At 38.7% G+C, this 72,089-nt stretch overlaps 1 protein-coding gene across 1 annotated transcript; it reads left to right on the top strand.

Annotated features, from left to right (window-relative positions):
- The first annotated feature begins 16,749 nt into the window (after nucleotides 1-16,749).
- On the top strand, nucleotides 16,750-29,516 carry LOC148029284 (uncharacterized). Its single transcript, XM_087688544.1, has 3 exons — nucleotides 16,750-16,801; nucleotides 21,502-21,848; nucleotides 28,949-29,516. The coding sequence occupies exons 1-3, from the start codon at nucleotides 16,750-16,752 to the stop codon at nucleotides 29,069-29,071; spliced, it is 522 nt and encodes a 173-aa protein (XP_087544670.1). The 3' UTR covers nucleotides 29,072-29,516.
- Nucleotides 29,517-72,089: the final 42,573 nt, after the last annotated feature.

Here is a 72,089-nt window from a genome sequence, read left to right as displayed (position 1 = left end):
TGGTGACTTTAAAGTATTGAAATAAAGAAACTAAGGTAAGAGTTTTAATTTGAATCTTTAGGGTTAAAATTTAATTTGAAACTTTAGGTAAGAGTTTTAATTTGAAACTTTAGGGTTAAAAATTTTATAAGAACCTTTATTTATAAGAACCTTCAGTCTAGAGAGCTCACTTTTTGCCATAGACCCTAGCTCTAGTATAGTGGCATCATTTTGTGATGCAATGAACCCTCTCATTTGTTCTATTCCAAACTTTGCTCTTAGGTGGATTCCTATAGATTTCTTGTATAGTCTATGTGTCGAGTTGAGCCATGCAAATGTGATAAATTGAGCCTTGGTGCATGTGAGGCAACATATCCATGCTAGACCAATGCCCACCTCATTTGAGGACCATGCCACGATGGATCTCATCAAGTGCGATGCAACCTTTACCATATATGTTTTATGCAACGCCTGAGGAGATCGCTCTCAATCCGAGTGTAGAGGCATCACAGAGCTTAGCCATTGTGCACCCACCTCCCAACCCTGTGATGAAGAGACACTGATGCCACCCCTCGCTTCTCTCCATGCTATCACCATCGAGGGCATGGAATTTCTACTCATGTAGAATGTATTAGGAGTGTATTAGAGATTTTGGAGCTAAGAGAAGAAGAAATATACTGTATCATGGTGCATGATGCACTTGATGATTTCATAGATTTTGATATATAGGATGTCCTCGCACATGTTGATGAGGTGGCTCGATATGATGACATGAGCGTCGATGACATCTCTGCCATTGTGAGCATCCAAGAGTAGATTGAGGATGCGATGCCACAGTATAAGGTCTCCGATGAGGAGTTTGAGCAGTTGCAAGAAAGCCTTTTTGATCCTCAACCCGACTACATAGTATCTTCCTAGGAAGACAAACGAGGGTATCCCATTTGTAGGAGTAGACTTGGATGCTCCATTACAGCAGTAGTAGATAGATAATGCAGAGAAGGTAATGTTCTTAGTTTCACATGTAACTTTACCAGTAGGGTCTTTAGGGCATCATGATCCTCCATATCAAATTTTGTCGGGATCGGGCCCTCGAGCAGACCTAGCAGCCAAAGGCTTACATTTGGGGGCTTGAATTTGCACCGAAGCAGCCCTGGTGTGGTCGGAGGCTCGCGTTTGGGGGCGTAAATCTACAAGATTGCATCTGGAGGACCTGAATGTGCAGATTCAGGCTCTCAGATGCAAGCCTCTGATTAGAGCTACTTTGGGGGACCTAATCCCAAAAAAATAATAATATGGAGGGTTCCAATGCCCTAGAGGCCCTATTGGTAAAGTTGCACATAAATCCGATGTATATATCTTTAGCACACTCCAAGCATAGTGATTCTGATATGAACTTGCATGATACATGACATTATCTATATAGATGAGTTTTCATTTAGGTAAGGTGGCCGATCTAGTAGCCAAGGAAGGGTGTAGGACTCGGCATTGAAGGAGTACATTGGGTAGCTTGTTAGTGACATTATTGTATTTCATAAGACATGCTCTCCTACTTTTGATGCTAAGAACTTCCTGAAGTTGAGGGCACTAACAAAGGCTGGGCCCTTCAAGACATCTCAACCAACTCCAGCTTGGAGAAAGTAGTATTGCTTCAACGTTCGAATCTGCTGTACTTATTTACAAGTACTAGGTCTGGCCCACTTTTCTCCACAGTGGCCCATGGCATGGTTGCCGGTGTTGAAGACCCCACTATCATTAGGCAGTTACTAGTGAGGCAAAATGTATTGTTGCCTATGATCAAGAATAGCTCTAACCATGGGGAGCCTAGCTTGAAGAAGCCTAGGAGAGAGTAGATGTACTTATTGCCTAATGATATCTCATCACCAATGTAATGCACTTTGTAATATTCTCTTCAAGTAATGAAAACCGATGTTTGTTGGATTTATGTGTAATGTGGTTTGTGATACATGTCATTTATTATTACTTTTAACTTGAATGTTACATTTATTTGTTGGATTTATACACAACATGAATCGTACCCTAAATTTAAAAAGCAGTGCTTTATCGAATTTATGCGCAACATGTATTCATTCGAATGCATGTAACGATAAATCAAAGACATAAATAAAAAAAATAACAAGCGACTAAACAAAAATAAGACATGCTAAAATATTTGTATTCATATCCATAACAATCTACATGAGATCCATTACAAGAAGGGTTTAATAAAATCTCTTTAGAAGCTACATTCCATATATGTTTAAGTAGTACACCCCTATCGTTGTTGATCTCCATCTAAGGACTATCCTTCCATCGCCAAAAGAACCTTACTATCCATAGATCCCTGTTAGTGAGTGATGATGACCCTCATGCCAAAATATTTGTATTCATATCCATAACAATTTACATGAGATCCATTACAAGCAGGGTTTAATAAAATCTCTTTAGAAGCTACATTCCATATATGTTTAAGTAGTACACCCCTATCATTGTTGATCTCCATGTGAGGACTATCCTTCCATTGCCAAAATAACCTTACTATCCATAGATCCCTGTTAGTGAGTGATGATGACCCTCTCCTTGCAAGCATCACTGCATAGACCGAGTCTCTGAAAAAGTTGATGAGGTACGCTTTAGCAGCTTCTTGTAGTGCAAGGAGGGCATGGGAAATCCAACGATTGGGTTGTTGCATGCATGATCCATATGGGAAGTGCCTCTTGTTGTTCCTAATCAGTATGCCATCCATAATCTACCGCGCCAGCTTCTGGAATGGAGCCTTTGGTATTAGGAGGTGCGTGGTCTTTTGGTAATGGCTAATCTTGCAAAGAGCCAATGTGCCTGGCCTCCATCGACGCTTGTGATATTGGCATAGTGGTGGTAGTGGTGAATCTGGGGGAGGTGGCCTTTGTATGGGATTTCTAGGGGGTGTCTCTAGGCCACTTACTTGGTATGTGCCATGTCTTCTAGGAGAGAAAACTCAAAACTAAAAAATGAAATGTGTAAAATGAGACAAAACTTTAAACTTATAGCCAAACTTTTTAAAAATCCTTAAACTTGAATTAATGTATCCAGGCTTTGGAAAAATATGACCAGTGATCTGATTAACGTGAAATTTTACATGTGGACTCCTTTAAGACACATCAACCACAAAAAAAAAGGCTCCATCAGAAGCCTTTGGGACACATGTCTCGAGGCTCGCGTTTGGGGCCCTGAATTTGGGGGACCAAAATTTTAATATCCATGAATTTTTATGATGCTCGACATGTGGGTGAAGTTTCACCAGATTTTGATTTATAAAATTGATGATTCAATCTTTTTTTGAAAATGCATTAATTGTATTATACTTCACTGATATAATAGAAAAAATCACCAACGAGTGTATGCAACTACATATTAAATGTATTGTCAATCAAACTATGTGAAACATTGGAAACTTAAAAATTCACAAAAAATAAATCATGGGTAAAATGGAATATCGCATATTGGATATAATGTTGCCAAACCACTAAATATAGTAAATATATAATGCATCAGCCCATGTACAACTGATCATCGACATGTGCATGATTGCACATTGAATTTATCCTAAACAAAACTACTTACAAAATTGGAAACTTGAAAATTAGCACAATGCAAATCATGGCCAAAATAGAATATCATATATCAAATTTAGCATTACAAAACCATGAAATACACGATAGATAGTGCATTGAACCAAGTACAACTAGAGCTAGGAAAAATTTAGCTCCATTTGCAGGCCACTGCTATTAAATACTTGAAGGTCTATTGAAATATAACCCAAAACTAAGCTCCTACAATCTACAACCAAACCTCAGCTAAAAACATAGATCCAATTACAAGGTAGCTTCTCAAATCATACTATTGACGTTAAGATTAAATGCATCCTTATTGTTGCGGATCCTATGAATAAGAACCAGATCTATAGGCTTAATAGTGATACGCCGGGCATGAATGGCTAAAAGTTGACAATAACTCATTAGATCAATCAAGTAGCTTTCAATTGCTTCTTGGAGAGCAAGCAAGGCTTGGCTTGACCATCGCCCCACATTCCTTGCATGGTTTCTCGAAAAGAATTTGTGATGATGCCCTGACTAGGGATCTTGCAGTATTTCTCACACCAACCTAGAGAATGGTGCCTTAGGAATAATCAAGTTGGCACTCTTCTAAAATTTCCTTATCTCACGGAGCATAGTTGTGCCTGGTCTCAATCTTTGCTTCTTATGTGTTGGAGGACTTGCATTACTAGCTCGAGTAGTAGTGGGAGAGGTGGAGCAATTGGAGCATCTGGACCACCATTTCTAGACATTGGCAAACTATCATTATTGACCACACTAGGGCCACCATTGTTGGCCATAGTAGCGCCACCATTATTAGCTACAGTAGGGCCACCATTGTCAACCATCAAGGGACCTTTGTCACTCACAGTACACTCACTAGATTTGAAAGAGTGTTGAACTCTTGCTCTTGTAGGTGCCTTCTTGATAGGAAGCTTGGAATGCACCATGGTTGTGATGATGAAGGATAGAAAGGTGGAGGGTAGAGTGAAGAGTAATGGGAAAAAATGAAAGGAGAGACTTGACTTAAATACAAAACTTTTAAACTTATTGTGGTATAAATGAACTTTAAAATTATCATTTCATTTCATTTCTCCACCCCATCCCTACCTCTCTCTATCTCTTGCCACCCCCTCATGTCCCTCTCTCTCTAGGCCAATGAATATTCCAAGGTTTGGAATTTTTATATCTTTGTCTTAGGATTTTGAAATTGACTTTTCATAATAAAAAAACATAGTTTGAAATCGACTTCGAAAAACATAGTGACAAACCTTCAAAAATTTTAACAAAATTTGTAAGACATCTCATGTTAAAGATAGGAGTATTGATGTGTCATATCCTTAGTACTTGTGCTCTCTCATGGACTCTAAATGCATCAAAATTGTTATCTTTATCTAGGTCTCCATTTCTTGCCATCTCTCTCTTGGGTTGCCAACCATTTTGCATGGCATTGTCTAGCTATGTTGTTTTCATATCTTGCTTTTCTCACTTCATATATTGCCCTACTTATAATTCTTCTAGAGAGGTTTTGGACTTATTTTCTTTTTCCTCATATCGTATCTCTAATCTCCTATACCACCATTGGAATAATTGCCTCATAGATGTTGAGTTAGTTGCAATGGAGCTTATGTGTAGAGATGCAGGTTGAGGGAGAGAAGAGACAAAGACATAAGATTTGTGGTATTGAAGAGAGTATCTTGATAATGTTTTAGATAAGTATATGTACTATGTACAATTTGGCCCTTAGGGGTGGACACGGGCATTCCCATTTATCCCACAACCTCCCCCCTAAAAAGGCAATGTGCCCAAAGGTATAGGAAAATAATCAGCTAAGTCTAAGTATGTACAAAGTTGAAAAGACTATACCTATCCAATACCCATCATTTTTTGGTAATGGAAAAACCTCTCTATTGGAAGACCCTTCGTGAGAAGGTCTACAGGGTTATCATTAGTATGCACCTTGACCAGCTCAATACTCTTGCTGTCAATTACCTCTTTGATGAAATGATACTTCACCTATGATAGGGTTCCGTGCTAACATGATAGCACTCTGACTATCACAGTGGAGGATAGGAACCTCAGTAATCCCAAGCTCAGCAATCAAATGTGACAACTATAAGGCCTCTTTACATGCCTCAGTGGTAGCCATATATTATGCCTCCGTAGTAGATAATGCAACATACTTTTGCAACATGTATATCCAAGAGACATATCCCCCTGTGAAGTTAAACTCATACCTTGTAGTGGACTTTTTGTAGTCCGCATGTCCAACATAGTCTGCATCCGTAAAGCCAATGACAAATGCCTTTTGCTTACCACAAAAAATGCACAAATCCTTTGTGCCCTTGAGGTATCTCATAATACCTTTCAATGCTTCCCAATGCTTCTTGTTAGGGTTTGACATGTATCTACTAACCACTCCCATTGCAAAGGCAATGTTAGGATGTGTAGCAACCGTAGCATATATCAAATTGCCAACTATTGAAGCATACGGAATCTTGGCCATTTCATCCTTCGCGTCATCAGATGTAGGGTTGTCCTCTGCACACTGAGTTTCACATATGGAGGCAATGGAACTCTGATTGCTTTCCCCCCCTCCATATTGAAATGCGACAAAATTTTGGATACATACTCATGTTAAGATATATAGAATAACCCCTTCGATCTATCTCTAAGTATCCACATCCCAAGAATGTGATTGGCATCACCAAGATCCTTCATGTCAAAGCTACCATGAAGACTTTGCTTCATTGAATCCAAGGCATGAGTATCCCTACCAGCAATCATCATGTCATCAACATACAAAACCAAGATAATTAGGCTGCCATCTGCTACCTTCTTAGTGTACAAGTAGTGATCAACTTGACTTCTCTGAAAGCCTTGAGACTTCATGAAAGTATCAAACTTATGATACCATTCCCTCGGTGCCTGTTTCAGCCCATATAGACTTTGCTTGAGCTTACAGACCATCTTCTCTTTGCCCTTAGCCACAAAACCATCAGGTTGTTGCATGTATATGTCTTCATGTAGATCACCATGTAAAAATGTAGTCTTTACATGCATCTGGATGAGCTCCATATCCTTGGTTGCAACCAAGCCAATATGGTTCTTAGAGTAGTCATCTTGACTATAGGAGAGAAGATCTCATCAAAGTCAATTCCATGTTTCTGCTTGTATCCCTTTGCAACCAACCTTGCTTTGTACTTTGGCGAGGAAATTGAAGTGACCTTCATTTTGTAAACCCACTTTCATGGAAGGGTTTTCTACCCTTTAGGAAACTACACCAAGTCCCAAGTAGCATTCTTTTTGAGAGATTCCATCTTTGACAGCATGGCCTTAAACCATCTTCTTGTTGTCTGGTCTAGTCATTGCTTCCTTGAAGCATGACAGTTCACCACAATCTGTCAACATGACATAATTTGTAGCATACTGCGCACCATGAATAAACCTATTTGGTTGCCTTGAAGGTTGGGTTGACCTATGCAATGAAGGTTCTACACTTGCTGGCTACTAGGCCTGCAAATCTGCATTTACAGGTTACTGTCTTGAAATACGAGCCTATAATTCTACATGTACAGGTTGCTAACCTGAAATACCAGCATGATGTCCTGACACTTTCGGCTATCTTAACTGTATCTTTTCAGGCTGAAACTGTGGTGTATCATGGGAAATACCTTGTTGGTCATTTCTAGCACCATTTCCTGCATTTTTAAGATTATTTACAGCATGTATACGTTGTTGCCTACTAGGCATAAACTGCTGTCCAACTGGTATATCCTCCCTGAAAACAACCCTTCTAACCTCCTCAGTCTTTATGGGGGGCTACTTATGCATGCCATCTTCACGGAAGATGATGTCATTGTTGCGTACTATCTTTCTCTTTTCAGGATCCCATAGCTTGTACCCCATCTCACCCTCGTCACTGTATCCTAGGAATATGCATTTACACAGCTTTGGTTCTAGTTTGCTGCACTCTTCTTTCCTTATGTGCACAAAATCCTTGTAGCCAAACATTCGCAAATGAGCATATGAAGGTGGCTTGCCTGACCACTCTTCTTGAGGGACTCTCCCCCACAAAGACCTATTTGGTGACCTATTAATTAGATGAACGACTGTCATAATAGCCTCTGCCCAAAATCCATGGGGTAATGTAGCATGAGACAACATCGTATGGACCTTATCCTATATGGTATGATTCATGCACTTTGCAACTCCATTCTGGGGTGGATTATGAGGGATAGTGAGATCCCTCTTTATCCCCTTATTATCACAAAATGCTTGAAAGGCCTTGGACATGTACTCCCCACCATTGTCAGAGAGTGAAGACACTTAAGTGTCTTATCAGTCTAATTTTTGCCAATGCCAAGGATTTTTGAAACCTATCAAGCACTTTGTCCTTGCTACGAATAGGGTAAACCCATACCTTCAGTGTAGCATCATTGACAAATGTGACAAAGTATTTCTTTCCTCCTAGAGATAACCCTAGCTACATCAAAATATACTAAATCTAGAGGCAAAGATTTCAGTGAAAGAGACTTTTTATGAGATGTTTGCTCATGCTTACCATAAACACCATAAACACAATGATCACAGTGCTCAAAATCAACATAACAAAGACAAGGCAAGTAACCCAAATGAGAAAGTACTTTCATTCATGTTTGACTCGTGTCCCAACCAGCCATGCCACAAGGAAACACTTGACTGCTCGGTCATGGCAACAATATGGTCATGCACACTAAATACATGGAGAGGATACAAAGTATCACTCTTTGAGCCTCTAGCAATAATCCTAGATCCTTTGCAGATCTTTCATTTCCCATTTCCAAAGGTGGTATGAAATCCATCATCACCTAGCTGTCCTGGACTAATCAAGCTCTTCTTGAGCTGTGGTACATGCCTTACATTTTGAAGAGTGAAGACAGGTCCATGGTGAAACTACAGTTGCACATTGCCAATGCTTGCAATGCCACATGCATAATTGTCCCTAAGATGGACAATACCATGTTGACCTCCTGTATAGTCTATAAACCACTCATGGTGAGGGGTGACATGAAAAGAGGAGACAAAATCCAAAATCCAAGTGTGCATGTCATCATCCATATTGGCTATCAAAACATGTGCACTGAAACATGAAGAGACAAAGAGTTCATCATTCACATTTTCACTCTCATGGCTAACTACATTCACCTCTTCAATCTTTACACTACTCTTAGGCTGACTCTCTTTCTTCTCTTCCTTGCTGTCATTCGTTTTCTTGCCCTTCCCTTTCTCTTTCTTCCATTTATAGCAGTCACGTTTGAAGTGACCCTTCTTGCCACAGTGATGGCATTCAACATCCTTATTACAAGATTTACTGCATCCCTTGCTATCAGATTTACCTTTCTAATATGATCTTCCTTTGGTATGCAAAGCAATGGAAGACTTACTGGTTGCGTTGTTCTACCGATTCATTTCTTCCATGAGTAGAGCACTCTCTACATCAACATACAGAATCATAGCATTAGAATTGCTCATAGCTGTCCTAAAGGTATCCCAGCTCTCTGGCAGAGTGCAAAGCAATAGGGTAGCTTTGAACTCATCATCAATATTGAACTTCAAAGTATGGCTAAAAATGGAGTTCAATTCACTAAGCTGAGTAGACATTGCAGTACCCTCTTTCATATGCAAATCCATGAGTTTCTTTAGCCAATAGACTTTGCTTACATCGCTCTTTTGGGCATACAATTCTTCCAATCCCTTCCAAATGTCATAAGAAGAATCCAACCCTTCAATGTTAAATAGCAAGACATTAGAAATCGATAGCTCAATGGTCGAGTATGCAAAATTATTCAGCTCATCCTAGTCATCCTGCTCTATATTAGCTGGTTTTCTTCCCTTTACTTTAATTGTCTTTGCTTGCTTCTTGTGCAACAAGATATTATAGCACTACTTTTGCCAAATGGAAAAGTTGTGTGCTCCTTCATGCTTCTTGATATGCATAAGATGATTTTCACTGCTGCTAGCCATGATTCACAACCAAATATATGTATGACAGTAAATGATAGCTAATGCCAAGCAATGGAAGCTCCAAAATCCTCTCAGTAGTATGTTAGGAATATTCCCATGTATGTAGCAGCAAGAATATACATTACTTCATTACCCAAAATGCCTCAAAAGCACTCAATGATAGTAAACATACCAATTTCTTGACAAAAATAGAGTGTAGTCTTGAAATTCTTGACAATATAGATATTTGTCCTGCAATTCAAGAGTGCAGTCCTGACATTCAAGAAAAATCTATCCTAAAAATCCAGAATTGAAATAACCTCTTAGATTGAGATTGAGCTCCAAAGATCATACAAAGCTGCGCAAAACATCACCATAATGTTCTTGCATAGAAACATATCAAATTTCCTAACAGTGAGGTATACTATCCTGAATATGCAGGAAACTGTCCTGAATGTAAAACACTAGACCTGTAGGTAAAGCTGATCCAAAAATGAGCTTTAATCACCGCTCAAATGCATTTTGAAATCAAATCCAAGCATGTAACATCAACCATAAGCATGAATACATAGTTTAGAATGCCCGAGACCAAGTCTAGAAGCAAGACATAATGCATACATAGTCAAAATGCCATTCAATCCTGTTATTCCAACAACCAAATCAACTAAGCAAAATGATGACTCTAATCACCCCAAAATGATCTCTAATCATGGACATAACATCTCCAAGTCATGTAGCACCAAATTGGCATCAAATAGTCATCACATAAGTGAATCATAAGCATTATTCACTCAAGAAATATTTGCTGCCCTGTTTCCAACCACAAATATGTATGCAAAATGAGCCAAATCCTTGCCAAGATTAGCTCAAAATGGCCTCAAGACAATGCCACATGGTTCCCAAAGCATTCAACATCAAGATACATCCAAATAGCTATCATATGAGAATCAATCTCAAGAGAGTAGGTGCTGCCCTATTTATTACAGATTTGAATACTATGTATTTCAAACCTAAAACTCCATGTATATTAGCCCCAAGTGTAATACTAAAATGCTCAATGCTAAGCATTATATGCAAAGTTTGGAGCACAACCATGATGCCAAATGAAGAGGAGCAGGATGCTGTAGGTGCTAAGCATGATAAAATCCAGATTTGCATACCCACATTGATGGCACCTTTAGCCCTGAAGAGATTGGAATGCTGGTTTAAGTGTTGGAGATGATGGGGAGGGTCCCCAAGTGGCCAATGATGACTGTCAACAAGCTCAAATGAAGACGGAAGCTTCAAACTTCAAGAAGAAGCTTTAAATCTTGTTGCCCTGCCTTAAGACTCTTCACAATGAACTCTCCTTCAACTTCAAGCTCCTGCACTTGAAGAAATGCCAAGCTCCTGATTGCCTGAACTAAGCTCTAATACCACTTTGTTGAGTTAGCTGCAATGGAGCTTCTATGTAGAGATGCGGGTTGAGAAAGAGAAGAGACAGAGACACAAGATTTGTGGTACTCAAGAGAGTACCTCAATAATGTTTTAGATAGGTATATGTACTATGTATAGTCTAGCCCTTACGGGCAAACATGGGCACTACCCTTTATCCCAACAACAAAATTAGAATCATTGATGCCACCTCCATGATCAGTTTCCTTTTGAAAAGCATAGAAAGCTTGCAAATGCGATCATTTCCATGTCTTGAGTTGACCATACTGCCAAACTTCCTTGATCTGCAAAGTATGGACCATGTGTTTCAAGTATATGTTGCACAAGAAGAGAGATTAGAAACAAAAACTAATTTGAAATGATGATATTTTGTAATGGTGACAATATTGACCATGTAGTGTGTTATGTTGTTTGTAGTCTATGCCTCCGCCATGGACTTATGAAATTTAGCAACTGTCTCTTTAAATGTATTGGCATCACCATCCCTAAACCTCAACTTTTGTAAGAGAGCTGCTAATCTATCTAAGTGTATCCACACTTCTGCCTTTGCAATCCTTGTTTGTCCCCCATTGCTCCAATTTGGAATAGCAAGATGCAACTTTTTCCATTCTTCATACTTCTCTGATTGTTTTACAAATATATTTCCTTCCTCATCTCAAGGTGGAGATATAAAATTCCTAGCCTTGGGTCCGTCAAAGCATGGTTTACAAGGGATATTTCCACTCTTGCTCGATTTTTTCTTGTCCTTTTTCATTTCTACTTGGCCCCCCATGGATTCCAACTTCAGAGACGACTTGCTATACCTTCTTGCATATAGCATCAACTTCTGACACGGGCTGCATCTTGTATGCAAAGCATATATATTCATATACTAGCTTCTCAATTATTCTAACCAAACAATGCAATGTGCAAAAGTGAACCTTGTTAGTAGTATTTCCAAAATAGGGTGCTAGTTTGGATCCATTGGAACTAGCATTCTGTTTCTCATGACTTTCTGATCATGTGTTGGAGCACCTTGTTGTCCTGGCTTGGCAAGCCATTCTTTCTTTCCATCTTTCCATTTCTCCCTAGTTTGCATGTAGTATATGCACAAAAATTTTGCATTTGCTGCATTTAATAAACTAAACATACACTTCAACATTTTTAAATCACTTGCAAGATGCCATTCAACTTGATAGTCCCCAAACCCCTTGACGTGTAAAATTGCTCCATTATTTTAATGTTTAATAACATTGGGTATATTAGTGAGGTTAATTTTTTTTAGTACTTCATGGTCCTCCTTTGGTACTTCAAATGCTGCAAGCCACCATATTTCATTCTTTGACTGCACATGAAGTATAAAGGATGGTTTTCATCGATGTTGGGATCCAATGCTTGATTCATAAGTGTTATACTCACACGTTCAAGTTTTTGCCCCTTGATAATATCACTCTCATCAAGTTTGAGGGCAAACTTAAGCTTGCATCTACATTCTTCCATAGACATATTGTAGAACTTGACCATAGCAATTTGAACCCTACATATATCCAATACAAAGTTGTTGGATGCATTCAATACAAAGGAAACTTCTTTGAAACCATACTTCAATATGTGTGTGTGTTCCAGACACTCATGCTCACCAATTAGTTCTAAAACTTTATCATTTAGTTGTTTTCGAGCCTTCTTCACGTGAAATGGTTTTGGCAGAGACATTACTAAGTTTTGAAGACTTGCTTAAAACTTGTATCCAATTGTTGATAGAGCATACTGTATGACTCAGAACTCATTCCCACCTTGTCACATAATCCCTAAGCATTTGCAGCAATAAACATGCTGCTCACATCCCTAAGATGTTCACTTGCGATACCATATACAATTTCCTTGAATTTATGATTTTCCAATGCATTTTTGACCATATCCTTACTTAGGACTTTGGCAATAGTATCATTGTCTGCATGAGGGAGCATATTTCTCATTGTAGCAGACTGAGCATATATCCGTCTATGATATTGTCTAATTTCTTTGGTTAATTGGTGAATTGGTTTAACTAATTGGATGCACCGACATACTTCTTTGGTTTTTAAAGTGGGCCCAATCTTCAAAGTTTTTATAAGCTTCCTCTTTATGTTTCGATTCTCCTTCTCCAAGTCCATAACTTTAAACTATAACTCCATATTCTGCACGTGTGTAGCATGCATAGCATCTTCAATGATAGACATTGCTTGTTGTAGGCTCTGGTTCTCCCTATCCTTCTCAACCAATAATCTATCCTTTTCCATCACTCTTCCATCAAAGACTGCATATTCCCTTGTAATCTTGTCTACATATTTATCAAGTCTTGATGAACCCCTGCTAATCCTTGTGTGTGACAAGTTTGCATATGTATCCATATAATCCTTCATTGCCTTCACAAAAAAACTTTATAAATGATGTAAGCCCTTCAAATTGTGGTGGCCTTTGAGTGAGTGGATCGGGTGGATAAATGTGCTCATCAACCCAAAGGCTCATTTTTTTCCCTTGCATTTCTTTCTTGTTGCATCCTGTATCTTATTGCGTCATCCCTTTCCACAATTCTTTTGAACATTGGTGCATATTCATCCTCCAATTGAAAACAAATATCTCTCTTTCTCTTGGTATGTCGTCCTGCACCTGCATTCTGCAAAGAAAAATGTGTGCAAATTTTAACTTGGATTAACATTCAAATGACACAATTACACCCCTTTGATTCACTATATCGGTGTTCTTTTTTACCCAGTTGGATCTTGTCTCTTTCTCTTGATTTCAGTCATAATAAACCCTCATCAATCCCTAATCAGCTTGTAATCTTAGGTTTTAATCTACCTATAATTAGCATAAAATCTTATCTTTTTGTTCGACCCAAAATACACACACACACACACACACTCTCTCTCTCTCTTTGTCTGTCTGTCTCTCAACAAGAATTGATTAAAGATATTTAAACACATTTATACAGAAGCTTGGCTTAGTGGAGAACAATAACATCATCTTATCTTCGACCCTAATTTACTCTCTGTCACTCTATCACTTATTTTCTTAGTTTATCTCACATAGTCCTCTCTCTCCCCCCCTTCTCCCTCCCTCTCTCCCTCCCTCTCTCTCTCTCTCTCTATGAATTGATGCTTAAGGATTAAACAATAACTGTGAAGAATAATAATATCACAAAGATTTAAAAAATAAAGATACCTCCATTATCACTTGATTGCTTGTAGTATAGACTGTTGAAGAGGAAGATATCCTATAGCATAGTATTGAAGAGGGAGATTGGTTATAGTAGGGTAGAGAGTGTTGTAGATAGAGATTATTTGATTTTAGCAAATGGTGTCAAAACCACTCCTCAATGTTGCTTCAGAAGAATTCGTATGCAAGAAGTCATATTATGGAGGGAAGGAGAAGAGTACACAAAATTTGGGACAAAACTAGAGCTTTTAGAGGGAATGAAAAAATGCCTAGAAATAGGTATATACTTGTTCCAAAAATATTAAAATTTATAAGAAAACTCTCGACTCAAAAAGATCATTGGGTAAAAAATAATCTTAAAATATGATGTGTATATCATTTTACATCCTTTTTAAACTTCCACCCTTTTAAGAAGTGAGAATGAGAATGATTCTAATATATTTTAATATTGAAAAGTCATGAGGGCATTTAAGAGTCGTATATCAATGATTGACTCCATTATTGGAGAAAATAGAATTGTATTTTTTTAGTTATGAGGATTTTGATAAAAAGTGACCTTATCCTATAGTTTGTGAATAAAATAATAGGTAAAATCTATTGAAAATACAAATACGAGATTTTCTTGATTGTAGAAGATCTCTTATTATAATATTATTTTGGAATCTCTTTTTAGAGAGAGAGAGGTGAGAGAAACCCCTTAAGGGGAAAAAATGAGAGTCCATATTTCTCCTAATGTGAGTCTCAACTTCAATAGAAAACATTTTAGACTAGTCCTTATTGCCTATTTGAATGTGTGCATATAACAATATTAAGTTGGATAAATACAAAGGTAAAGTATGCTTCTCATATTGTTTATATAATTGTGACTCGAAAGGTAGTCATGAGCAAACTCTTCAAACACTGAACACCAACGTTCATGTTATATTTGGTACCATGAATGTACTTTTCCTATCATATTACAAGTCACCCTATCAATGTTTACTATTGAACAACATGTGAGGATGGTGGTGCCAGCAACCAAATGCATTGGTGGGAGTGAAAGCCCATCCATAAGGCAATTATGGAGTGATTGAAGGCGACCATGTACATGAACATGACATCATTAGCAATCTTCATGGTGCCACAAGCATGATCAAAGGGATGCCTATGGTAGAAGTGGCGAGCTTGTGTGTATGGGAAAGGTGTTGCAAAGTCAAGGTTGCTAACCTTCTCTCATTTAAAAAATCCTTCAAAGGAGACTTTTGACATACCTACCAAATATTAGCCTAGTATTTGATGTGATATTTGAATTAAAAATATTTATTCTTTAACCTTGAGATTTAACCTCACTTTCTTCTCTTACTTATATTGTCAATAAGCACCCCCACATTTGTGGAAAATATTTAGGGTTTGGATTTCCAACCTAGCAAATAAAGATGCAAATATTACTCATGCCAAAAGAACTATGGGCTTGTCTCTTATGATGAGAAATATCCTACAAAAGGCCTTAAGCTCAAAGCTTGGAGAAAAAGCAATAAGCAGTCAATAGGTATCATTACACTAGGACTTTTTAATTGACTCATCCTTGGCTACACGACAAAATTGGAGCAATCTAGAATTCTGTAGTCCATCAACTCATTAACCTTAAAAGACAAGTGTAGTTACTGTTAAAGACAAGATGGCAGTGTCAACAAAGAGTATGCAAAATGTTGATTAGTTTGCATTAATCAATTTTCATTAATCATGAATATGCATCAAATAGCCTCTAATTAACCTCTATATTATAAGGTTAATGGATTTAAAAATCTAACCTAGAGACACTAGAGTAGTGGATACTTGAGAGGCTGGATACTTTTGTATGTGTTGATGGCAGTTTGGAGTAGTGGATGGTATCATGTATTAGTAGCTTGTAGGTTCCTCCAGGCTCCAAGCAAGCTCCAAGCTCAGATCTCGAGTCCCTCAACAAATGGCAATGTGAGCAATGTCTCAAAAAACTAATTTTTGTTGGTGCATTTTCAATGGCACCGAAGTTCAAGTAGGCCATCTTGAACTTTTTCAATAGTGAAGAGTAAACTTGATGAGTGCTCAAGAGTCATTGATGTCTAGCAGCCTTTGCAACTTTGGACTAGCAGTCAGAAACTAGTACTTGGGACTCTAGGATTGATCGAGACTGCAAGCAATGCAATATGTTCAAGAGATGTAGGGACTACGGGGAATGTCACAAGGAGGCATCCTACTCAGGATGGTAGCATACTCAAGATTGAATGGCTCAAGTTACCCTAACACAGGCACTATAAGTCAATGAAACTAGTACTTGGGACTCTAGGATTGATCGAGACCATAAGTAGTGCAAGATGTTCAAGAGATGTAAGGACTATGGGGAATGTCACAAGGAGGCATCCTACTCAGAATAGTAGCATGCTGAAGTTTGAATGGCTCAGGTTGCCCCAACACAGGCACTATAGGTCAATGGTTAGTTGCAACCATTGAGAGAGAGAGAGAGAGAGAGAGAGAGAGAGAGAGAGAGAGAGAGAGAGAGAGAGAGAGAGAGAGAGAGAGAGAGAGAGAGAGAGAGAGAGAGAGAGAGAGAGAGAGAGAGAGAGAGAGAGAGAGCATTCAGAATATGGTGCGAGTAGATCCAACTAATGGCAAAGGGAGCGCAAAACATCACAGAGGTAATGGCTACCTGTGTAGTTAATTATGCTCACAATAGGTAATGGTGCTAGGAAGGATAGAGAGAGAGGATTCATAATGATATCTCTATCACAAAAGTCACAAAACACTTTGGTCATTTGCACCATAGAAGAATACTTTAGGAACATTATTGTCACAAGGAGTGGACTAGAGAGGAAGAAAGAGAAGAGAGAGACTATAGAAGGGAGAGAAGATGAGGTGGAAAAGAGAGAGAAAGAGAGTGATGAGGAGAGAGAAATACTGGAAAAGGAGAGAGAAAGATAGAAAGAGAGAGAAGGCAGCCATGAAAGCTCGGGGGGGGGGGGGGGGGGGGTCACTCATGAATATATGTATATATAACGTGAGCCCAAAATAAGGGGTTTTTAAAACAACATTTTTATACATTTTTTACATACAGAAGAGTGTCATATAAAGGGGTTACTTACAGATTGAATAGAAAAGGGTTGTCTTTTATTCAAGAAAAATTCACAGGTTAGGATATTTATAAATAGGCCATGAACACACGTTATATAGGTAGTATATATATAGTGAACCCCCCGAGCATGAAAGCTGAGAATCAAGTCCCTTACACCTTTTATACTGGCCAGTGTAGCTGGTATCTTATACCCATTATTTTATTTCCCCCTTTCTTACATTTATTTTCACAAACCAACACTTCCTAGGTGCACTAAGTCCTTCTTTGGTCACATCCCAATTCCCTTGCTTCTTGAGGTGCTTCTACCTTTCATTAGGGACACAAGACTTTTGCCTTCAAGGCATAACCCTTCTTGCATATAGGAATACACAACAAGGATTAAACACTTGCCATTTTTTGCACTAGATTCAGATACACACCCATGCACCATTGCACTGTGTACACTACACAACTTGCACTTGGAACTTAGGTTCTGAATAAGAGTGTTTAATACTCCTTTCTAGGCAGAAACTTAGGTTCCAACTAAGATATCTAATACTCTTTTCTAAGGAGAGATAGTAAGAGAGAGATATAAAGAGAGGTGTGATTTTATTTAAAGAGAGGAAATTAAGAAAGAAAAGATAGATTCTATGAGAGAGAGAGAGAGAGAGAGAGAGAGAGAGAGAGAGAGAGAGAGAGAGAGAGAGAGAGAGAGAGAGAGAGAGAGAGAGAGAGAGAGAGAGAGAGAGAGAGAGCAATCATAAGAATAGTTAGCAAGCCAAGAGAAGAGGGCTGCCAAAGGGCTTTAACTAAGGTATAATGAAATGGGGTACTAAACATCACATCTCATGCAAGTGTAATGGACTTCCATGAGACCTCCATATGTTAACTGAGTAAGGTTAAACCGTGCATAAATGGATATAATTTACCTCACAATTCAGAGGAGGTTCATGATATCCCACCTTCTTTAAGGTTCATCATATCCTTCTCTTGTTAAAATCTAACCCCATTCTATGGCTTAATTCTACCCTTTGATTAAAAAAATTATATGAAATATAAAAAAACCCTTTTGTGAATAAATGTGCACCTTTCAAAATATTTTCTTTCATGAATGTATATATGTGAGATTATCTTTTTAAATGTTCCCTTTTTTTGAACTCTTGTAATACACATTTTTATACATAGTGATCTCCTTGGGATGTTAATGTAAAGTGCCTTGAGATACTCAACATACATCTAGCTAGATTTTGTTATTAATTTACTTCCTTCATGACAATGAAGCTCACTGATAATTGGGCACTCATGATTTTGATCGATCAATCCTTAGAGACTTCAAATAGTCTCACTTTAGTGTCATTGGCCAATCTCACATTAAAATGAATAGTCTCTACCAAGAGACTACCCCAAGCGAGTTGCGTATTGAGATAGAGCTTGAATGTTCCATTGTTCAAAAGAACAAAGTACCAATGTTAACCCTCAAGTTCTACAAAGTTATAGGCAGATGAGGTTAAAGCATGTGAACTTGTGGGTTAATGGGGGAATCTACCCAATTGATCCTCTAATCAATAAACCTTCATTTTTCTCAAGAATGAGAAACTTGGTAAAATATGTGTGTGAGGGTGAAATTGATTTCTTGGTTACATTGGTTTGTGTAAATATCAAGTGAAAGCAATGTTCACAACATGCCAAGCAACTACAAACAATTATCATATATCACTCTGCACATCAACTTAAAATACAATGGCTGACATGACTTGATTCAATCATACTTGCAACCAATTCATTAGTATTTTCATTTACTTTTTTTTTGAGAGTCTAGCATCATCTACTACTATGATCTAAGCTCACAATTAACTCATTAATGGGCCTTTTCTTTTGTTTATACTCTTGTATGAACTAATGCCCAAAGAAAAATATGCAAAGTGGCTAGAAACAAGGCTTTGGGAAAGTAGCAAAGGATTCAAAAAGACTAAAGATAACAAGATGAAGAATGCCTTTAGTGTGAATGCATTCTTTTGTTTAACAGAGAAAGAGTGAGAGAGCATATCTATGTGAATGAGCCTTAAAGTCTAAGCACTATATAATATTAGGGTTTCACTCTCTATCTTATTCATTGAGTTTTCAATCTCTTACTATATAGGAAAGATGGCTAGGTAAAAGATAGTGGCAAAGAAGATTCCTCTCAAAGGCATGTATTGTGTTCAACTTAATGAGAAATCTAGTGGCATGGATATTGTCTTTGACAATGGAACTTCATAGCCTACCAATAGACTACCCCCTTCCCAACGTAACATAGCTTCCTCAAGCAACCCTAAGAGAGGTTTTCCTTAACATCCCCACAAGAAACACAAGTGGAGGCTAGATACAGTGGCCCTAAGAGAAATGGAGAAGTACCAATGCTCATTTAATCTCATAATTTCAAAGACTAGTTTCACAATATTTGTTTGTGAGAATGTGTAAGACCTATTATACCAAATAGAAAGCAAGAGATGGTATCTATCATAGGGTCAAGGTAGACCAGACCGCTTCACAAAATAATGCCTTCAAGATTTACATGGGGTTGAAGAGGCTTTTTTGGTAGATTTGATGAGTGATGCTTAGTGTTATGCAATATATGCTCAACACATTATTGTAACAACCAAGGACTTTCAACTTGTAAAGAATCTCCAAGTAGTGAAAGATACAGTCTTTCAAATGGAATTAATATTATTTGTAACATTATCTTGTTGGACAAGTGTCCTCCATGTGCATAGGACACGTTGTCAAGCGTTTTTGTGAAAACTGAAAACCCCTAGTCAAATTGTAGTTAGGTTTGATTTTTGCTAACTTAGTTGTTTGCGTGACAGTTTGTTTTGTTGTTTTGTAATTGGATTTCTTGTGTTTGTCTAGCTTAGCATTGCTTCTGTCATATTTTTTTGATTTGTTGAGTGTGAAACTTGATAGCCTTGGTCGAGCTTGGTATTTTTTTTGGACAGGTTGATGCTGAGTTTGCTATTAGATACCGAACATTGAGGAGCTAGGTATGTTTTCTTATCGAGACTCTTGCACATCATAGGGACTATGGGTTCACAAGCACTTCAGGTTGCACTTGTTGATACATTGCACTTGGGGGTCATCTCCTGTTCTTATCAAATACTTCCATGCCATGGGTTGGGATTATGCATGCTTTGCACCATCATTGAGCACTGGCACGTCATGAGGTCCGCTGCAACTATATGCACTAAATTTTAGATGCAGGTGCACATGAGAGAGCACTTCTTATTGAGCACGCATATTTCTTGCACGCACGATATTTGGGATGCTCATCACAAAAGTAGGAACCTCTGGTTGAGTGTGTAATGAGGTTGGGTGAGTTTAGAGGGTCGTGAAGGACACCGTCAATTGTGAGATGGGTTGTTCTTATCTGGTCAACATCTTGATGACCATCATTTTCTTGAGAGATTGTGAGAATTGAATGGGAGGAGCAAAGTATATCATATTTTATTGATGAGAGTTGAGAGGAGAGAATAAGGATTTAAAATAATCAAGGAACTATGTTTGCATTTTGCATGACTCACAAGCATAAGTAGATAGGCTAGGCACAACTTCTTTAGTGCATCCATATTTTTGTGTGTAGCATCGGTTGAATGGTTGCATAACATCGATTTTATATTGCACATTTTCTCAAATCAAGAGTGGATGGGCATGAAGTTCATTTTAAAGCATATTCATGTTAAGATACGTTGCATGGAATCAAGCAGGTATATCTAAAGAAAACAACATCTCTTGAAGACATGAAGAATATTGAAAGTTATATGTTCAGTCATTATGGCAAAAAGCATCAATAACTAGTGGAGGTGAAATTGGCAGTTTAAGCTTGATTGGAGAAGTTGAGATTGGCTTTTGAGATGCTGATCTAGGACCTTAGCGTCATATGCCCTATAGTGATTCTTGCTTTCTATGGGCACATAGCTCACAAATTTGGAATTTCTATGTTGAAGAAAAATTTCTTTGAAAGCAATGATTGCATGAAGGGTTTCAGGGCGTCAATAAGGAAGACAAGATTACATATGGAAAAGAAGGCTATTATGGGAACACAAGAGAAAGCTTTAAGGGGACCGATCCAAGTTTTGAATGAGTAGCAGAAAGCATGGGAATTCGTCCCATCAGAAAGATGCTTGCTGGATGAAATCGGAAGCTAAACTAAAAAAGTCAGCATGAAGGAATTAGAGGATCAACACTAAATACATTAATTGCAGTAGCACGACATCGTTCATAGTCATAATCATTACTCAATTCAATACCAAGATGATGGGGAGAATGATGATGATGATGATCGTCAGAGGCCACTCATTCGTGCAAGTGATGATGATACATCCTTTGGGGAGCCTGTAGATGAACAGCCTCGGAAGAAAGTCACGAAGGATAAAGGCAGCAGAGAAGGGAAAGAGGCAGAGGAAGAGGAGGACAAGGAGATGACTCTTGATGAGTATGAGAAAGTTATGTCTGAAAAGAGAAAGGCACTTGAAGCCATGAAGTCTGCGGAGAGGAAAGTCACTCTCGACAAATATTTTGAGTCCATGCAATTAGTAGATAAAAAGACTGACGAGGAGGTTTTCTTGAAACTGGGTACTGACAAAGGCAAGCGGAAAGAGGTTTTGGACAAAGAGGGAATATTGAGGATGAGAAGCCTGCTATCGTGGAGGATTTTGAAAAAAACCTGTTGATGAAACTCAGCCAGAGTCAGAGGATGCTAGCAAAAAGAGAGAGGCAGAGGGAGGTGAAGACAAAGCTGATGGGGAAGGTCGAGAGGAAAATTGACAATGCTAGTAAAAAGAAAGAGGCAGAGGGAAGTGAGACCGAGAGAAGTGAGAATACGACGGACGGAGGGATGGCGATGAAGGGCGTTAAAGCTGCTACAAAAGGCGGAGAAGAAGACCTACAGTGTCAGTGGAAGGCCGAGGAAGAAGATTGAACAGAGAAAGAGGAGCTGAATGTAAAGAAGCGAGAGAAGATGATGCAACACAAAATGAGGATGAGGCCGCAATGAAGTTCAAGATGGCAAGAAGAGAGGCAGAAAGAAGAAGAACGTGCTGAAGACGAAGTGATGACGAAAAAGAAAAAGCTGAAGCCTTATCAGATCGCGGATGAAAGTGATGCAGGGTATGACGATGGCATTTCATTGACCTTATGCAAAGCAGAATGTCGGCATATAATCAAAAAGCTATTCATTTTCATTTAAGCCTTAAAGCTGAAGGCTTTTTGAGTTTAAAAAAACGTGGAAGAAAGGAAGGCTTAAAAAGCCTTCGCCTTATGATAAGCCAATTATGCTTTTAGAAAAGCACGCAACATATGTAACAAAAAAAAAACTATATAAGGAGAAGAGAGTGGAGAGCTAGGGGCCTTCCCATTAGTCTTCTTGTAATCTTGTGAGAGATGTGAGAGGAGAGTCGCATGCGAGAGGATACTCTTGGACATGCTAATTTCGAAGTTGAAGAATCTAGACTTTGTGGTGTCGAGCATCGGCTCAAGGTTGTTAAGGTACGAGAATATATTTCACTTGGTTTGTTGTCGAATTTTTGATATTTTCATTGTGTGGTTGTGTAATGTTCTACCCGCATACAGGTTTTAAAAATTTTTGAGCTATAAGAGGCATTGTGTGTTATCTTGTTTTCGTGTGTGGTTCGTGGTGTATTGTTGAATATTTGAATTTTTCAAGTTGTGTTGTGCATCCGACAAAGTCAATTATCCCAACCAGCACTCCTTAACATCTCGTTATCGGGTTGTGAGTGAGGCTTGCTCTTGATTACCGCTCGCGTAACATCTCTTTTTTGGTGCCCCTGCTGAGGAGTGCCGAAAAAATATTGACTTTGTGCATGATTTGTGGATTGATTTCTTATTTGTAATTGTTTTTTGATGGCTAGTTCTTTTCCTGAATTTTATGGTAAGAAGGGAGAGGATCCTCAGTGATTCCTCGAAAAACTAGAGCTTGGATGCATTATCCAGCGAATAAATGACTCAACCCTGAAACTCCAAATTCTGAAATTTCAATTGTTGGATGAAGGTCATAATTGGTTTGAGGATTATGAAAAGACCCTTAGATTGAGAAATCCTCCTATTCCTATGGAATATGAAGCAACTAAGCAAGCATTCCTTGACCGTTTTAAGGAAACTGAGACTTCCCATGACCCTTGGAGAAAAATAGAAACTTGCCAAAAGAGAGAAGACCAGACCATATAATTTTTTGCCATAGAGTATGCTAGACTTTGGGATCGTAGGAATGTATCTTTAGGCCCAGGAGAGAGAGCCCTGAAAATGTTGAAAATTAAAAATTTCATTGAAAAATTGCATGGAGAGGTGCGAACAAAATTGGAAATTAAAGAACTTAGTACTTTTGATGAAGTTGTAATGATTGCCATAGAAAAGGACAGAAAAATTGAGAAAATTAAAAAAAGAGAGTCATTTAGAACACCTATTGACAATAGAGACCAAACTTGGCAAAGGGATGAACATAATTATCAAGTTTTAGCAAGACAAAATGCTCAACTAGCACCAGAAATTGAAGATCAATTATCAGGACAAATGCAAAACATGAGGTTAGGAGCTTTGAGAGGTCGATCCTTAGGAAGAGGTAATGGAGGACTAATGGGACAATCTAATCAAGAAAATTTGAGAGGTGGAAGAGGAGGAAATGGTAGAGGATATTTTCGTAGACCAATGGTAACTTGTTATTCATGTGGAGAGATAGGTCATATAAGTACAAACTGTCCATATCCACCTAGAGCAAGAGGGGATATGGATCCTTTACCTCAATAATTTCCTAACAGATAGAATGATTTTGGGATAGAAATAAAAAATGATTCTACTTCTCAAGAATCTAAGTTAAATGAAGAAGAGAAAGGAAAAAGTGCCATAAATTGTATTCTTTTAGAAAATAAAAAAAAGAAAATTAAACTGTTGATGTTATGCCTGCAATTAAAAGAAGAAGAGATGCTGAGAGAGATGAACCTAAAACTTGTAAGGCTGGTGAGGAAAGAGGAAGAAAAACAAAGAGAGGAGAGAAGAAAGAGAAGAGAGAAGAAAATAGATCGAGTGCGCCTAGAAAACATTATCATGCTATTGATATTCCTTTGGAAGAAGGAGAAAATGACTATGATCTTAAAAAATATATGATGGGTAGGAAAGCTGATATATCTTTTGCTCAATTGATGGAGTTGCCCTAGGATGAGAGGACAATGGAAGAAATTAGTAAATCCAAAAGGGAGAGAAAAAAAAAAGGTAATGTAAGAGTTTTGAGTGTAGAGGAGTTATCAGATATTTGTCCTGTAGTTGATGCTTGGTACAAAAATCAAAATATAGAGGAGGCATACATAGATGGAGGAGCACAAGCCAGTGTGATTACCCAAGCATGTGTAGGATAGTTTGGACTTCGAATAGTTGCAGGATCCGATTTTCGAATTAGGCTTGCAAATCAAGCTAAAGTGAAATGCATTGGAATAATTCAAAATCTTGAAGTCAAGGTTTATGGAGTTGCTATAAAAATCACTTGTCATGTTATGCCAGCAGGATTAGGAGCATTTTCGCTTTTCCTGGGTAGACCATGGCTTAGGAAGGCACAAGCAATACAAGATTGGGGAAAAGGAACTTTAACAATTTATGACCGTAGAGGAGTAGCAAAGAAGTTTGATATGGCCTCGAGATAGGAATTAGTAAATGAGGATACTAGTGAGGAAGAAGAAGAGGAAAGTGATAGTACGGAAGAAGAAGATGAAATTAAGGAGGAAAGTTCAGAAAGTGATTCAGATCTAGAAATTTCATTTATAATAACTGAAAAAAATAAAAAGAAGAAGAAGGAAATATCCCTAGGAAACAGAGTGAAGTCAATAACTCATATAGGATCATCAATAGTTTCAAGGGTATCAAGAAAGTCCTAATTTAAATCTTTCTTCTAAAGAAAAACGACTTTTGATCTTGTTAAAGGATGAAGAATCAACTTTAGAAGAAGAACTTTCACAAAAAGTTTCAAATAAAGTCCAAATTATAAATGTTAAAACCAAAGGAAATAAAAAAGATGGATTTTCTAAAGATGATGAAGAAGAGAAACTAGAGGAATTAGAAAAATTTATGGAACTACCTCAAGTTTCCACAAAAAAAAGAGAGTTTCTAGAAAAAATGTTAAGTCAAGATTTGACAGACGGAGAAAGAAAACAATATCATACACTCATTAACAAATATCCAAACCTTTTTGCAACTTCATACTTAGAAATCAAAGGAATGAAAGGGGAAGGGCTAAAAATAGAACTGAAAGAGGATGCCAAGCCAGTATGTCAAAAGTTAAAACCCCTAACTTTAGAACAAATATTAGTCTTGAAAGAAGAAGTAGATAAATTGTTGCAAGCAGGATTTATTTATCCTTTAGAACATTCGGAATGGGTAAGCACAATAGTTATAGCATCAAAGAAAACGAGAGGTTGGAGAATTTGTGTAAATTATAAACCTCTAAATGTAGTCACAAAAAGAGATCATTATCCACTTCTATTCGTAGAAGAAATCTTAGATTCAGTTGCAGGTTTTGAAAGGTATAGTGTTTGTGATGGATATTCTGGATATTTTCAATTGCCCATTGCTCCTGAAGATCAAAAGAAAACGACTTTCATAACACCATGGGGTTGTTTTTGATATAGAGTTTTACCTTTTGGACTTAGTAATGGACCGGCTTGGTATCAAGGGAGGATAAATAGAGTGTTAGCCCCTTACTTAGGGAAGTTTGTTAGAGATTTCACTGATGATATTTGTGTTCATAGTACAAGATTAGAACATTGTGAAAAACTTGAAAAAGTATTTGAAAGATTGGATAGTTACGGTTGTCAATTAAATCCAAAAAAATGCAAAATAGCCCAACCAAAAGTGAAACTTCTTGGTCATGTAGTTTCAGAAAATGGAATAGAGCCTGATCCTGAAAAAGTGGAAGCCCCAGTAACCTTAGTATCACCTGCAGATACTAAAGAACTTATGACATTCATTCATAAGGTAAGATATCTATCAAGATTTATTCCTTTGGCATCTCAGTTACTCTATCCGTTACAGATGGTAGCCAAGAAGGATCCTTTAGAGTGGAATAAAGAGGCTGAAGAAGTGCTTCAACAAGTGAAGGAAATTGTGGGTCATGCATCATCGGTTCAAGCACCTGATTGGGAAAATGAATTTTTTGTGAATCCTTCAGTTGGAGAAGATGCTATTGGAGCAATTCTAATGCAACAAGGAAGGAATTCTAGATATACGAGACCTATCTATTTCGCAAGTTGAGTGAAGTTGTAAATAGAAAAAACATATATTGAAATAGAACTGGTAATGTTAAGTGTGATATTTGCTTGTAGAAAGTTTAGGATATATTTACTACCAAAATCCTTTACTATTTTAACAAGCTATACACTATTACCATAGTTGGTGAATAACTCAGACCTCTCAAGAAGAGTTGTGAAATGGATTTTTGAACTAGAAGAATTTCAATATAAATTCCAGGTTGAGGACTCAACTAGGGCTACAATAGCAGACCTTTTAACCTATATAGGAAGCTCTTTTTTGCTAAAAGGAAAATTTGGAGACAAAGAAGAAGTAAAACCAGAAATAGAAAACTCATTTTTGATGTATTTTGATGGATCATATCGTAAGGCACACCAAGCATCTTCAGGAGGAATAGTAGTTTATGATCCTTAAGGGAAGTTGATAAAAAAAGAAACAGTTAAACTTGAGGCAACAAGTAACAACGAAGTTGAGTATGCAACCTTACAAGCAGCCATTATGCTTTGTCAAAGAATGGAAATTTGAAGGTTGAGAATTAGAGGTGACGCTTTACTATTAGTAAAGCAAATACTCGGAGTTTGGTAGATCAAAAATCCCAAATTGAAAAGGTTGTGTAATAGAATTCGAAGAGATTTAAAACAGTTTGAAGCCTGGAGTTTGAAACATATTTCCAAGGAAGAAAATCAAGAAGCTCACAATGTAGCCCAATTAGCAATTTCTCAAGTATTTGTAATGAAATCAGATCTTTCTCTTTCTAGGGGAAGAGAAGCTCTAGATTTGGAAGAATAATTTTTGTTAACAGGAAAGTACCATCTAGTATTCAAAAAAACAAAAAATATGGGTTTTTAAGAAGAGTTGGAAGATATAAAATGGTGAACGATGTCCTTTATGCTAAAGGAGTGGATTTAATTTAAGAAGAGTGCCCTGGAAAGAAGAAATATATCACATTCTAGAAACAAATCATGAGGGGGCATGTGGGGGACATTATTCTTACAAAATAACTTTACAAAAGATTTTAACTGAAGGATATATGTGGCCAAGTGTTCAAAAAGTTGTTAATCACTGGTGCAAGTCTTGTCATGAATGTCAAAGAATGAGTAAGAGAATATTAAAACGAGAAACAAGAAAAAATAATTCTTGCATATGCCATTTTTGAAAAATGGGAAATAGATGCAATTGGTCCATTACCACATACTTCACGAGGAAAAATATATATTTTGATAGCAATTGATTATCTTTCTGGATGGGCAGAAGTTATAAAGCTGTAAAAAACATCAGAGCCATAGATGTGGGAAAATTCATCTATGAATATATATGCTATAAATTTGGAACACCTTTAGAGATTTTGTCAGATAGAGGACCAGGTTTTAAGGGAGAATTAATTGACTATCTTTGTGAGAAACTGAAAATAACAAAAAGATTTGCCTCACCATACTATCCTCAGTGTAATGGTCTCAACGAGCGATTCAACAGGGAGTTAATAAGAATGCTGTCTAAAATGACAAAGGATCGTCCCCAAACATGGGATATTGAGTTGCCAAGTGCTTTGTGGGCTTATCGATTAGCAAGAAAACAAAGTACAGGTTATTCTCCCTTTAAACTGGTTTATGAAAGGGAAGCCTTACTACCTATAGAGGTAGAAATACCGGCTTTAAGAATGTTTGAAAAGTTGACTGAAGGAGAGGAAAAAAATTATTTCACAGAAAGGTTGATACAATTACAAGAAACACAATTAAATAGACAAGAAGTGTGTGATCAATATAAGAAAAGTCAAGAAAAAAATCTACAAGAGGTTAAGAAAAAAATAAAAAACAAAAATATAAAAAAAGGGGATTTAGTTTTGATACCAAGTGTGATAAACCTGCACTCGTTACACACTCAACACAGCACAAAAAGGTAACACGATATATGAGCTCAAGGTATACTCTTGTATTATTCAATCCAAAAAGTGGGACAACATAGACACATCCTAGGACTACACCCTCGTGACGCCGCACATAAGAGGGTTCACCACTGGGTATAGGGAATCACATGTAGAGTGGAAACAAGGCAGGGCTTTGAGATACAATAGTAAATTGGATCATACTTTTCAAAAGAAATTCCAAACAAAGTGGAAAGAACCATTCAGGGTTTTTGAAGTTTTTAAAAATGGAACTTATTCGTTAGAAAATTTGGATGGGAAGGCACATAAGCAAAGTATAAATGGGTATAGATTAAAGAAGTATATATCAAGGTTAATGACAATACAAATAGAGGAGTGGTCAGAACGAAAATTTCAACAAAAGAATGAGGAAACTGAATGGATGATAGATGAAGCATCACTCTATGAAAGCAATTGCTGCACACGAATGTTTGCAAGGCACTTGAAGCCATGAAGTCTACGGAGAGGAAAGTCACTCTTGACAAAGATTTTGAGTCCATGCAATTAGTAGATAAAAAGACTGACGAGGAGGTTTTCTTGAAACTGGGTACTGACAAAGGCAAGCGGAAAGAGGTTTTGGAAAAAGAGGGAATGTTGAGGATGAGAAGCCTGCTGTCGTGGAGGATTCTGAAAAAACCTGTTGATGAAACTTAGCTAGAGTCAGAGGATGCTAGCAAAAAGAAAGAGGCAGAGGGAGGTGAAGACGAAGCTGATGGGGAAGGCCGAGAGGAAAATTGACAACGAAGGAAAAGAATGATGGAAGAACTCTGCAGCATGAAGACGATGAAGCCATGATGAAAAAGATCTGACGGCACGAGTCGGTGCAAAACAAACAGAATGTCAACCTGTAATCGAAGGGGAGGACGCAACCTACAGCAGAAGGGATGGGAGGCTGTCTCTATGTGAGGAGAAAGAGGAGTGCCGAGAAATCGAGAGAAGCGAGAATGCGACAGACAGAGGGACGACGATGAAGGGAGTTAAAGCTGCTACAGAAGGCGGAGAAGAAGACCTACAATGTCGGTGAAAGGAAGAGGAAGAAGATTGAATGGAGAAAGAGGAGCTAAACGAAGAAGAAGCGACAGAAGGTGATGCAACAGAAAATGAGGACGAGACCACGATGAAGTTCAAGATGGCAAGAAGTGAGGCAGAAGGAAGAAGAATGTGCTGAAGACGAAGTGACGATGAAAAAGATGTAGGGTATGACTATGGCATTTCGTTGACCTTATGCAAAGCAGAATGTTGGCATATAATCAAAAAGCTATTCATTTTCATTTAAGCCTTAAAGCTGAAGGTTTTTGAGTTTAAAAAAACGTGGAAGAAAGGAAGGCTTAAAAGCCTTTGCCTTATGAAAAGCCAATTATGCTTTTAGAAAAGCACTCAATGTATGTAACCAAAAAAAACTATATAAGGAGAAGAGAGTGGAGAGCTAGGGGCCTTCCCCTTAAAGTCTTCTTGTCATCTTGTGAGAGATGTGAGAGGAGGGTCGCATGCGAGAGGATACTCTTAGACATGCTAATTTGAAAGTTGAAGAATATGGACTTTGTGGTGTCAAGCATCGGCTCAAGGTTGTTAATGTACGAGAATATATTTCACTTGGTTTGTTGTCCAATTTTTGATATTTTCATTGTGTGGTTGTGTGATGTTCTACCCACATACGGGTTTTAAAAATTTTTGAGCTATAAGAGGCATTGTGTGTTATCTTTTTTTCATGTGTGGTTCATAGTGTATTGTCAAATATTTGAATTTTTCAAGTTGTGTTGTGCATCCGACAAAGTCAATTATCCCAACCGGCACTCCTTAACATCTCGGTATCAGGTTGTAAGTGAGGCTTGCTCTCGATCACTGCTCGCATAACAACGTGACTTTGTCTGACTAAAAAGTGTTGTACAAGCTTTAATAAATGAAGAAATTTTTTGTTTTCAGTCTTCACTCTCAACTTAAATGTGAATCTTCTTTTGTTATGTTTTGGCTATATAATTATAGTGTTTTTAATACTTATTGATTTTAACATGGAAAACACACAAAATTATAATGTCTCATTGTACACTTTACTCTCGAGGTATTTGCAGAGTCTATATGGGTAAGTAGTTGCAATGTTAATTCCTCAATTACAAATCCATCCATAATTTTGAAAATACCTAACCATATTGGAACATGTCAAAACTTAATATGCACACCCGTTAGGTGCCCAAGAGTACATAATTTTTTTTTGGTGCAAAAAAAGCTAGAAAGTCTAGGTCCAAAGTTTGGTCTTTGTTGGGGCCATTTTCCTTGCCATGCAAGAATTTGGACCAAGACCTTCTTGGCCTTTTTTTGCACAAAAAAAACTTTTTTGCACTCTTGAGCACTTAATGGGTGTGCATATTAAATTTAATTACATTTTAATAAAAGATGGTGCCTTACAAGTATACAATGAATCATGTGTGTGACACTGCATGACACTGCATATAGATAGTTTTAGGTTTTTAAAGGGTTGAAAGTTCAATCTTCTTCTCATCTTTATCTATCTCTTTCACTCTTTCCTCCTCAAATTCCTCCTCTTCTCCATTCTTTTCTCCTTGGGCTTGCATGGCATACACCAAGCAAACCACTTGCCATAAACCTGTCAAGTCCTTATGTAGAGTGTCCTCTAGGGCACTCGCTATAGCACATACAATACTCTCTGAGACTCCATGTAGACCTCCATAAAAGAAGAAGAGACAATGGAGACTAGGTACTCTAGCCTTGTGAGAGATCAGGTGAATACAATGTGGGTATGAGCTCGTAATACCCAAGGCACCATTTCAAAAGATTGTTTGAGAGATCATGTGGGATTTTCCATGTACAAGCATTGGAAAGTTTTTGGATCAAGTGATAGATGGTCGAACACCATGAAAGTGGATGATTGTAGCAATGCAAGCCTTGCAAACAATGGCAGATGTATATCTCATCAACCTCTTTGACGATGAGCAGCTCTAGTAGCTATCCATGCAAATTGGGTCTCTATGTGATTAACAAAAATATGGACATCATTGTTTGTCATCAAGGCAAGGGACCCTGGTCTCATGGTACTTAGACGTGAGGTTTTTTTGTGTATCACCATGCTAAGTAAATCTTGAAAGCCACTACATTGTACAATATTCTTTGCATTGAATTGTATATTTATATTTATCTCTAGCATATTTATCTATTTTTTGTCTTTATTTTGAGTAAATTAAATTGTTGTGTTTATTTAATTGGCATGCTAGCTATTAACAAGTGTACTTTGATGCATACATCCACCACAAATTATCGTACTAGCATGAATTATATATGATCACATTGGTTGTAACCACACTTTATCATATTAAGATGAATTGTATACGATCGTATTATGGTTACATTACCATGTAGACAAGTAACACTCATATACCTAATTGGTTTTCAATTATGATACCTAAATGAATGACATGTTTATATAAAGGATTTGCATTACACTATTGTAACGTGCCCGCTTACTATCAGCTGTCCAAGCACGTTTTGACGGTCCATCGAGAAATGACGAATCCAAGCATCGCCGCCCGGCACTCCCATGGAATGTTTCAGGGTTTGCCGCCTAGGGTTTCTCGAGTCCCTCGCAACGGAACATTCGTGGCTGAACCCACTAGGATCGACCTGAAATTTGGGTTCCCAGTAGACAAAGTCTCCTGACAGCATCATAGCGTCGAGTTTTGGACATCCTACTTTAAGCAGAGATACCCAATCTGAAGCAAATCCATACCGCACTTGGTTCAAAGAGAATGGGAAACGAGAGGGATGCATCACTCAACCTCTTTGCTCGTAGGGCATTGTCCCATTCCAATCCCCTAAAACAACATAAATCGGGTTCTAACTTAACAATACCTAAAGGTCAACCGTCAGTAAAACTTTATGAGAAGCCTCCTAGTTCTCTGGGACCACTGTGCCACCATAGGACAGACCTGTCGGGGTTCATCCACTTCCCTTGATAGCTTTAGTTTTCTAATTAGGTCCTATCACATTTATGTGTGACATTCAAAATTAGCTTCCTTAATTAGGTCTTTTAGGAAACAAGGTTTGTTCGCATAATTTACAGCATCGACACACAAACAAAGTAGAAGAAATGTTGAAAAGAGATTCCTCTAGAGACTGAAGCCCTTTCTTTGACTCTATTCTATTGAGTACAGACAAGTTGGGTGGACCTAACTCCTTGTAGAGTAAATCTTGATGTACGTGAGAAGAGAAAAGACAAAAATCAAAGTCGAGAATAACTTAACAATAGAAGCCTCTTTTGATGCCCTTCGGGCACTCTTTAAATAATTCTCCATGGTGAATCAATGTTCCTTTCCGAGCCAGAACCGTCTTGGAACTATTGATGATGACATGCCAGAAAATGTAGTCTCATTGCCAATATTTAAGGGAAAGTAAAATAAAGACCCTAATCTTTATGTAGCTCAGCTCATGGTAGTGTGTGTAGCAAACAATGTCAGAACCCCTGAGCATTGGTTGGTGATATTTTGTGCCACTTTCAAAGGCATGGTATTTCAGTGGTATGAGAAACAAGCAGCAAGAACTCTTGGCATATGGGATAACCTTGAAGGTGGCCTTCCTCACTAAACTCAGGTGTGTGAAGGTTTTGAAGAGCGGATGTGAGAGGACTTTATGAACTTAAGTCAGTCCTCTAGTGAATAGATGGAAGCATATGTATTGAAGAGATGGACCAACTATCACTTGGATGAAGGTATCTAGACAGAGGTTTTTCTTAGAGACCTACAACCAAAAGTTTGTAAGTTTGTGGAGCTGGGGAGACAAGTTAGCCTACAAGTTATAGTGAAAGATACAAGATTGTATGATGAAGTTAAAGTAAGACCGTTGATGACCTTAGAAATACGAGTCTTACCTCTTCCCCACGAGGAATGGTATATCCACCAAATGTAGCCTGAGGGATTGTTCCCTACCCCTACCCTCAGATGCAAATAGTGCTACAATATAGTGCATGGAAATCACAGTTGCCATAGAAAGCAATGCCTCAAATGATGGTTCAACCACAAAAATAGTGGCCTCAAATAGTTTTCCCAATGGCAACTCAACAATAGTGGAACCCTACCAACTAGAACCAATAACTACCAATCCCAACAAGAGCTTTGAATCAAAATGAGAGAGCAGAGGACCCTCTAGATCAACCCAACCAATCCATGCAGTGATTACAAAGAATTTCCAAAGCCCTACTATGAGTACTCTAAGAGGAGAAAATTTGAAGGACTATTTGTCCAATTTAGTTGCAAGCATCAAGAAAGAGCTGATGGATGTGATTAGACAATAGCTACAAACACTGAAAGTGAACATCGCCAACATATCTAGCCATGTAGAAGATGAAAGAGATGTGTTGCGATCAAATAAATGGTCTGAAAAGTGATATCATGAAAATATTTAGCCACTAAATGTACCCAAAAACCAACTATCCCTAGAGCCTTATGTTTGTACTCTTTAAGGAAGAACCATACAAAAGACATTTGCTCTTTGAAGGAGATGCATGAATAAAGGAAGAAAGATGAAGAAGCAAGATTCAACTTCTTGGAATCCAAGATAACCACTCAAGATATTAGACCAAAGCCTATAGAGGTTGGTCCTCATTTCGGCCCAATGAGGTTTTTCTCTTGAAGTTACAAAGGATGATAGTCTAGCGATGACTAGAGATTAGAAGTGGTGTATTACGGATGTGCAGAAAAGGGACATGTCTCATCAAATTGTCTAAAACCTAGAAGATCCATGGATGACAAGCCTTTATGCACTCGATGCAAGGGAGAAGGCCACACTGAAAAAGATAATCCTAGTCTAGCTCTTGTGAAATCCAACCCATTGATAATCAACACAAGAACCAATAACCTACCTCCAACTTGGTGGAATTGGAAGTTCATGCAATAACACAGACCAAGAAAAGAAAACACAAAGTTCCAAAAGAGAATGTTCCCTCTACCAAAACGGTGAAGTTCAATCTTCCAAAAGAGAAATAAAAGAGTATAGAATAGAATATTATAGTGTAGAGTAGTTCAATGTCATAGAAGAATATAGAGATAGTTACAAAAATAGGACTAAAGGTCCAAGAGATAGAGGACAAAGAAGTAACCCTAGTGATAGAAGAAGTGCATATGTTCCTACTTCTAGAATAAAGAGGAAAAATAAAATTGGGTGTTGCTCCATTCCCCTAGCAAGCTCGTGGATCCCATCACAGAGTATGACTTGGTCAAAGACTTAGACACCTTCAAACCAAATCTAACATTCTAACAATTACTAATGATGTCCCCCCAACTGTCAAAAGAAATTTAAAAGTATATTGACAAGAAGACGTGGCTTAAGCTGCTCCTGTAGCTACCATTAAGATTAATAAAGCCTTAGAGTAGCCTGTGAAAGAAGTGGATGTGACTAATACCTTTCTGGATCCTAGAACTGGTACCTAGAGATTAGTGTGTGGATTGAAGTATGTTTTATTGTAGACGCATTGACTGAAGGAGGTTCATTATTGAATATAATTATGAATGTGACAATGAAGGATCTAGGCCTACAAGGCACATTTTCTTTGCTGACATCACATAATACACTACACACTTGCACTTGGAGAGCACGATGGGGGGGTTCTTACAATGGAAGCATCCAAGGCTTCCAAGACCAATAGCTGACATTCCAACAGTCAGTATGGTGGTACTGAGTTTACCTGCATGGCATGCATTTGGACTTGATTAGTGTGATTTGCTTGCGATAGGGTACTAGAACCATGTCATGTGACTTTGCAATCACTTTAATGATAGTGGAGTGAATAAAGAATCTTGCACCTGTCCATGCCACCTTGTTTGGGGAGCTAAAAATTGACATGCTAGTACAATCTCTATTGGGACACTCTAGCTCTCCAATACATTTTCTTCGGCGAACAGTACTGAGGAATGCCATTGATGTTGACGTGGGCTTTGTCCAGCAATGGCCATTGTACTTTTGCTCCATACCCTCCATTTGGTACACAGATCGGACGCTCTATGCGCGCGTAGTGAGCGCCGAAAGGTCCCCAAGAACAAAAGAACTCTACTTTTGCACAAAGAACAAGGAAGAAAGCTTGCATGACATAAAGCAAGAGACTAATTGGGTACAATTTCCCCCCATGCCTTGTGTGAGCGCTCCACAAAGCATGTATTTGATATATTATTCATCTCCAAGCTAAAAAATAGCCCAATTTACAATTAACACGCTTTAGATTTTGTGTTTGCTTTTGTCCCACTAAAGAATTAAAGCTATTAGGCACCCAAGGAGTCGGGCGGTATCCAAATACAATGTCCAATACAAATATTTAAATCGTGCGCCCATGTGTATACAAAAATAATAAATAAATGTCAAGCGCTTCAATAAATAAGCGCGTCAAAATATTGGCGCCATGCCTAAGATACGCGCCCATAAAAAATAATAATAATTAGAATACACACTATCCTCCAGTGCTTCCCAATGCCACCGCTGCCTGCTCTACACATCAACTAAAGCATTCACAATTGTTAGAAAATAATAAAATTAAACCGACAAAAGTGAATACCTAGCAGACTTCAGCTACAAAATAAATAAATTGGTTAGAACTCAATCCTAAACTTAGTTTATTACGAGTGTGCACTCTAAACTCATAAACATCTATTAATTTAAATATGTATTTTGTGGAATCACCCGCTATGGAATCACCCACTTGCACATTAAATTAACAAGATGCTCGAAAAGGACAGGAGTCCCCATCAAATTTTCGCACAAGGAATCCACCTTGTGTATGAGCCCCGACAATAAATAAAATTTTATAGAATCCACTACAAAACCTCACGGAATCCACCATGGAATATGCCTCCTGGTATCATACCCCCGGGGTGGAATAGCAATTGTCCTAAATTGCTATTAGCTCAATGTGGAGCCAACAGTGTGGGGTAAGCACTTAGGTCTCAAGCGTGCATCCATTGGGCCTCTTCAACAGGATGATTTTTAAACGTAACCAAATATCTAGAATATCTACAGCCAGTTCTAGTGGTCATAAAGTCAGTATCTAGAATAGTTTCATTTTCAAGGATTTCAGTTTCTTCTTCTAGCAAAGGAAGGTTTTCATATACAGGGTGTACAGGTAATTGTCCTTTAAAAGGTCGTAATAAACTGATATGAAAAGTATTGTGAATTTTTCAATGTTGTGGCAATTCTAGTTTAAATGCATTGTCATTGATTTTGTGAATGATCTTGAAAGGTCCATAAAATCTAGGGGCTAATTTTACAACAAGGTGTTTGTCAACACTTTGTAATCTTTACTTTTCAATTCATAACCAAACATAATCATCAACTTTGAAACTCATAGCTTTTCTTTTATTCTTGGCTTGTTTTGTGTATGATTGCTGGGCTTTGGCAATCATATCTTTAACTTCATCAAAAATAGTAGCATGCATGTTAGCAATATCATCAACAGCTTGAACTTTGTTTGACAATGATGTAACAAGTGTAGGTAATCTATATCCATAAATAATTTCTGTTGAGAATCAACAATCACACTCACTCAAACAGCCTCTTTGTATGGAGCTTCAGGGTCAAGGATATGCAGGCTAACTTATCCCATATGCACAATGGTGCCTACTGCAGTTTCCTACTTTCCTATAAAGCATTGTACTTGCTTCCTTTTCTTAAGGCAATGATTGTACTCTTTTCTTTTCAGTGAAGTGTCAATGTCATTGTCCACAAACACAAGACTGTGTTTATGAGTCCAAGTCTCAATCTTGGAACCTAATTCACTTGTGTAACAAATAGTGTCTTTTTCATCATGAGTCCACACTTCTCCTTCCATACTCCATAGCTTCCGCCTTTGCCATGCGCTGAATCTGTTCGAGCTACCTGTGCGCACCATACTGCCAGGGATCTTGACGATTTTCATAGGGCTTTGATAGCCCATGAAGTCAGCTTCCTAGGCATGTAAAAAATTTTGAAAATGATCAAGTATAGCTCCTGCAATGTTGAAAAAACTAGGCCCCTGTCTCAGAAACCCTAATTCCACCATAGCCAAAATTTCTCAAGCTTTTTTTTCTCAAATTTTCTCTCTCCTGACACTCAACCCAAGCCTATGTCACTCTAATCCATTGACCCAGCATCAAATCAAGGAGGGGAAGGACCTGAGAAGATTGAAGAACGACCGAACGATCTCGAACAAGAAGAATCAAACTCAACATCAACACTGACATAGTGTGTTTTCACACTGTCACTAACTGTGTCTCTTGACACACTGCATTCTGCTCTTCTACTGATAAAATCTCAGAATTCTGGTGTTGATTTGCTACTGATCTTGCAACCTTAACATGGGAAAAGACTCTCCAAATGCTCGATTCAAAGGAGTCGGGTTTCACACCTGGCAAATCCGCATCAAGCTCATCTTGATGAAAAAGGGTCTCTGGGCCATCACAAATGGCAAAGAGAAGAAACCTCGGGACGCGGACCTTGCAACTACTTGGCAAAAGAATGATGACAGAGCCTAGGCCATTATCAAACTGGAGCTAGACGATAGTTATATCCACCATGTGGATAACTGTGAGACCTCACAGGATACATGGAAAAGACTTGACACCCTGTTCGGTGCACAATCTAAATCATCAAAGTATGGTCTCCTGATTGAGTTCTTCAGGCTTGAAATGAAGTCCAGCACATCACTTGCCACACATCTCAATTACATGGAAGGACTCCTAACCCAACTTGCAGGAATCAACATTAAAATGGATGAAGATGTTTGCATCGGTGTTCTACTTAAGAGTTTGCCTCTTGAATATAATAATGTATCAACAACTTTAATCAACATGCCAAATCCTGAACTTGTTGATATCCAAGCATCTCTGTTAGAAGAAGAAAAGAAACTTAAAAGCAAAGAAGAGCCTAGCACTTCAAAGGATGAACAAATGTTATATGTAAACAATAGATACAAAGGTAAAAAGGAACCGCTCTTCTGTGACTTCTGCAAAAGGACCGAACATACTGAAAAGTTCTGTCATGATAGGAAGAGGTCCCAAAAGGCCTATCTTGTAGCTGTAAAAGAAGAAGAAGACCATGGACCAGAAGATGAAGATGAAGATGAAGATGAAGACCACCAGGATCGGAAGGACAAGACTCATCAGCCCTTCTACTCTCATAACTCTGATAGATTGTTTTAAAAGCCTTGTACTACCTTGCCCTAATGCTTCCTGCCATAAGCTTTGTAAACTCCTTATGTAACTTGGCATTACAGTCCTTGTACACTTTGTGAGGCCCCTGTTACAGCCTCTGGATGTCCACCATGTTTATGGTACCCACACTTAGCCTTTTCTGCGAGACAGCCTCTGGTGTTTTGCCATGTTTGTGGTATGCCCACACTTTGCAGGTGGTTTTCATTACAGCCTCTACACACTTTGTGCCTTTCTAGTTGTGATTGAGGAGGGGTGTTGAGAATCAACAATCACACTCACTCAAACAGCCTCTTTGTATGGAGCTTCAGGGTCAAGGATATGCACGCTAACTTATCCCATATGCACAATGGTGCCTACTGCAGTTTCCTACTTTCCTATAAAGCATTGTACTTGCTTCCTTTTCTTTAAGCAATGATTGTACTCTTTTCTTTTTAGTGAAGTGTCAATGTCATTGTCCACATACACAAGACTGTGTTTATGAGTCCAAGTCTCAATCTTGGAACCTAATTCACTTTGTAGTGTCTTTTTCATCATGAGTCCACACTTCTCCTTCCATCCTCCATAGCTTTCGCCTTTGCCATGCTCTAGATCCCGCATTTTTCACAATTTCAAATGGTGCTTTCTATGTAGCTGTATGTGGTGTGTTATTGTATGCAAATTGAAGTAAATGTAAATGTGTATCCCATGTTTGTGGTTTTGAAATTGTGTATGCACGCAAAAGATCTAATATGGTACTATTAGTAGCTTCTGTTTGGCCATTTGTTTCAAGATGAAATGCAGATGAAAAATCAATCTTTGTTCCTAAATTAGCAAACAAAGTAATCCAAAAATTATTGCAGAATCTAGAATCATGATCATAAATAATAACTTTTGGCAAACCATGACTAGTGAAAACACTTTTCAAGAACAATTGAGAAATTTGAGATGCAGTTAATGTTTTCTTGCATGGAATGAAATATGCTTGTTTGCTAAACCTATTAACAATAGTCCAAATCATGTCATGATTAGCTTTAGTATTAGGTAAACTAGTGATAAAATCCATTGAAATCTGTTCCCATGGTCGTTCTGGAATTGGTAAAGGCATTAATAAATCATATTGTTTACCATGGTGTCTTTTAACTCTGACAAATTAAGCATTCAGATACAAAGTTAGATACATCAGTTTCCATGTGTGGCCAATAAAAATCTTCAATCAGTGTACACAAAGTAGAAATAATTCCTCTATGGCCTTGGTATGGGGGACAATGAAATTCATGCAAAACAAATGATCGAAATGGAACAGTCACACATAATCTTTTTTCATAAAACATAAATCCATTAGTGTAAGACAATGAATCAATAGGAATCCAATTATTTGCAACTAGTTTATTCCAATCAGCTTGAAAAGTAGGGTCTTGATCATAAGTGTCTTTCATAGGGAGAAGAGAGTCAAAAGATATCACATAAATATTATGAATAGTCAATCTTCTACTTAAAGCATCGACAACAACATTCTCTTTTCTGAGTTGATATTGTATGAGTGGATGAAAACTTTGATTTTTAATGTCTCTAAATTCAACTTTCATTCCACTACAGAGGGGAAGATATTTAGTTCTGAAGGTATCAAAACTCATTCTTCTAAGGATCGCCGTAGTGCCATTGTCTTGATAATACCAACTTCAAAGGGTTTCAATAGCATAGGTTGTGAAGAATACTCTACCTACTAACTTCCCGTCGATTACCAGTTAGACAAATAGAAGTTTTTAGTGCCTCAAGCATCCCACGTATCTTGCTATTGAGCATCCAAAAACAAATGCCAACTCTTTTTCTTCTTATTCTTGTGAGCTTCAACTAACCACGACTCTTGAAGCTTCTTTAAAAACTTCCACTTGATGATATGTTTAAAGTCTTTAATGAAGTCCAAATATCCCATGGATGGTCATTCTCTTTGTTTCTACTTTGTTCTTCAATTTTGTGGGAAACAGTTGGCTAAGTGATACAACTTTCTATGGCTTCAAAAGAGATTGTGGGATCAGTTTATCACATAGAGCTCGCATCAAGATAGTGACATGCTTCTGCCATTGAGGTATTCACTTCTTGTAGAAAGTGGCTTTGGCAATAAAGATCTCTAATTCTTCAATAGTAGTAGGAATTCTACAATCTTCCATTGATTTTTTTCCTCTTCAACAGTGCTACTTCTTTCATTTTCAGCTTCTATTGGTGCTCGTTGATGGCAATTTTTCATGGTTATGCACCAAATACATGCAGCCCCAAGAGAAACACTCGGGGAAGTTACTATGTGTGTATTCTCTACATCACATGCGTTCAAGGGCTATTTATGAATATCATTATCTATGATTTTTTCCTAAATAAAACATAACCCTTTTCTATTCAATTAGTAAATAACACCTTTACATTACACCCTTCTGTGTATAGAAAATGTATAAAAATGGTATTTTAAAAATACATTTTTTTGAACCCATGCGATGCACACATATATTCATGAGAAACTTACCTAAAAAGGAACACCAATAAATAGGGATTTTACCATTAAAAAAACTATTTTTTCACACCAACAAGCACGTTCTTCATATTTTAAACAACTATAAGAAGAAAAATCATATCAATCTTTACAAATCTTCACACATAATCATATAACAAATCTTCCATAGATTTATCACAACAAATCTTCAACACATTCTTCATATTCTTCATAAAAACCATTAGATAACCATAATGACACAAAAGAAATATCAACTTTGAATGGAATTTATCACATAGTAATAACCTTTCATCATCTTCATAGTCTCTCTCATTGTTCCTCATATAAAATTGGATATCTCTCATCCTCTATCTCTCTCACACATGTTCTCTCTCAATATTAAATTATAATTATAATGAATAATAGTACATTATAATTACAATGAATAATATTTAATAACTCTCTCTTAGTCCTTGAGAGCTCACTACTATCAATATCACTATAGTCTTCATGTCAAGTCTTCTTTAGCTACTTCTTCTACTTCTTTGACCTATTTTAAGCTTGTATTCTTACTCTTCCAAAATTGCAAAACATTTCCCAATCTAAACATCCATCCATCAAAATAGATATAAAAGAAAATAACGTCTTACAAAGTAGAGACAAAGGCTCTATAGAACATTACATAGGGTCAACAGAAGGCATAAAAACTATAGAGCTCAAACCAAAACCACTTCAAAATATCCAAATCCATTCAACATATTCTCAATAATTCCTCAAAATACTCATTCACAATCCCAACCTTTCAAACAGAAAGAAAATAGATCAAAAGAGAGGCAAAACAAATCCTATCAAAACTAAACAGATATATTACAAAACCTATTAGAGCATCATATCTCAACCAAAAACCATCATGAGCTTCTCAAACATACTCAACCTACCCCAGCACATTCCAAAACACTTCCAACTCAACAAAAATCAATCAATATACTCTCAAAATCAACCATTTAGCTCACAAAAACAACAAAAAACCAGCCCAAAAAAACAAGTCAATTCAGTCCTCAACACTCCATCTACATATTTTAGTATTTTCCCCCTCAATTGGTTAGTATCAACTCTAGTTTTGATTTGTAGATACAAAGATGAAGAGGGTGGAGCCAAAATAATTTATTGACATGACCTCAAATTAATTGGCCTGTGATTCCAGGGGTTGACATACTCCTATACAAGCTTATTAGAATTATTTGCAATTTGCCCAAATCTATCATCAATCTACTGATCCTTCAGTTAGATTAATTGCTCATTTTGCTTGGTACCTAATGTACATGCATCGATATTCTCATAATGATTAGAAGAACATACCAAAAGTGTGCATGAATACTAATCTGGATATTGATCCGCATTAGTTGGATATCTTGTATTTTAATGCTCTTTGTCTTTTGAGCATATAACTTATCATTTTGGAGAGGATGTGCTATTTGCAAATCTTTAAAATTCACCCAAGACATTTATAGATGAATCCCTTTCCATGAATAGGTTTTGAAATCATTTGGCCTCCTTTAAAAGAGAACATCTTCATTAATGGTTTCTTTATGGATGTAATTGGTGGATTAAGCTTTAGTAGAATCTCTTTTCCTTATCCCTTATTAGGGTATCGTTTAGATTTTTTTGTGTTATGTGTTAGTGTGTGCATGTGTTTGATTTGTGTTCTTCTAGAAAAATGGTTTGAGAAAGCGAAAAAAATTGAAGTCGTTGATTTATGGATTTGGTTAAAGTTTTAAAGACTTGTGAAGGAATGTTTTCCTCTCATCAATATTTTTAATAGATTCAGATTATTTTTGAAATTGATGAAGTCAAGGTTGATTTGTGGATATATTGATTGATTCAATTTTGAGATAGAAGTGTTGAGATAGTTTTCGGGCTTAGTATTCTTCCTTGTTTCAAGGTCGCAAAGGCCCTCCCTAATTAAGTGTGGGGATATGTTGAGGGCTAAATTGATTTGTTTTTTGGGCTGATTTTTGTTGTTTTTCTAAGAAGAATGGTTGATTCTAAGAGTTTATTAATTTATTTTGGATGTGTTGGAAATTTTTTGAGGAATATTGGGATGGGTTCAATAGGTTTAAGAAGCTCATGATGATTTTTGGTTGAGATATGACGATTTGATAGGTTTTACGATATGTTTATTTGGTTCTGATAGGGTCTATTTTGCCTTTCTTTTGATATGATTACCTTTTGTTTGTGAGGTTGAGATTGTGAATGAGACTTTAGAGAAATGATTAAGTATGTGTTGGAAGGTTTTGGATGAATTGAAGTGGTTTTGGTTTGAGTTTATGGTTTTATGTCTTTTGTAGACCTTATGTAGTGTTTTGTAGAGCTTCTATATTTGTTATGTGAGCCTTTGTTTACTTTTTTATGTGTTCTAATGGATGGATGTTTAGATTGGGAAAAATTTTACAATCTTATAAGAGGAAGAATACAATATCAAAATGTATTGAAGAAGCAAAAGAAGCAGCTAATGAAGACTTAAACTGAAGACTGGAGTGACAGTGACAATAGTGAGCTTCTGATCTAGTGACTCTTCATATTAGGCATTGGGAGGGGTATCCATGACCAAGAGAGTATTATCGAGAGTAATTATTTTTTATTCCAATATACTATTGAGAGAGAGCATATGTGAGAGAGATAGAGTATGGGAGATAGCCAATTTTCTATGAGAAACCACATTGTCTCTACATGAGAGAAAGACTACGAAGATGATGAAATATGAATACTATGTGATGAATTCCATTTAAAGTTGATATTTTCTTTTTGTCATTTTGGTTATTTGATGGTTTTCATGAAGAATATGTTGAAGATTTATTGTGATAAATCTGTGGGAGATTCACTATATGATGCTACATAAAGATTTGTGAAAATTGGTTTTTCTTGTGGTTGAACATGCTTGTTGGTGTGACAAGATTGATTTTCTTGTAGTATTTTTCCGTTTTCTTGGTGTTCCTCTTGAGGCTCTACCAGATCATTGTAACCTTCATCATCATGTTCGATCTAAAGAAGGCTAATACCATGTGAACTAGCGATGACTCTCTCTCCAACTCTACCATCACCTTCAAATGCATTACCTCCGCCCTCCCCCAAGCATTAGAGAACTATGAAACCTTCCACCATGGGCCAATTATTGACAAGTGTGAGAAGGAGAGGTGATTTTTTTGGATTGTGAGTGAGAGGAGGGATGGGAATATCCCTTCCCTAAGGCTATAAAGCCTTAGTGCTTTAGCATTCGGGGGGTTTCCCAAACAAGAGAGAGAGAGAGAGAGAGAGAGAGAGAGAGAGAGAGAGAGAGAGAGAGAGAGAGAGAGAGAGAGAGAGAGAGAGAGAGAGAGAGAGAGAGAGAGAGAGAGAGAGAGAGAGAGAGAGAGAGTAGTGGAAGAGGAGAAGAAGAGAGGAAAAAAAGAAGAGGGATGTAGAGAGTAAGAGAAGGGAAGGAAAAGAATAGGTGAAAGTGGGGAAAGAAGGAAAAGAAGAGGAGATAGAAGAGGGAGGTGAAGGAGAATAGGGGTGGAAAAGAAGAGGTAAGGAAGAATAAGAAGAAGATAAGGAAGAGAGAGAGGTAGAAGGAGAAGAGGAGAAGAAAGAAAGAAAGAAATAGAGGAGGAGAAGAGATGAGGGAAGAAAGAGATAGAGGAGGAGAAAGGAAGAATAGAGAAGAAAATAAGAAGAAGAGAAGATAGTGGGGGAAGGAAAAGAAGAGGAGATAGAAGAGAGAGGTGAAGAAGAAGAAGAAGAAGGTATAGAGAAGATGAGTAGAAAAGAAAGAGGGGACAGAAGTAGAAACATGCATAAGAGGAACTAGACATGGAGGACTACTCAACAAAGAGATCAAGTACAAGGATGGCTTTGTGATGACACTTCAAGTCCATTACACCATCAAGGGAACTCCCATCATGCTCCACATGCTCAAAGGATGATATAGTTAGAGCATTATATCCATAGGTACAATGCATGCTTTATACCACGGAGCTATATGGACCAAGAACCTATTAACTCATTTTTGCATTTTTCCCATGTTATGTGCCCATTAACTAATCCAAAGGCAACCATGATAGGCTTGATCCCTTGATAGAGTATGAGTGAATAGTGAAGGTGCTTATAAAGCCTTTCATGCCCTAGACATTGAGATCTAATATTGAGAATGTACTCCAAGTTGAAGAGCTTCAAGAAGACCTCAAAGATCTCATCATGCTAGGTAATGAAATATTTGTTATGGATCCACTTATTGAACTACATGTGAGCATCCATAGCAAGTGGTATTAGGAATGTCTTGGATGTAAGGAGATGAAGAGAGAGTTTATGAAATGAAATAATGAAACCAAAAGTTAAACTAAGTCTATCTTAAAAATCCTAACTTTTAAAACAAAAATCCTATTCACACATGATTTTAACTTACGTTTTCAACTAACTTCTTTCAAAATTTAATATGCATGTATCAATGTTCAAAGTGATACTTGCTCACTATATCACCTAATCTCAATTGGGAGTCCCCCCTCTCTCTCCCCCCTCCCAACATATGGGCATACATGTACGCATTATTGTATTTTAAAAAAAAAGTGTATATATGTTTTTTTACACGTATGAGAATACTTACATAGTCTATTAGCTAAATTTAAAGAGGTACATTTTTTCCCTCCTCATTAATGAAGGTTATTATGTATGCTTCTTATCTCAATTTAAAAATACATGTGTACATGTTTGAAACAAATAAAATTAGCAGAGGTATCTCTTCTTTCTCAATGGATATTTTGGATGCATGCATCTTTTTTTAAACATAAGAATATGCATAAAAATGTTTAAATAATTTTGAATAAATTATGTGAGTACATGACCAGTTGGAAAATAATAAATACTTAGAAGATTGCATGTGTCGGGTACTGCAAAGTACTTATATTCTTTTAGTCAAAATTACAAGTACTTTGCATTCTTTTGTAAGCGTAGAACATTGCAAAGTACTTGTATTCTATTGCAAGCATATGATATTACATTCAATTTGAACTAAAAGTTAGTAAGTGTATTCTCCATTAACGTCATGATTTCTTAATGCATTATACACAAGGGCCGATTGTCCTCTATTACTACGTACCTGAATGAGAACCCCTCATCAGTGGTGGCAGGATTGAGTGGTCCATCGAGAGACTTTTTCTAAGTGAGATTGCTTGGTACTCCTTAGAAAAACACAGGATTTGTTGCCTTGGCTCTCTTGAGTCCACTTCATAACAATGGAAGAATTTGGCCATAACTCATAAGGATCGACTTAAATCTAAGTTCCTAGTTTGGCACTAAGGTCACCCAATGGCTTGGTCCTTGAGCCACTACACCTGCAAGTTAACTTAACCTGAAGCAAATCAATATCACACATGGTTTATGGTATGTGAGAAACAAGGAGTGATACATGTCGACCCCTCTATGTATAGGGTATAGTCTCAACTCTATTTCTCCTAAAGCAATATTGATCACCCATCCATATTATGGATCCATTGAGCATCTTGCCCTCCTACTTTTCTCAGGAGTCTGTTTTAGTTATATAATTATCCTAAGACACTTACATTTGACATGCAAAGATAGCTTCCTTAATTATCCATTATCACTTAGAGTTTCTTCACATAATTTATTGCCATATATACAAAGACAATGTCAAACAATCCTTTGAAAGTAGTTGCAAAATAATGGATTCATCTCACACCTTCTACAAGTTATAATGCCAATCCAACATTCCATTCCTTAATCCGAGACTCATGTGCAATCTCAAGCACGCAATCTACCAATCCACCCTTATCTAGCATCAGGGTCTTCTAGGAAGTCCACCATCTTGGGTCATGTAGGGGTTAGGCAATTCCTAGGAGCATAAGGGGTTTACTAGCCAAGAGCTCCTTTTTAGCACCCTCACGTCCTCCTATCAAATGGTTCCCTATGGAGAGACCTCTCATATTTAGGGTCATTCCTAACCTCCAACATGGTCAAACAACCCTTTGGTGAAGGGCTCTTGCCACTAACTTTGGGGGTAGTTTAGTGCATAATCAGAATTTTTTCTATGAGGGCACAATAACTTTGTATAAATACAAAATCAAGCAATCAACTTATCAATAATAACTAGGAAAAACAATCATTTTATCTTGGAACCTAATTCACTTGTGTGATAATCATTAACTATAGTCAATGTAATCATGAGTTTTCTCTTTCTCTTCCATCCACCATAGCCATGCTCTAGATCCATCTTTTTAACATGGCATTAGAGCTCAGCTGAGCATGGCTTAGCTCTCCTCTTTGCTTCTCCGGTTTCTTTTCATCTTTGGTCAACTTAGTCCTAGCTCATGATCTCATTTCTTCATTTAAATCTTACACTCACTATTTGCCAGCCATAGCCAACACGACTTGCAACACTTTGAGCTTTCATAACTCTCTCTATAGGCCATATCTCAGCTTAGTTTCTTATGGATATTGCTATATAGTCCAATACACTTATCTATATTACTTTATAGATCAACACTACGTGCTCTATCTATCCAGTATTTTAAAAATTTCAGCTAGCTGTTGTTGCTTGATCTGTGTGCTGACAGCCTCTCATACGATCTGTGCCACTCAACCTGCTTGTGTTTCACCCTACGCATATAGGGATTTTGAAGGCCTACACATATGCTACTTCCCACATAAATATTGTGGTAAATGATCCACTATGGCTATTGCACAAAACAAAAAACCAATCTGTCCTACAAACCCTAATAGAGATTCCATAGTTACCAAGATCAAGCTCTTTTTCACTCCAATTTCTCACTGTTCCCAACTCAAGAAACCCACCTAAACTCCTCCTAGCACAATGAGGGTCCCACCACTCTGATCTGACTTAGCACTAAAGTTTCTAGCAAGATTTTCCCATCAAACTAGCAAGGAGGCGAGATCTTGGAAGATTTGGAAGACCAAAGAAGATTCAAGCATAGTGTTTATTGACACTCATCTAGTAGTTCTTGTCGCTTGTGTCCTTTGACACAATCAACTCATTTTCTAATTCGGTTTGGATTTTTGGTGACGATTTGCTACTATTCCAGTCACTCAACATGGGCAAAGACTCTCTGACATGTCGCTTCAAAGGAGTTAGGTTTCACACATGGCAAACACGCATAAAGCTTATCCTAATGAAGAAGGGCCTATGGGCCATCGCAACAAACTAGTAAAAAAATGATGACAAGGCTTGAGTCATCATAAAGCTTGAGTTGCTACATTCATCATGTGGATGCCTATGACACATCCCATGACACTTGGGATAGATTGGACACATTGTTTGGTGCCCATCAAAGTATTCTAAGTATGGATTGCTAATTGAATTCTTTAGGCTAGACATGAAGCCTAATACATTCGTGTCATCTCATCTAAACTACATAGAAATTCTTCTAAACTAGCTTGCAAGAATAAATTTGAAAATGGATGAAGATATATGTATTGGTGTCTTGTTAAAAAGTTTGCCTCCATATTATGAAAATGTTTAAACCACCTTAATCAGTATGCCAACCCTAAATTGGTTGACATTAAGGCTTCTCTATTGGAAGAAGAAATGAAGATTAAAGGTAAAGAAGAAACTGCAAAAGATGAACAATTGTTGTATGTCCATAACAGGAACAAAGGTAAAAAGGACAAGTGACTTTTGCAAAAGGACCGGACATATTGAGAATTTTTGTCATGCTAGAAAGAGGTCTCAAAAGGCCTATCTTGTAGTAGTGAAAGAACAAGAAGACCATGGAGCAAAAGAAGAAGAAGACCATCAGGCATAGAAGGACAAGCCTCACCAATCCTTCTATTCCCAATTTTTTGATAGACTTTTTTGAAGCCTTCTATAACCTTGCCCTAATGCTCTATCATAAGATTTGTAAACTCCTCATGTAACTTTGCACTATATCCTTTGTACACTTTGTGAAGCCCCTGTTACAGCCTCTAGATGTCCACCATATTTTTGGTACCGACACTTAGCTTTGTTTTTCGACAATCTCTAGATGTTACCATGTTTGTGGTGTGCCCACACTTTGCAAGTGGTGACTCACTAAAGCCTCTACACACTTTGTGCCTTTTTGGTTGTGATTGAGGAGGGGTGTTGAGAATTAGGCAATCATACCCAGTGTAGCCTCTTTGTATGGAGAAGTTGGGCTAAGGATATGCAAGCTTGTTCAATCCCATAAGCATAGTGGTGGAAACTGCTACCTATGCTAAAGCTTTAAATCATTGTACTTGCCTATCATTTCGAATGCAATGCCATAGTACTTTTTTCCTTTCACTCAAGTGTCTGTGTCATTTCCTACGCATAGAAGCTTGTGTTTATGAGTCCAAGCTTCCATCTTGGAACCTAGTTCACTTGTGTGACAATCGTTAACCATTATCAATGTAATCATGAGTTTTCTCTTTCTCTTCCATCCACCATAGCCAGGTTCTAGATCCATCTTTTTGACAGTGAGGGCAACTAGAATGAAGTGGAACCCAAGAATAAGAATTAGATCTAGACGAGCACTTGGGGATTCCTTGCAATGTGTAGATTGGATGGGAGTTCCCTTAATTGCATGGTGGATTTGAAGTGTTGTCACAAAGTCATCCTTGTACTTGATCTCTTCATCTAGTAGTCCTCCACATCTAGTTCATCTTTCGCATGTTTCTACTTCCTCTTTCTTATTCTACTCTTCTTATCAATCTCTTCTTCTTCTTCACCTCTTTCTTCTATCTCCTCTTCTTTTCCTTTCCCAACTATCTCCTCTTCTTCTTATTTGCCTCTCTATTCTTCTCTTCTCCTCCTCTATCTCTTTCTCTCTTCTTCTCTTCTCCTTCTACATCTCTATCTTCCTTCTCTTCTTCTTCTTCCTCACCTCTTCTTTTCCTCCCTTTTCTTCTTCACCTCCCTCTTCTATCTCCTCTTCTTTTCCTTCTCTCCCTACTCTCTCCTATTCTTTTCCTTCCCTTCTTCTCCCTACTCTCTACCTCCCTCTTTTTTTTTTCCTCGCTTCTCCTCTCCAACTACCTATTCCTCTTTTTCCTTCCCCCCTCCTCTCTCTCTCTCTCTCTCTCTCAACAACATTTGAGAAATAAAAAAAGAAACCCCCAAATGCTAAAGCATTTAAAAGGATTTATAGCCTTAGGGGGAGGGTTATTTACACCCCTCCTTCTCTCACTCGTTGTGATTCAAATAAAATACCTCTCCTTGTGCTTGGCCAATGGCAAAGGATTTCATAGTTTTGTGATGATGGGGGAAGGGGATGATGCATTAGAAAACAATTCATCACTAGTTGACATGGTCTTAGCCTTATTTAGATCCAAGAGGATGATGAGGGCAATGACGAGTTGGCATACACAGGTGAGTGTTTGATTAATTTTAAAAATTTAAAGCTTTTTAAACCTTAATGAAATTCCCTCCCCCTCAAGCTCCCATTCACATGGATGAGGGGGAGAATATTACATTCTCTCCCCCTTAGAGAAATCAAGATGTCCTCATCTCGAGAGAACTTAGGGGTTATTAGTTCTTAGCAAAAGTTGTGTCATGAAACTTGTTGATTAGGACCCACCACACTTCAGTTGCACTGTTGTGATTAAGTACAAGCACTCAAATGATAAAGCAATACAATAATTGCAAATACAATGTAGAATAGCCATTGCAAGGTAGTTTTATTACAAGTACAAGGCTTATTACCTCTTGGAAATATCCCTTTGAGGGTTTCTAATCATCTTCTAGGGTTTGAGTGGGCTCTAGAGGTTCACCAATGTTTGGTTCTTGAGGAAACTCGAATGTAGAACTTATGTGGCTTCGCTTTGTTGTTAGTTCCTCATCTTCTTGTTCTGATTTGAGGTAGTAGGTAGCTTGGATATATCCTAGATTATTGTTGCAAAGAAAGCATTGGGATATCTCTTTTGAATGTACCCTATCATGCCACACTCATAACAATTCTTTTTGTGGTTCTTTGAATCATCATAAACTTCTTTAGTGTCTATTATGAAATAATCATCTTCAAGAAGTTGGTCTCCATTAGGCTTAATCAAAGCTTTGGCTTGTATATGGGTGTCCTGCAAGTTAGTTAGCCTTAGGGCTCTTAGATGAGTGTCAAGAGGTTGATTTAGTCCATGGCAGAATTTGACCACCTGTTGGATAATATTCATAGCTTGTGGCATATATTTTTGCAGTGTCTTAAATTGGAAATAATAGACATCTAGACTTAATCCTAGCTAGCACAAGGAAAAGAACTTGTTCATCTTGATGGTGTGATAGGAAGGCGGCAAGTACCTTTGTCTTATAGCCCTCTTGATATCCTCCTAGCTTACAACCAATTTGCTAGTAGTGTTATCTCAACATCACTACTTTCACGATAATCATGCCTCACCTACTAGCCTTAGCTTGGCAATCATGGACAATATCAAAATAATTTTCAAGGGTTTCAATCTAGACTTCATCATCACTCTCAACATTGGATCCTTTTTCGATGATCTCAGGCAACTTTACTTACTTCAAGAGGAAAATGAATAAGTTAGTGGCATGGTTTAGTGATCCATCCAAAGAATTTTTCTATTAAAAGCAATGCCACTTGGTACTCCTTGAAATAACATGGGTTTGTTTACCTAGGCTCTCTTGAGTCCACTTTGCAACAAAAGGTTTCCTACATAACTCATAAGGATCAATGTAACGTGTCCACCTGTCGACTTGTAGGACACGTCTTAGCAGCCCATCGGGAAGAGAGTCCAAAAAGCACCGCCGGGCACTCCCATGGAATGTCACAGGGTTTGCGATCTAGGTCTTCCCAAGTCTACCATGAAGTAGAAGCATTCCGGCCGTTCCCACTTAGGATCGACTTGAATCAGGGTTCCTCTAATGGTCAAGTTCCTCAGAGGTAGCTAGCATTGAACTACTTTACGCAGAAACATCAGGGTCGAAGCAGATTTATATAGAACTGGTTCAAGGAGAATGGGAAATGAGAGGGATGCGAAGCTCGACCTCTCTGCCCATAAGGCATAGTCCCATTCCGTTCTCCTAAAACAGTATAAATCGAGACTCTAGCTTTCTAGATTCTAGGTCATTGTTACCTTGCTGTCAACTTCTTTGAGAAAAGTTCCTGGCCAATCGGGACCACCCTTTCGTAGGACGGAACCATGGCCACATCCACCGCACTTTCCTCAGGTTTGCTTTAGTTATCTAATTACCTATCACATTTAGTTTGGCACACAAATATAGCTTCCTTGATTAGCCATTTCATCACTGGTTCCTTTACATAACTTAAACACTGACATAGAAAAAAATGTCAAGTAAGTTATTTTTCAACAATCGATCTTATTTATCAGTCTTTGGAATACATCATATAATCCAGCTCGAAGGCTAATCCATAATCCGCCCAAAGGCATTTCCAGCAATCCTCATGGATCGCTATTCCAAGTTTTCGCCCGTAGACTAGTATGCAGGCCTCGAGATCCAATCTCGAGTCATGTCGGCCTCTTGTGCAGGACCTCGAGGCAAGGGATTTATGGCCAAAGCCCCCTTGGCACCCAAGCGTCCTCCTACTCCAAGTAGTACCCACGGAGAGACCGCTCATGGCGGGTTCGGCCCACGTACTCGGCGCGGCTAACAACCCCCTTGGATAGGGTCAGGCAGACAGTTGGGGGTAACTAATGCTGCCTCTCCCTCCAGGCCTTCAACCTGAAGCATTAATTATTTTTTCATCTTTAGTTCCTTGAGAAAATAAGTACAAACAATGCTCCTAACTATACAAACACAATCAATCTAGTAGTCATTTGTTTGGCCAACTGCTAAGGTGTGAATTCCTTCTCTTCGAACGCATCCAGCATTCGATTCGGGATCAATCGCGACTTGGCAAGATTCCCAAGGGTTTTATTTTTTGTTTACCCTTTTATCCTTGGGTTAGGGTTTATACCTTGTTAACCCAAATTAACAAACACCTTAGGTTCCTTAAGCTAAGATAGTAAATCCTGGGCAACCTCATCGCCCTCACTTGATTTTATGAATCCCATGGCCCTAACGTAACTAAACCCTACCTAGAACTTTGAGGTGTTCGTCGTACCAATTATTTATGCTTTTATGAATCCCATGTGGGTTATGCCATTACAAGCAATTTACCTAAATCAATCTAATTGTCTCGCGACAAGAGGTGATCTCTCCTTAGAGATGCAAATACTTTTCCTAAAAAGATGTAAATAATTTCAAGATACAAGATTCCATGTAAGTATTGGATTCATAGACTTTTTCCTTCTATGTAACTATAAGATTTACAATGACCATTTCTTTTCCTTGCCTAAACTATAATGATTGACAATTTAGGGCTAACTCGTATAAAAACCTATGTTGAATTTCATCAAGAACTATGCTCATAACCCTTCACTTAATGCATTGAATTCAAGCTTTAATATGAAATTTGCATCCCTTCCGAAATAAACTTCGATAAAAGAAGTCCATGCATGAGCGAATACCATGAGTCCGACATTTAATTTGTCCCTCCTTTAGCACTTAACCCAACCTAAAATGCAAGCATCCTCACATGCAACATGCAAAGTTCATTGTTTCCTTTCCATGCATTGCAATTCTTTGGACAACATTCAATGGGCGTCTAAGATTATCCTCTATACGAATCACGTCCATGAATTTAAATCATAAGTGCAACATGCGACATAAGCTCTATCCTTCTTAGCACGATATCTTCTTCTAATTTATGCATTATCATTCAAGAAGATTGCAACTACCCTTGTTGACGGGAGTGCGAGCAATTTCAATTAACCGGCATGCATTGAGCTTTATAAAATGAATGCATAAATGCATTTAAATTTTCCTAAAACCATCATGCTTAACGGATCCCTTTCATGTGAGAATATAATCAGAACTTGGGCCTGAGGACTCGTAGCGTTGTCCACATGTGAACTCGGGTTGGAACCTCCCACGTGTGCGCCTCACGTCTTTTGTTTGGGGGCCATTTGACACAGTAATTTTGTTCTAGCAACTCTCCTTTGGGTCACTTCGTGTATCGAATCTACTTCTATCCGATATATCCTCCTTCCGTGCAGGACACGGGCTTAGGGATTTGTTTTTAAATTTCTCAGGAAAGGCACGGGAGAACAGGGCTTAAGGAAGCTTAAAATTAGAAGCTTCTAAGCTTCTGTCTTCTGATAGAAAACATGGAGAGAGAAGATGGTAATTGGGGAATGATGAGGACGGAGGGAAAGATAATGACAATGATGATTATGATGGTGATGGTGGTGAGGCAACAACGGTAGCGTGGCGTAGCAGGCGTCGATGGTGGCAGCTCCCTGGCGGCGTGGTGGCAGCACGGCGTCCTCCTTAAGCGGCAATAGTCACGACTCTCTCTCTCCCTCCCTCAATCTTTAGGGGGGGGTCATATAGGAAAAAGGGAGGGGAGATAGCCACACACGTGGCTCTACATGCCTCCTCCCTCCCCCATGCACTCTATCACTCTAGCTTTTCCCACACTCATACGCCCTCTCCCTACCATGCAGCGGCTGAGGGGAGGGGTTAATAAAAAAATTTGCAAAAATTTGACCATTATCCATTTGCCTTTTCCCGTGAGGGGTGTTTGTGTGTGGGCTTGTAGTTTCAAGCCACGGTCTCTTGTGCGCAATGTGGCCAAGAATTTGATGATGCACGTGAAGGGAGCACTTAGCCACCAAGATTTTTCCATTGCGGGAGATTAGTTTGCACTGCTTTTGCGTGAAATGTGCAGGGTCCAAGATCATTAATATTTTGTGCAAAAATATTACATTCTCTCCCCCTTAGAGGAATCGAGATGTCCTTATCTCGAGAAGAATTGGGGGTATTGTTGGTTGAGAGTACTTTCATCCATCCAAGTGGCATCCTCTTCGGGATAATCTTTCCACTGGACGAGGTATTCTCTCAAGGTTCTGGATCTCAAATGCCTCTCTCTAACATCTAAGATCTTGTGAGGCCATAGCTCAAGGACTCCTTAGCTAGGCATCACAACTTGTTGATTATCAAGCACATGACTAGGGTTAGGCACATACTTTTTTAGTAGACTCATATGGAATACATTATGAACTTTTAGGTTTTTGGGGGGTTGCAATCTGTAAGCATTAGGCCCTAGGCACTTGAGGATCTTGTAGGGTCCACAATACCTTGGACTTAGCTTTTTGCATTCACCCAAGGATAGGGAACTATTCTTTGGACGTACGTGGATAAAGACCATATCTCCTTCAGCGAAGGATCTATCTTGACATTTCAGGTCTGCGTAAGCCTTCTATCTGTCCTTGGCGGCTTGGATGTCCTGTTTATTGACTTGATTTGGTCATCCATATCTTCAAGCATCTGCTTTGAAGCTTCAACCCTCAAGGTTGGATCTAAAAATTTTAAAGGACTACAACAGTCGTGCCCCATACAATGCTTGGAAAGGGGTCATCTGAATGCTTTGTTGGTAGGAAGCATTGTAGGAAAACTCGACTAGTGGAAAATATTGAATCCAATTTTTGGGCTCGCGGTAACAATGTGCCCTTAGCATATCCTTGATAACTTGGTTGACTCGCTCCATTTGACCATCGGTTTGGGGATGGTACGCTGTACTGAAAAAGAGTTGAGTCCCAATGGCCTCGAAGATAGGCCTCCAGAAATGTGAAGTGAAGAGAGAGTCACGATCACTAATGATTCTTCTGGGTAACCTTGGAATGTCTGAGGCTTTATAGTTTGTCTTAATAGGGATAAGATGTGCAACCTTGGTAAGCATATCTACCACAACCAAAATGGAGTTGTATCCTCCTTGAACTTGGGGCAAGCCAATAATAAAATCCATATTAATGAATTCCCTTTTCATTTGGGGAATGTGAAGTGGTTGTAATTTCCCTGGAATTTTGACATGTTCGGCCTTAATGCGTTGACAAGACAAACACTCAGTGACATATTTGAGAATGTCACCTTTGAGCCTCTCCCAATAATAGCTCTTTCTAACAGCATCGAGAGTCTTGGCATAGCCAGGAAGTCCTGAAAAAGGGGAGTCATGGGCTTCCCAAAGTATCTTCTGCTTGAGTGATTGACTTGCCAGTATACATAGTCTCGTTCTATAGTAGACAAGTCCACTATTGATAGAGAATTCCAGATACTTTGCCTATAGGTTCAGGTCTTGATCCTTGATGGGGATCTCCCTTAGCAATTTTTGATAGGTTGGATCATGGCATGCCTCTTCTTTAGCTAGCTCAAGCATTGGGTTGTTTGGCATGGATACCTTTGTGGCTAGAGATCTGGCTGTTGATGGATCTTGCAAAATCAGAGAATTCAAAAATGCCTTGCGACGATTGAGTGCATCGGAAACTACATTCTCCTTTCTAGGCCGGTATTTGATTTCAAAATCATATTCCTCCAGCACTTCAATCCAACGACGTTGCCTCATATTGAGCTCATTGTGGGTAAAGATCCATTTGAGACTCTTATGATCCATCACTAGGGTAAACTTGTTACCCAGCAAGTAGTGTCTCCAAAGCTTGAGAGCATGGATGACAGCTAAGAGCTCCAGATCGTGGGTAGCATAGTTCCTTTCATGGCTCTTTAGTTTCCTTGAGGAGTATGCTACGGGATGACCTTCTTGCATAAGTACACATCCTAAGGCAAGTTTCCTAGCATCAGTTATCACTTCAAACTCCTTACTAAGATCTGGAAGTTTCAAGATAGGTGCTGATACCAAGCTTTGCTTTAGTTTGTCAAAGCTGGATTGTTCAGCAGGCGACCATACAATTGATACTTGCTTCTTTAGTAGATCGGTCAGAGGTGCTGCAATCAAAGTATAGTTTTTGATAAAGACCCTATACCATCCTGTCAATCCAAGAAAACTACGTATTTCTTTGATAGTTGTTGGTGTTGGCCACTCTAGAACGTCTTTGACCTTGGCCGGTTCTACCAAAATTCCTTCCGTTGATACAATGAAGCCCATATATTCAATCTGTCACTTGAAAAATGTACACTTCTTCTTCTTGGCATAAAGCTTGTGTGCTCTCATTGTCTCAAGGACAATGCGAAGCTGGGGTTCATGATCTTCTTCCTGCTTGGAGTAGACTAGGGTATCATCAAAGAAGACGAGCACAAAGTCATCAAGATAGAGTCTAAAGATATCCTACATTAACCTGTTGAAGGTAGAAGGAGCATTAGTGAGCCCGAATGACATGACTAGGAACTCAAAGTGCCCATACCTTGTATATTGAATGCCGTCTTTGGGATATCTTCTTTCTTAATCCTTATATGATAATATCTAGACCTAAGATCAATCTTAGAGAAGATCTTTGCACCCTAAAGACGGTCAAGAAGTTTATCTATTCTTGGAATGGGGTATTTGTTCTTAATGGTTGATTGATTCAACCCTCTGTAATCAATACATAGCTGAAGCATTCCATCTTTCTTCTTCTGGAGCAGCAGTGGAGCTCCCATGGCGAACTGCTAGGACGGATGTAGTCCTAGTCTAACAGTTGCTTGAGTTGCTCATTCAGCTCAATCACTTCCAAGATGGACATTCTATATGGCCTCTTTGCAATTGGTGCAGCTCCTGGTGCTAGCTTGATTTAGTGATCAACTTTCCTTTGAGGAGGAAGTTCCGTTAGCTCTTCAGAAAATACGTCTGCGTACTCCTTTAACCATGAAGGTTCTTCCCTAGACTCCTAATTCTGATCTAGCTTATTTAGCTTAATCAAATAGACAGGTAGACCCTTCCTAACTCCTTTTATTATCTGAGATGCTTTGGCCAGTTGAATTTTTGGCTTCCCAGCCTGTCAAGAATCGCGTGGTGGGGGGACTTGCTCAAGATGTTGTGCCGAATACACACAAAATGCACAAGGAGAAGCTCACTCAAGAGACAAGAAGAGAGATGGAGGCCAAAACGTTTTCTTGCTGGTTTCTTCTTCTTCTTCCACACGCTTTACCATGTACACAAAGTATAGATAAGATACAACATAAAGGAAAGTGGCCTACTAAGTCAAACAATGCATAAGCGACTACACTCGACTGGTGCTATAACTATGCCAGCTGTAAATAGGTGTAACAACCTGAATATAATAAGTAATGAGTCAATGGCCATGTGAGAGTCATAATGACCACCGACGTGCTAAGTGTAGATGTGTGGACCCATCTAACTAGGTGGTCCATCATTAATGTCCGCATGTGTTGAGCTTGTCATATCAACACTCCCCCTCAAGCTCAACTGCATCTCTGTAACTCCAAGTAAGCTTCGAAACTTTTGAAGCTTCTCTGTACCCAATGCCTTTGTGAAGATGTCAGCTATGTGATCCTGTGTGCTGACATACACCAAGTCAATCTCACTTGCTAGTACCTTCTCTCTCACAAAATGGTAGTGTACCTCAATATGTTTTGTCCTGGCATGGAACACAGGGTTCCTAGCCAACTGTATACTGTTCATGTTGTCACAATAAATGACAACTGGACCTTCCACCTACACATCTAAATCAACCAATAACTTTTGCAGCCATACTACCTCACATGCTGCAACAGCAGCACCTCTATACTCAGCCTCTATACTCGACAAAGCCATTGTAGATTGCTTTTTGCTGCTCCAATTAACTATTGCACTACCAAGAGAGAACATGTATCTGCTCGTAGATATTCTATCAGACATACTACCAGCCCAATCTGCATCTATGTATCCAAACACCTGTACATCTATACCTGCCTCATAGAAAAGTCCATAATGTAATGTGGACTTCACATATCTCAATATGCGTCTGATTGCATCCAAATGTGGCTTTCTAGGTACTTGCATAAACTAACTCACAAGACCAACAACGTAGCTCAAGTCTGGCCTTGTAATGGTCATGTAGATCAAACTCCCCACTATCCTCCTAAACATAGTAGGGTCTTCTATCTCATCCCCAACATCAGCACTCAACTTTACATTCTTCTCCAACGGGACTGAAAGTGGTTTGCATGCTATCATACCATACTTGGACAATATATCCAAGCTATACTGTCTTTGGGACAACCATATACCATCATCACATTTGATCACCTCAATGCCAAGGAAGTACCTTAGCTCACCTAAATCCTTTATCACAAACTTCTTTTTCCAAAATTCCTTGACTTCAGCAATCCCACTATCACTATCACATGTAATAATCAAGTCATCCATATAGATGACTATGATGACCAAACTTGCATCTCCCTTTCTCACATAAAGTGAGTGATTAGCATCAGAAACATAAAAGCCAATATTGACAAGATACTCTTTAATCTTGTTAGACCATGCTCTAGGTGCTTGCTTGAGCCCATAGAGCGCCTTCTTCAACCTGCACACATACGTGGGATGCTCTAAATCTTCACAACCTGCTGGTTGATCCATATGCACTTCTTCCTGCAAATCACCATGCAAGAAGGCATTCTTCACATCCATTTGTTGTAACCTCCAACCTTTGGCTGCTGCCAAAGCAATCACACATCTAACAGTTGCCATCCTAGCAACTGGACTGAAGGTTTCTTCATAATCTATGCCATATGTCTAGGCATAGCCTTTTGCAACCAGCCTAGCTTTGTACCTACTAATAGAACCATCTTCATTGTGCTTAATATTATAAACCCACTTACATCCAATAGCTTTTTTGCCCTTCAGCAATGATACTAGATCCCAAGTCTTATTGGCCTCTAATGCAGCCATCTCCTCATCCATTGCTGCATCCTAATGAGTATGACCAACGACCTCCTCAAAACATGTGGGCTCAACATCCTCAATCACTTTCACCATATAAGCATAATTGTGAGCTACATAACCTTCAAAACCAAATCTGTTAACAGGGTATCTCACCCTGCTAGACATGCCTACCACTGGATCACTCAATGGAGTCTTTGCATTGACGTGTGCTCTCTGCACACCTAGAGTCCACACTGAAGGAATGCCAAGCTCATCATCCAAGCTCTTTGAGCCACTGGAGTCTCCATCAAGAACTGCATCAATGCCATCTGACACTTTATTCTTTCCTTTGTCTTTACTTGTAGTGCTACTAGATGCACCTGAGATGTAGAGCTACTCCTTAGTCTCCTAGACCAAGGACTAGTAGATGATGTCTTTGGTCCACTAAGAGTCCGTGATTCTTGCTTTTCAGCCTGCATATGAGTGTCATGATGATCATCATCATCCAATGCATCACCACTAGATGCATACCAACTGCTCATTTAATCAAAGATGACATCCCTGCTCACTCTAAACTTACATGTGATAGGGTTATAACAATGATACCCTTTCTGCTCTAAAGAGTATCCAATAAAAACACATTTTTCTGCCTTTGGATCAAGCTTCTTCCGTAGCTCATCTGACACATGAACGTATGCAACACAGCCAAATACCTTCAAGTGCAATACATCAAGCTTCTTGCCAATGAAGCATTCTTCAGGAGTCATACCATGAATTGCAGCTATGGGAGTTCTGTTCATAATATAAACAGTAGTATGAACAACCTCAGACAGAAAATGCTTAGGCATATTCTTTTCAGCCATCAAGGCACACGCAACTTCTGCAATATGCCTATTTTTCCTTTCTGCAACCCCATTTTGCTATGGGGTATACCTGCATGTGAACTGTCTCTTTATCCCATGAGACCTTAGAAAATCACTGAACTCATTCGAGAGGTACTCTCCTCCTCCATCTGACCTCAAGCACTTTACTTTCAAGCATGTTTCTCTTTCAACTGCAGCCTTGAAAGTTCTAAAGTGCTCAAAAGCTTCACTCTTTTCCTTCATAAAATATACCCACAACTTTCTAGAACAATCATCAATGAATGTGACAAAGTATGAACTGCCTCCAAGAGATACATTTTGTGTAGGCCCCCAAATATCTATATGCGCAACATCAAGGATATTTTTGCTTACATCTATGTCATGTGAAAAGGGTTGTCTTGCCTGCTTACCAAACTGACATGCTTTGCATACCTTATGAAATTCTACAATTCTAAATGTAGGCAAACTTGTAACCAACCGTTTGGACTGCATTAATTTCAGCCTTTGTACATTTGCATGTCCAATGCGTTTGTGCCAAATTTCAATATCTGCAACAACACCTTTTCCTTTAGCATACATAGCAGCATTCATAGTAGGAATTCCAACATCTAGAGTAAACATACGTCCAACTCTACTTCCCTTTGCAACAACCTGCACTTGTCATTGAAGTCTTCTACAAAGCAACCCTTTGCATTAAATCTGACTTGCAGCCCTTGCTCTACCATTTGACCGACTGACACCAAGTTCTTTGTAATAGATGACACATGTAATACATCTGAAAGACTCTTTGTCTTACCATCATGCAAGGACAAGGGAACTTTTCCAATGTGTGAAATTGGGTGGCATGAATCATCACCCATCTGCACATAACCTGTATTTTGCAAATCCTGCATCTCTCCAAACCATTCTGTATGGCTGCTCATATGATTGGATGCACCTGAATCAACATACCAAACATCATCATGTGTTCCCTTTCTTGTAATAGCATTCAACATATGCTGCATAACAAACAGACGTTCATTTTTGTCTTCATTCTGTCGTGTAGACGATGCATAACATTGGGCTACAATATGACCTGTTTTGCCATAGTAGTGACACACAATACCAGAGTTATTAGAACCTCTATTCTGCCATCCACCTCTTCCTCTAAAGCTCCCTTGCCTCTAAAGTTACCACGACCTCCTGAAACGTGCATATCGCCAAATTGCTGATTCAATCTGTTTTGCTGGTTGTCACTACCACGTCCTATACCACGGCCTCTTGAAGAGGATCTACTATGTTCCCTTTTCCTAAACTCGAGTAAAATACTTGGACATGTTCACCATTTCTTTCAAACGAATCACCTTGCATATTCATCTCTTCAGTAATCATGAGAGAGATCAGCTCATCAAAATCTGGAAATGGCTTCCGTACATATATTGAAGTAACAAATGATTTCCATGCTTTCTCATTGTTAAGGCCACTCAGAGTGGATAAAACCAAATCATCATCATCCGACATTGCATCAATTGCTGCTAAAGCATGTGCAATGCTCCTCACCTTCAACACATACTCATTGACAGACATTTTCCCTTTCTTCAGGGCATTCAACTCTTGTTTGAGTTGAATCTTTCATGCCTTTGTGTTTTACTGAAAACATACTCTCAAAAATCGTCCAAGCTGCATGTGAAGTTTCTGCATTCCTGATATGTCCCAGCATAGTATTATCAATTACTGCAGATAGTTAGTACATCACCTTTTTGTCTTTCACATTCCACTCTTTCCATGCTTTTAACTCATCTGCAGTCGGAGGGATACCCAACTCTGGCTCCTTTTCTTCACCTGAGAAAAACTCATAAAGGCCCTTTCCAATGAGAAAGTTCGTCACACGGAACTTCCATGAAGGATAGTTTTTCTTGTCGAGCTTCTCAATAATGGGATTTCGACTGTTCTCTGCCACTATCACAAACAAGGATATAGCACAGCAAGCTAGTCTTCTGCAATCTTCCACAACACGTACACAATAATACACCAAGCAACCTTTTTCACTGATTGCTCAATAATACATGTAATCTGCAACCTGTTTGTAGATAAACCTTATGTTTGCTTCCTATAAACACCCCAAAAATTATAGATTCGCAATCTATTACCTGTGCACCCACTTTCGGTCAATATAGCCGAAATCACAATATACCCTGAAATTGCTGTCCGCAACCTTGCAACTCTAAAACGGGGCTTGAAACGGCCTCAGATGCCCAAAATAACAGCAATCTCACAGCAATCTAAGATTTTTTGCTCGATCCTGCTTCCGGTGCCTCCACAAGCACTATCTAGGAGAGAGAGTGGAAGGATGTGAGAGCTTCTTACCCGTGGCTTACTTGCTCGAACCTTGCTTCTTCTCCTTCACTTTAGCCTTCAAAACAAGCCTCTCTTAGTGGCAGACTTTGATACCATGTCAAGAATCGCGTGGTGGGGGGACTTGCTCAAGATGTTGCACCGAACACACATAAAATGCACAAGGAGAAGCTCACTCAAGAGACAAGAAGAGAGATGGAGGCCAAAACGTTTTTTTGCTAGTTTCTTCTTCTTCTTCCACACACTTTACCATGTACACAAAGTATAGATAAGATACAACATAAAGAAAAGTGGCCTACTAAGTCAAACAATGCATAACCGACTATACTAGTCGACTAGCGCTATAACTATGCTAGCTCTAAATAGGTGTAACAACTTGAATATAATAAGTAACGAGTCAGTGGAAATGTGAGAGTCATAATGACCACCGACGTGCTAAGTGTAGACGTGTGGATCCAACTAACCAGGCGGTCCATCATTAATGTCCGTATGTGTTGAGCTTGTCATCTCAACACATCCTCTCCTTGAGTTGTGACCAATTCCCCTTCAGAATTTCGAAAGGAAACTTGGCCCTTTCCACAGTGAATATGGGCATCATTAGGTTTAAGACAATCCATTCCGAGCAAACACTTGTGGATACCTAGGTTCATAACCCTGAATCTGACCGAAGTCGACTTTCCTCCTAGTAGGAATTTCACCTTAGCAGTTTGCCTGGTACAAGTGACTTCACGACCATTTGCTAATTCCACAAGTAAGGTAGATGCATCTATTGTGGCTATTCCTAGTCTTCTTGCACAAGCTGATGAAATCAAGAAATGTGTATTGCCACAATCAATCAAGGTTTTGAAGCTTTTACCTTGATAATTGGATGGAGTTTGAATCACCGAGAACTGTCAATTCAGGCCTTTCTTGTGGAGAGCGGCATGAACCATTGCCCTCTCAATGTTTGCTTCCATGGATGGGTCTTCTTCATCACATAACTCCTTGTTGGCAACACTAGAGGTTCTCCCTCTGGTCATGACGGTGGCTCCTTGGCCACGGACGGTTCCTTGGGATGGCCCTTGACGTTGTCCTCCATTAATCTTGGGACACTGCCTTTTAAAATGACCAGGCTCATTGCAATGGAAGCAACGCAGATTGTGGCCATTACCTTGGGTAGGAACGAAATTATTGACAATGTTGGTCCTAACTTTCTTCCTTTGTCCCAGATTTTGGCCATGTGCTCTCTTTGCCTGGGACCTATACATTCCTTTGTTCTGATCCTTGTAATACCAATTCTTGTTATTTCTTGGCCTGGTCTGCACCTCTTGTATTATGGGTGTAGCTCGAATGAGCACATCCTTTGTTTTGATCCTTGTAAGACCAATTCTTGTTATTTCTTGGCCTGGTCTGCACCTTCTCTATTATGGGCGCAGCTCAAATGAGTGCATCCTAAAGGTCTGTTGGGCACATTGATTCGAGGCGGGTGTTTATAGGTGGGTTTAATCTAGCACAAAACTTCGACACCTGTTGCGTCATATCCATTTGTGGCGCATACTTCAAAAGAGAGACGAATTTTGAATAGTATGCATCAAGGGATAGACCAAGCTGCTTCAGTTCATAGAACTTGTTCATCTTCTGCGTGCAGTAGGTAGGTGGTAGATATCTCCCTCGCACAGCTTTCTTAAGCTTCTCCCAAGTAACTAACCCTTCTTAGATCCCTTGGTCTCTGCACCATTTCTTTCACCAAAGTCTTGCTTTGCCCGTAAGCTTCAGCTTGGCGAGCATTACTTGGTTGGCAGGTGCAGTACCTGCTACTTCGAAATAATCCTCCATGGATTCGATCCAGATCTCGGCATGAGTTTGGACGGTCCTTCCCTTGCCATCAAATTCTGGTGGCTTGATTTGCTTGATAAGAAACTTCTTCTCCTGAACCACGGCCGTACATGGTGTAGGGGTCGGACTAGGAATCTGCACTTGAGGTTGTGTCTGGGCATTAAAATTCTTTACGTCAAAAACTTGCTAAACATTTCTCACATTACATTGCATGCCTAGTTCAGCTTTTAGCCAAGTGACCTAATCACTTAACTTCATTACCAATACTCACAACTAAGACAGTCATTGATAAAAAAGTCTATTTCATTCATATGGGCACAACCCTTTCTAAGTACAATTATTTTTGGGAAAATGGAACAAGTTGATCCATTAATTCGGGGAGAATAAGATTGTGTTACTTTTAGCTATGGGAACTGAGTAATAGTATGGATTAGGGTCATTGATTTTCAGGAATTGATAGGTCATAGGAAACTTAGGGTATCCTTTCCTTTGATACCCGTTCTTCTCATAATGTCCCAACACCTTGATTCTATAGGCAGGGATTATTCGAGTCACTTCCTCGTACACATACATGTTCTGGTTGACCGTTCGACCGCCGACATGTAGGGTTGCATTTGCGTGAGCCTCAACAAAGATGAACAACTTCACGATCTTTAAGTCCTCCATCCACTTGATTCTCTTCAAGTTGGTTCGAAGGTACGCAAGTCGGTGGGTAGCTATGTAATAAATTCCTGAATCACCCGTCCATCTCCGTTCCACATATAGGGGTGAAGGATTGTAGACGCGGTCTAGGATATTCATCATATCGAGCCTTCATTGATAATTCGAAGCATGCATCACAGTCATAAACATAACCTAGAACACTAAGAATTTGTTCCATGCTTCATGACTCTGCAGGCCAGTATCGATAAGTAAGTAAGGAGTTGTTTTTAACAGCAACATTTGTTTTCCTTTCCCTCATCAAGTCCTCTTGTAAATATTAAATCTCATTGGTTCGCTCTGATACAAACAGTAACGTGTCCACCTGTCGACTTGTAGGACACGTCTTAGTAGTCCATCGGGAAGAAAGTCCAGAAAGCACCGCCCAACACTCCCACGGAATGTCACGGGGTTTGCGATCTAGGTCTTCCCGAGTCTGCCACGAAATGGAAGCATTTCGGCCGTTCCCACTTAGGATTGACCTGAATCAGGGTTTCTCTAATGGTCAAGTTCCTCGAAGGTAACTAACATCAACGTTACGCAGAAACATCAGGGTCGAAGCAGATTTATACTGCACTTGGTTCAAGCAGAATGGGAAATGAGAGGGATGCGAAGCTCGACCTCTCTGCCCATAAGGCATAGTCCCATTCCGTTCCCCTAAAACAATATAAATCGGGACTCTAGCTTTCTAGATTCTAGGTCATTGTTACCTTGCTGTCAACTTCTTTGAGAAAAGTTCCCGGCCAGTCAGGACCACCCTTCTGTAGGACGGACCCATGGCCACATCCACTGAGTTTGACATGCAAAAACAGCTTCCTTAATTAGCCATTTAATCACTGGTTCCTTCACGTAACTTAAACACTGACATAGAAAACAATGTCAAGCAAGTTTCTTTTCAACAATTGATCTTATTTATCAATCTTTGGAATACATTATATAATCCAGCCCGAAGGCTATTCCATAATCCGCCCAAAGGCTATTCCATAATCCGCCCGAAGGCATTTTCAGCAATCCTCAGGGATCACTATTCCAAGTTTCCACCCGTAGACTAGTATGCGGGCCTCGAGATCCAATCTTGAGTCACATTGGCCTCTTGTGTAGGACCCGGAGGCAAGGGATTTACGGCCAGAGTCCCCCCTAGCACCCAAGCGTCCTCTTGCTCCAAGTAGTATCCACGGAGAGACCTCTTGCGACGGGTTTGGTCCACGTACCTGGCGCGGCTAAAAACCCCCTTGGATAGGGTCAGGCAGACAGTCAAGGGTAATTGATGTTGCCTCTCCCTCCAGGCCTTCAACTTGAAGCATTAATTATTTTTCCATCTTTAGTTCCTTGAGCAAAGAAGTACAAATAGTGCTCCTAACTATACAAACAGAATCAATCCAATGGTTGTTTGTTTGGCCAACTGCTAAGGTGTGAATTCCTTCTCTCCGAACGCATCCAGTATTCGATCCGGGATCAATTGCGACTTTGCAAGATCCCCAAGGTTTTTGTTGTTTGTTTACCCATTTATCCTTGGGTTAGGGTTTATACCCTGTTAACACAAATTAACAAACACCTTAGGTTCCTTAAGCTAAGACAGTAAATCCTAGGAAACCTCGTCTCCCTAACTTGATTGGTCAATTGCTTGCTAGGCAATTCATAATCACCCTAACTTGGCAAATCAGCCTCACAGAAGGGTGATGTAGCAAGATGCCTACTCATCCTCAAGATAATTTGACTTGTACTTAGGACTTGCCAACCTCATTCTAGGGAGTGGCAATACTATTTTGTAATTTAACACAAAATCGTACAACATGCAACTTGTCGCACGAGACAAGTGTCGCACCTAACTTGTGGGATTATTTCTCCCATCACACGGTATTCTCGGGTCAAGAATACTTTGGTCAAGTTGTAGGGTTTGGGAGCTCTCTTGACCCAACCCAACCCTAACCTTACTAGGATGACAACGTTTTGGCCCTTAGGTTTCCTAACTTGCTTGCAGAAGTCCAGCATTTGGTCATCCGATCATTAGGGTGAGAACCCTAGATCGTTCTTGCATGGGCGTTTAGCTAACCCTAACATTTCGTGAATGTGGGTAGGATCTTTGGGATTGGAAGTCTTGACTTGGCATCCCAAGTGTGATACTAGGCAGAATTTTTAACGTAACTAAACCCTACCTAGCACTTTGAGGTGTTCATCGTACCAACTATTTATGCTTTTATGAATCCCATGTGGGTTATGCCATTACAAGCAATTTACCTAAATTGATCTAATTGTCTCAAGACAAGAGGTGATCTCTCCTTAGAGACGCAAATACTTTTCTTAAAAAGATGTAAATAATTTCAAGATACAAAATTCCATGCAAGTATGCGATTCATAGACTTTTTCCTTGTATGTAACTATAAGATTTACAATGACCATTTCTTTTCCTTGCCTAAACTATAATGATTGACAATTTAGGGCTAACTCGTATAAAAACCTATGTTTAATTTCATCAAGAACTATGCTCATAACCCTTCGCTTAATGCATTGAATTCAAGCTTTAATATGAAATTTTCATCCCTTCCTAAATACAACTTCGATAAAAGAAGTCCATGCATGAGCGAATACCATGAGTCTGGCATTTAATTTATCCCTCCTTTAGCACTTAACACGACTTAAAATGCAAGCATCCTCACATGCAACATGCAAAGTTCATAGTTTCCTTTCCATGCATTGCAATTCTTTGGACAACATTCAATGGGCATCTAAGATTTCCTCTATACGAATCACGTCCATGAATTTAAATCATAAGTGCAACATGCTACATAAGATCTATCCTTGTTAGCACTATATCTTCTTCTAATTTATGCATTATCATTCAAGAAGATTGCAACTACCCTTGTTGATGGGAGTGCGAGCAAATTCAATTAACCAGCATGCACTAAGCTTTGTAAAATGAATGGATAAATGCATTTAAATTTTCCTAAAACCATCATGCTTAATGCATCCCTTTCATGCGAGAATATAATTGGAACGTGGGCCTAAGGACTTGTAGCATTGTCCATGCGTGAACTCGGGTTGGAAGCTCCCGCATGTGCACCTCGTGACTTTTGTTTGGGGGCCATTTGATGTAGTAATTTCATTCCAGCAACTCTCCTTTGGGTAACTTCGCGTATCAAATCTACTTCTATCCGATATCTCCTTCTTTCACGCAGGACATAGGCCTTAGGGATTTGGTTTTAAATTTATCGGGAAAGGCACGGGAGAACAGGGCTTAAGGAAGCTTAAAATTAGAAGCTTCTAAGCTTCCATCTTCTGACAGAACACATGGAGAGAGAAGACAGTAATTGGGGAATGATGAGGATGGAGGGAAAGATAATGACAATGATGATTATGATAGTGATGGTGGTGAGGCAACAGCGCTAGCGTGGTGTAGTAGGCATCGATGGCGGCAGCTCCCTGGGGGCAACATGGTGTCCTCCTTAGGCGGCAGCAATCACGACTCTCTCACTCCCTCCCTCAAGATTTAGGGGGGGGGGGTCATATAGGAAAAAGGGGGGGGAGATAGCCACACACGTGGCTCTACATGCCTCCTCCCTCCCCCATGCACTCCACCACTCTAGCTTTTCCCACACTCATACTCCCTCTCCCTGCCATGCATCGACTGAGGGGAGGGGTTAATAAAAAAATTTACAAAAATTTAACCATTATCCATTTGCCTTTTCCTGTGAAGGGTATTCGTGTGTGGGCTTGCAGTTTCAAGCCACGGTCTCTTGTGCGCAATGCGGCCTAGAATTTGATGATGCATGCGGAGGGAGCACTTAGCCACCAACATTTTTCCATTGCGGGAGATTAGTTTGCACTGCTTTTGCGTGAGATGTGCGGGGTCCAAGATCATTAGTATTTCGAGCGGAAATATTATAATCAACTTGAATCCAAATTCCTAATTTAAAACTAAGGTCACCTACTACTGGCTTAACTTACATCAATCCTTGAGCCATTGAATTTACAAGTTAACTCAACCCAAATCAAATCAATGCCACATTTGGTTCATAATGAGTAAGAAATAAGGGGAAGCGCTAGATGTCAACCCCTCTACCCATAGGGTATAGGTTTGAATCTATTCCCCTAAAATGACATTGATCAAGGTCTACACTAGATAGTCATGTATTCAACCAATTCTAAAATCTACCATCTTGAAGGAAAATTCATGGCTTAATGAGACTACCCATCCATAGGAAAGATTCATCAGGGATCTCACCCTCCCAATTTTCTCTAGGATTTGTTTTAGATATCTAATTATCTTAATGTTGAAAAAGAGAGCAAATGATGTATACTCCAAGAAGAGATGTCCTGAATCCCATATGCACAATGAGGAGAGTGGAACAACCCAACTACTATATAAAGCATTGTACTTGACTGTCACTTTTCAAGATGAGTAATGAAATAACATGATGCTTTGTACTTTCAATTAGTGCCATTGTCATTGTCAGTCTCTTACACAAGATTGTGTTTATGAGTCCAAGCTTCCATCTTGAAACCTAATTCACTTGTGTAACAGTTAGTTCATGTCACTATGAATCTAGTTACATCTTCCAACCTCCATAGCTACCATGCTCTAGATCCATCTTTTAACATGATATCACAGCTCAATTGAGCATGTCTTAGCTCTCCTCTCACTCCTGTTAGCTTTGCTCAATCTCAAGTCACCTCAGTTTGAATGCATGACTTTAGTTTCTCACTTGAACTTACACTCACTATTTGGCAGCCATAGCCAGATTGGACATGTAGCACTTGGAGCTCTTGGATCTCCTCAACCAGAGCCTATCTTAGCCAGATCTCTTCTAGAGATTTTTTCTCTTGCTTAGGACGCAACTATCTGGCACATCAAAGCCTAACATTTGCTGCTCTAGGCAATACAAAGAACTTTTTATCAAAACAATCTATCAAAGTTGTTGTTGTAGATAGCAGAAGCATCTCCTTCTTGTTCTCTCTTTCATTCATGAATTGATTTTGGTGTTAATCATCTTGCACTTGTTGGGCTCTTTTCTTATGAAAACATTCACTAGCTACATGACTAGTCTTACCACAATAGTGACATATAATCCAATCCTTGTTGTTTTTGTTGATGAATCCTTGACCTCTTCCTTTAGGTCTAGAAGCTCCTTTGGTGTATAGGAGGTCTTCCCTAGATGATGGGACACCATCTTTTGCATTCTTGTTCTTCTGTTTATTCTCTTCATCAAGAAGAGAGTGCTCAATATCTTTCTGTGACAAATTAGGTACATTGTTGAGAGTAGAGACAAGATTTTCATAAGGATCTTGGTTTACACTAGCAATGAGGAGTACAACAATGGCTTCATCTTCATCTATTGTTTTCTTCAAAGTGGCAAGTTGAGTTTTTAGACTTTTGAATTTGTTAATATGCATAGTCATTGAAGTGTTGTCTTTTATGTCAACCTTATAGAATTGCATTAACAAATTGGCCTTAGAGTTTTTGGATTGATTTCCAAAGATCGCGTGAAGTTCATCCCAAGCCTTTTTAGCATCTTTGATGCTAGAGATATAGTGTAATACATCGTCAAACAATCCCCAGCCAATATTTCCTAAAGATTTATTATTAATCTTTTTCCACTCTTTGGACTTTGGTTCTTCAAGCTTTGGTTGGACCCTTTCAAGTATTTTTCCATCTTCACTTTCTTCTTCTTCCTCCTCTTCTTCAAACATGTCCCACAAGTCCCTCCACATAAGGTGGTATATGAACTTCTCCTTCCAGGCATGAAAGCCTTCTCCATTTAACTTAGCTATTTTCTCAAGCTCTGCCATGTTGATAAGCTTCAAATAACCAACAAAAGAGTTGTAGTTCAATGTGTCAAGAGACATAAGAATATCAGTGTCAAATTGACTTTGGTTGAGTATCAGTGGATACTATTCTTTGAGCTTAGTGTTGGATGTCAGTGCTTGATCTGCTTCTTGTTTGTTGATTTGAAGTGTTGCTCCTGCTAGGAATAGAGTTCATGCTCAAATCAGAGTGGCAGTGAGCTAAAAGAGGAATGTGAAAATGAAGTCAAGATGAACTCAAGTGAGATTGGTTATGGCTTCCCTATTAGGGTTTGCAGGCAGTACTGGTTTTCCTTCTAATGTAGCTTGTAGGAGAAGAATTTTCTCGGGGGGGTCACTCATGAATATATGTATATATAACATGAGTTCAAAATAAGGGGTTTTTAAAACACCATTTTTATACATTTTTTACATATAGGGGGTGTCATATAAAGGGGTTACTTACAAATTGAATAGAAAAGGGTTGTGTTTTATTCAAGAAAAATTCACAAAATAGGATATTTATAAATAGGCCATGAATGCACGTTATATAGAGAATATATATATAGTTAACCTCTCGAGAGAATTTCTTTGAGATATTTTATGGAGAGAGAGCTTGGATATGGAGCTTTAAAATCCCTATGATTGCCAGAATGATTACATTGTTGTAGGGAGAATGGCTGTATGAACTGAGAACAACACAAAACATGCAACGATCTCCAATTTGTGTAATGCTCAAGCTTAACTTGACTAGGCTGCATAAGATCAAGTCTCCTAGGCCATGTCTACATGTAGGGGGGAAAATGCCAACAGGTGTAGGAACTCGTCATTTGAGGGGGTTGTTGAAAAAGATAGAAAATGATGCATGCTCTAGGAAGAGATGTCTTGAATCCC

This window comes from Lygodium microphyllum, chromosome 11 (assembly GCF_053477565.2).
Source record: "Lygodium microphyllum isolate KBCC chromosome 11, Lygodium_microphyllum_v1.1.10, whole genome shotgun sequence".
Taxonomy (NCBI): domain Eukaryota; kingdom Viridiplantae; phylum Streptophyta; class Polypodiopsida; order Schizaeales; family Lygodiaceae; genus Lygodium; species Lygodium microphyllum.
This window is presented reverse-complemented; position numbering and strand designations above follow the sequence as displayed.

Excerpts from the sequence above, each read along its gene's own strand:
- LOC148029284 (XM_087688544.1), top strand. The coding sequence starts at position 16,750 with ATGGTGCGAGTAGATCCAACTAATGGCAAAGGGAGCGCAAAACATCAC. Across the intron at positions 16,802-21,501 it reads GAGCGCAAAACATCACAGAG|ATGATGGGGAGAATGATGAT; the intron begins GTAATGGCTACC and ends TTCAATACCAAG. Across the intron at positions 21,849-28,948 it reads ACAAAGGCAAGCGGAAAGAG|GTTTTCTTGAAACTGGGTAC; the intron begins GTTTTGGACAAA and ends ACTGACGAGGAG.